This window comes from Coenobita brevimanus, chromosome 81 (assembly GCF_032717465.1).
Source record: "Coenobita brevimanus isolate Jiangsu-jjx chromosome 81, ASM3271746v2, whole genome shotgun sequence".
NCBI classification, from domain to species: Eukaryota; Metazoa; Arthropoda; class Malacostraca; order Decapoda; family Coenobitidae; genus Coenobita; species Coenobita brevimanus.
The window spans coordinates 7,339,155-7,411,243 of NC_137034.1; the positions used below are offsets into that span (position 1 = coordinate 7,339,155).

Here is a 72,089-nt window from a genome sequence, read left to right on the forward strand (position 1 = left end):
CTTCCACATGTCCGTAACAAAGGAAGGGAGAGAGAAGGAGACGGGAGGAAGAGAAGATGAAGAGAGGAGAGGAAGGGAGGAGAAAGGAAAGAGAAAGGGACATGGAAAGCGAGGGGAAAAAAAAAAGGAAGACAGAGAGGAAAAAGGCGAAGGGAAATAAAAAGGGCAGAGGACAGGGGAGGAAGAAAGGACAGAGTAGCGGAGAGAGGAGAGGGACAGGAGGAGAGAGGGAAAGAGGAGAAAAAAGTGGAGAGAACAGAGAGGAGAAGAGAAGAGAGAACTATAACCATTTCGACCCGAGCCTTCCCCTCCCTTCCGGAGGTCTCTGACAAAGAAAGAGAAACGAAGAGAAGAGAGGAGAGGGGAGGGAGGGAGGGAGAAGGAAATGGAAGGGATGGAAGAGGAAGAAATAATGCCGAGAAGACAGAAGAAAGGAGAGAGGATTGGTGAGGAGAGAGGAGGATGGGAAAGGAGAGTAGAGGAGAGTGTGAAGGGACAACGTAGGGAAAACGAAGAGGAAGGACCGGGGAGGGGGGGGGGTGCGAAAAGGAACAGAAAAAGAGAGAGGGAAAAAGGAGAGAAAACGAATAGAGGAAAGGAGAACAGAGAGAGAATGTGGAGAGAAGAGAGCGAGTATTATTTTCCCGATCTGGACCTTCCCCTGCCTTTTAGCTTTTCATGGCAAAATGGAGAAATTTGACGGACTGTTTGTTAAATGAAACTGGACAGCCAAAGGGTTAATGAGAAATAGTGTTATAATCTTCATACCTCTGATCTCTAACTGCTGAACTCCAACCTTTGATCTACGACCCTGATCCAGTTACACGATATCTCTAGGAAAATTAGCGTTGCGTCATTGATTGTAGGTTGTTTAACTTCTATGAACTGTATTCTAGATTACGTATTTAAGCATTACGGGACTACAGTCTTGAAATTGCTCATCGCTTCCTCCTGATGGGTTCTTTAACTCCATAAATTCATCTACCTCTACCCGGATAAGATACAAAGCATATCCTGAGGAATGGAGTTATTTCTGAGCGCCTCAGTGTTCCTCATGATCTGAATCTGTGCTTTATCTCGATAATTATGACATAATTATATTTCATGACGAATCATTAACATCCATGGCAGCTGTGGCTCCCTCTTTCTTTCTCTCTCTCTCTCTCTCTCTCTCTCTCTCTCTCTCTCTCTCTCTCTCACACACACACACACACACACACACACACACACACACACACACACATACAGGTAGCTCAAAAATGCTCAGACATAACAGTAACACCAAGCCCGAACTCTGACCTTAACCCGTGATGGCCTTGCTCTGTCTGCACATAAATCAAATCACTTCTTTCCAGACCCAAACAGTTTATGTTCGAAGTTTTATTCAAATCCGAGCAAGCATTCAGCAGATACTTCGTTAACATTTCGTCGCTCATGAGAAGCCTACGGTGATGGCACTGTGCACCCTGAGTGGAGCAAAGCAGCTGCGGCCTCCACCCGGGAGCCAAACCTCCCCATATATCCCTGCACCTTGCCGTGGGGAAGGACCTTAGTCGATCCTGGTGAGGCGTTGTCTACCACAAGGGGGCGCCGGATCCCTACACGGTGTATTGTGCCGTAACTGTATCTGTAGCATGGCTCCACAGAAGCAGTTGCTTACCTGTGGTCGACGGGTCTGCTAGGTCACGCAGACTTAAAGAACAGCAACATCAGTTGCCGGTATATGTATAGAAGCAGGCAGGTAAAAGTAACTAAGACCTTTGAACCTGTGGAGGGTTATTCATCCATAACCCTGGGATGCAAGGCCACTGCATCATCCACGTTCCCTGTATATTAACGTGGAAAACATACCACCACAACCACCATAAGCATAACTATCACCGCCACAGCTACCACAACCATAACTATCACCTCCGCCACAACTACCACAACCACAGTTACCACAAAGACAACCCAGCTACCACAACCACCACACTAAGCACAACCACCAAAACAACCACAACCACCACAGCTCCCACAACGAACTGACTTTTAGGCTTAAAGCAAGGAGATTGACGGGCTTTCTTACAGCCTCTTTCCCACACCTGCTCTCTCTCTCTCTCTCTCTCTCTCTCTCTCTCTCTCTCTCTAACCTCCTATAATCAATCCCTATCACACCCAACCCTCTTATGAGCGAAAACAAAAGAGCATCGTCTCCCTAACGTCAAAAAAAAATAATAATAAATGAAATAAAAAAAAATATAAGAATTCGCCACAGCCACCGCCACCACCACTACCACCATCATCATCATCATCATCATCACAATATTAATGGCTAATATACATGGGGAAGGACCCAAAAATATTTGGAGGATTTATTCATGGCCCATAGCAGAACCACATCGAATTTCATACAACCACGACGTAGTATGTTAGTCGTAAGGTTGGCCTGATGATGTACATGAAAACGAACCAACTATAACAGGACTCATCATGGACACACACAGTCGGGTTCGCTTTAAATCGGGGTTACGTAAGCGAACTCCGAACTTTCTCTCACCGATGTCTAAAGTTTTGAAGCACAGATGGATATCGATTATTGGTGTGCAGTCTTCGGGGGGGAAAAAAATCGCCTAATACTTCACCTCTTCTACTTATCACCTTCTCCTGGTGGCTAATATTACCAAGCTTAATGAGGCTTAAAGATAATATATAAAATGAGTTTTTTTTTCTTCATAGCATTCAGGTTATCAGTAATATCAGACACGTGTAGTGAATGATGGAGAAGGGTTTGATTGATACCTATGTAGTGTATAAATATATACGTTTTTAATGATCCATCTTCCATAAATTTCGATCACCCTAATTGAGCCTAGAGTTTCGTCTTTTTGCTGTTCATTTCACGTACCTCTGGCAGATTAGACGATGTTACGGCTCTTCATCCTTTCCATAGCACTTCGTGCCTAGTGCCATATCCGAGGGTTAATCTAATGAGCTCAGCAGTCAGGATGGAAAGATGGCAGTTTTAGGCCAAGTTCGAGTAAGAAGTGCATGGTAGCCTACAGAGGAGTAAAATTGTTTTGGGCGAGACAGGACACAATAAATAATTTGGTCCCTCTGTAGAAGAATTAACTGTATTACTAGACTTAATAATAATAATAAAAAAAAAAAAATTAAAGGATAGCCAGATAGATAGAACTGTTTTTGTAGATAATGTAATTATTGAAAAAGACTGAACACCAAAGGGTGTTCTGTTAAGACTGCTCTTTCTCTCTCTCTCTCTCTCTCTCTCTCTCTCTGTATGTTTTAGGTCAAGTTGGAGTAAGAAGTGCATGGTAGCGTATAGAGGAGTAAAACTGTTTTCCAGGACAGAGTAATAAAACTGATCCCACCGTGAGAGGATTAATTATAACAGTACTGACACTCTTAGCCTCCTGCGACTCACGCTTAGCTGAATAAAATAATCTGGCGTTACTAGAACTTTTCTGATCATGGAAGTATTGATTTTAATTTCCAAAAAAGTCGAATGGCCACCAAAATGAAATGTATATGCAAGAGGCGTACCGGGAAATAATATTAATGCAATAACAGATCTTTTAATTCCGAAAATAGTACAGTGTAGCATGGTAGTAGTTGTTTAAGAGAGAGAGAGAGAGAGAGAGAGACAGACAGACAGACAGACAGAGGGGGGGACATTAGTGAGTGGTATACATATTACTAAGGAGTGGCCTCAAACAAGTCACCATCGTGCCACCCAGTCCTCTGCCACATGGCTGTCCGCCCTCCAACTCATACCATACCTCACTCATGTACCTACCCCATCCCTCCATCTTATCCTCAATCTCCCTTTCCCTCCCTCCCCCCCACCACCACCTCACTCACATGCACTCTCCTAGTCAGTCTCTCACTCTACAGTTTCACCACATAGCCAAACCATCTCAGCATACATCTAAAAGTATGGGGAAAAAACACACAAGAAAAGGAAAGAAAGCAAAAATTGATGAGGATTTGATATAAGAAACTATCAGCTTACCCTCCAATTAAATTAATAATAATAATAATAATAATAATAATAATAATGAATATATCGAAAACGGATGAAATTTTTATTTTATTTACACGATTGGCGAGTGAATGGCATATTGGATTATTAAAAGATGCCAGATTTTTTTATATATTTCTAAAAATTATCAACACAACTACTTCGTTACTTGGTACAAGGTTTTTAAATATTTCCGTAAAAAAAAAAAAAAAAAAAAAAAAAAAAAGCTGGTCGGAGGTAACCTTAAAGTTATTTCTTATTAATGAGTGTGAGGAGTAAAACAATTATCTCACCGCACGTATCATTATGAACCACGGGGTATAGTGATACGGGGTGCCTGTAATAAAGACTAACAACATTAATTTCAGAATAATAAGTTTTAAACAAATTTTGATTTATGCCTAAAAAAAGTAGCCCTGGTCTTGTAGATAATCTATTTATTCAAAAAGACTGAACACCAAACAGTGTATTGTTAAGCCTGCTTTTCATTCTCACTCTTTCTCTCTTACCTATGGACACTAGAATGAGAAAGAGCGCGTGTTAGAAGTTAAAAGGTTTCAAAATAAATGACTGTGAGTGAAAGTATGTTCAGCAAGCTTTCTTACTTACTTTCTCACTTTCTTTCTTTTTCTTACCTGGGATTTCTGGAGTGTGACAAGGAGAATGTGTGTGAGAGAGTACCTTACCAGAATAATACAGAAAAAAGTACTAAAGTTCAATCAGCTAAAGCTTTCTCTCTATCTCACTGTCTTTTTCACTGCTTCCCTCTTACCTGTGGATGCGTAAGTGTGAGAAAGAGTATGTGTGCGTGTGAATTGTCTTCCAAAATGTAAAAAATGAATCTAGAAGTGGGAAAGTAATTGCAAATAAAGCTTTCTCACTATCTCACTTTCTTTATCACTTTGTTTCTCTCTTACCTGGTGATGCTGGAGTGAGAGAGTGCGTGTGAGAGTGCGTGTGTGAGAGAGCGGAGAGGGGCTTGGTCTGGCGAGGTCTGTTCCACACACACCTAGCTTCCTCTCTCACTCTCTCTCTCACTCTCTCTCTTGGGGCTAGCATACGCACGCGCTCATTCTCTCTCTCTCTCTCTCTCTCTCTCTCTCTCTCTCTCTCTCTCTCTCTCTCTCTCTCCTTCCGTACATTCTTTACGTTCTTCCTCCTCATTTTTCTCTCCTTTTCCTCTCTCTTCCGCTTCTCCCACTCTCTCCCTCAGTTACCCCCCCTCCTCTGTTTTCCCTCTCTTTACATTCCTTCTTTCCCCTCTTCCTCTTTGTCCTCCCCCTACCTCACTCTTCTTATCTCTTTCTCTCTCTGTTTCCTCTTCCTTCTCTTTCTCCTCCTGCCTCTCCCCCTCCCTATCTCATTCCGTTTCCTCTCTCTCTCTCTCTCTCTCTCTCTCTCTCTCTCTCTCTCTCTCTCTCTCCTCACATTCACTACTTCACTAACTCGCCGCTCTCACCCTCCTCTCTTTACGCGTGCTCTCGCTCTCTCTCTCTCTCTCTCTCTCTCACCCTTCTTCCTTTTATCCGCATATATTCAGCTCTTCTTAAATTCTCTTTACTTCTTCTCCATTTTCTTCTCCTTCCTTTCTTTTTTTATATTCTTTTCCTCCTCTTTCCTCTCTCTCTCTCTCTCTCTCTCTCTCTCTCTCTCTCTCTCTCTCTCTCTGTCCAAGTCACACCTCACAATCAACTTCCTTCCGTCCCCTAAAGCCTCGTCATTCATTTTAGGTAATTCAAAAGCAGCAATATTTCCAACACTCGAAAGTTACGGTTGAGGGAGGAGGAAGAGGAAGAAGAGGAAGAGGAGGAGGAGGGAGGAGGAGGGAGGAGGAGGAGGAAGAAGAAGAAGAAGAAGAAGAAAAGGAGGAGGAGGAGGAAAAAGAAGAAGAAGAAGAAAAGGAGGAGGAGGAGGAAGAAGAAAAGAAGGAGAAGGAGGAAGAGGAGGAGGAGGAGGAATGAACAACGCTCATATATACGTCCGACAAACTTCACCTCAAAATCTAGTCTTCCTTCCAACACTCAAAATTTATAATGATTCAGAAACAGCAACAGTTTCCACGATCGTGACTAAACGCTGTACGAGGTGGTAAAGGGAGAGGAGAAACGAAAACAAAAAAAGTGAAGAAAAGGCAGGAAAAGAAGAAGAGACTTACGTTTCTACCCCATACCACAACCTAAACACCATCATTCAACATTTCAAAGCATTCAACAGTATGTAGGGCTGCAAGGGCTGGAAGTGAGTGGTGAACGAGAAGAACGAAGGGGATGAAAAATAAAACATAACATTGATATTGACGTCGCACAGACTGCATCTCCAAATCCACTGTCCTCACACATTCAACATTTCCAAGCATTTCAAAGCATGGAGGGCTGCAAGAGTGGTGCGTAAGGGTTGTGGGGTCGGGTGTGGGCATCGATCCCATCCTAAAGTGACCCGCGGCTCTTTGGCTGAGTTTACGAGCACACCAGGTGAAGTCTGCTGCCTGCCTACGACCACAACACCATATACACACTACACAACACCATACATACGCTACACAACACCATATATACTCGTACACTACACAACACAACACCATACATACACAACACAATACCATGTATATACTGCACCATACGAGTATATATAAAACACAACACCACATAAATACCACACTGACAACACAAACAGTCATACAAATACAAGGCTTGAAAACAAGAAAATTATTTTGGGAATTACCCTATTAAAAATGGAAATATTGAAGTGAAAACAAATGTAGCTACATATCTGCACGGTTTATAATGTAGGTAAAAAATAAATATGGGTGTACCGGAAATAAAAAAAAAAAAAATGATCGAAAAGAAAGAAAAATTCGTAGACCATGGGAAACATAGAGGCAAAGGGTGAGGAAAAAAATATTCCTTTCCCTTCGCTTGGGTCACTTTTATTTTTATTTAAAGCAATGCCAGATTTTTTTTTTTTTTATAGTCAGAAATCCTCATTTCAAAAGTGCTTTTAATAATTATATTTGTAGATCTGGTATTATGGTATTCATGGTAAGGCCTTTGTGGTAGGTGGTGGCGGCCACCATCCACTCACTTGATGTAGTGCTGGATGCATCTTCCTTCACCTATATCATTCTTTTTCTGTGTCTGCCCTCCGCTCTTCCTATTTCTCCTGTCTTTCCTGTCACTTTTCATTGTCCTTCTTTCCTTTTCAGATGACTACATTGAGTGACAAACCTAATGGTTTCGTGTAAGTCGGGAAACCATTTACAGTGCTGGATGGTAACCATATACGGCAATCAGCCCATACGCGTTCCCTACGTGTCAAGAAGTGGGTTGGCGGAGGGTTAGTGCCCCTCCCCGTAAAACAGCTAACTCAAAGACAAACGGCCACCCCTTCGTGGTATGTAGCTTCTACGATGTATGTAAATAAGGTATATACTAAAATTAATGTTTGAAGAAAAAATGAAGTCCAATATTAAAAAAATAAAAAAATAAAAAACACTGAACACTTTGATGTATTATTAAGATAATTCAACTCTCTCTCTCTCTCTCTCTCTCTCTCTCTCTCTCTCTCTCGCTCTCTCTCTCTCTCTCTCTCTCTCCTAGTTGTCTACACGTCACTCACTACCACCAAAAAACGAGAAAAGATAATTACTTTCGGAGAGAGAGAGAGAGAGAGAGAGAGAGAGAGAATTACCTCCACTACCACAGCTCACACAAGATTCCTTCCTGCTCTAAGCCCTCGGAATTTTCTTATTTCTATTTTACGCTTGAGAAAATTATAGTAATATATATATTTTTCTATGCTAGGAAGAAGGAACCAAAGGCCATGAGCCCGCAAAAACTGTTCCCTCTAAGAACAAAATACAAGAGAGAACCAAATTCAAGACCCGATCATTTCGAGATGCCTGGACACACTGCGTTTGAAAGACTGGAGATCATAGGAAGCAGGAAATACAGACAGAGGGAGACAGTTCCAGAGTTGACCTGTTGCATAAATGAAGGACTGGGAGGACCGGCTAACTCTTGCATTAGGGAGGTGGACAGAAAAGGGATGAGAGTTTGCTGCTTGGCGGGTGCTACGCGCCCGTCGTAGAGGTGGAGGAATGCATGCAGACAGTTCAGAGGAGCAGCGACCATTGAAGCAGTGATAGAAAAGAGATAAAGATGCAACAGTGCGACGAAGAGACAGAGGTTGAAGGGAGCCAGTAAGAGGAGGAGAGTTAATGAGACGAAAAGCCTTTGACTCCACCCTATTGAGAAGAGCTGTATGTGGAGAACCTCCCCACACATGCGAGTTGTACTCCACACAGGGGCGGATAAAACCCGTGTATAGAGTCAACACGAAATAATATCCATTTTTACTCATTACAGTTCCTAGTATGAACATCCCTAGGCTCATGACTCACTCCTACACAACCCATCAACTCAATTGATGTAGTGCAATGGTTCTTTCACCTTAAGCTGGCCCAGATTTTCGTCCTTTTGCAGTTTTTTTCACGTTGTTGACAGAGAAAGACAATGCTACGGGTCTGTATCCTCTCCAAGCACTTCTTCGTAACTATAGTTCATTTACTTTAATCTGGCATGATCCATGTTACAAAAACTACAGTCACGAAGAAGTGCAGAGAAGAAAGACAAAGCTGAAATACTGTACCTTGTAATATGTAAAATAAGCTATAAAACGGCGAAAATCTGAACCAGTTTAAAGTGCAAGGTCTCCAGTCACGAAAAAGTGCTATGTGAAGGATATAGGGCCGTGTTATTGTTTTAGTCCCCTTCTTTTATGCAAGGGAAAAGCAACCAAAGGCCAGAAGTCCGCAATATTGTTCCTTCCGAGAAAAAGTAAAAACAAGATAGAGTGGTGTGGGAAGGATGTAGGGCCGTGTTATTGTTTTAGTCCTTGTTTTATCCAAGGGAAAAGGAAGCAAAGGCCAGAAGTCCTCAATACTGTTCCTTCCCCCCCAAAAAAAAGTAAAAACAAGATAGCAGTGAGCCAGACTGGGGTAACCGACGTGATAAATACAAGAGGACGAACACGAACAATAGTCAAGAAGTTCTGTGTCTAACTGATATTTTGCCACAGTGGTAATACGCTTAAAAAGGAGGGAAGTTTAATACAAAGAGGGTTAAAAAAAATAAATAAAATGAAAAGGTGGAGCAAATCGCGCCTCCTGCTTTATCTCACATCAACACAGCCTTAGAGAGAGACAAGGTTTTCCAGAGGTTAACAAGGTCTCTCTCTCTCTCTCTCTCTCTCTCTCTCTCTCTCTCTAACACTTTTCTATGTAATCCAAAAAATCCTACGTGGTGCTAGTAGCAGCGACTGGTGACACACTATTTGCAGAAAAAATACGTATCTTTAATTACTGGACACCAAAGGGGATTTCGTTAACCGCCCTCTCTCTCTCTCTCTCTCTCTCTCTCTCTCTCTCTCTCTCAGCTCTGTATCTTTCCGTCCCTCCATCCCTCTTCCCCTCCTTGTATCCCTCTCCCCTGCCTCCTTCCCTCTTTCGCTCCAACCCTCTCTCTTTCTCTCTCTCTCTCTCTCTCTCTCTCTCTCTCTCTCTCTCTCTCTCTCTCTCTGACAAAACTAACCAAACGCACAGAAAGATAGATAGAGGAGAGATAGACAGATATGAGTGGCACTTAGATAAAGATACCTAAATAAACAGAACGAGAGAGAGAGAGACCTTCCTCCTCCCTGTCCTCCTCTTCTTCTTCCTCTTCCTCCTCTTCTTCCTCTTCCTCCTCTTCTTCCTCTTCCTCCTCTTCTTCCTCATCTATTACTTCCTCCTCACCCTACATCATCATCATCATCATTATAATCATTACCATCTTCGTCTTCCTTCTTCTTCTTCTCCTCCTCCTCCTCCTCCTCCTCCTCTTCCTCCAGATAACGGAAGAAAAAGACAAAAAAGAGAAGAGGCTGTATATGCTGCTTTAAGACCTGTAGCTTAAAGATACCAGGTCTCTCTCTCTCTCTCTCTCTCTCTCTCTCTCTCTCTCTCTCTCTCTCTCTCTCTCTCTCTCTCTCTCTCTCTCTCTCTCTCTCTCTCTCTTCCTTGTTTGGGGGGAGAGTACAACCTTGTTTCCAGTCGTGTTTTTCTTTTCTTTTTTTCTCGACATGTTCATTTTTTTTTCTATCGGTTACCACTTATTTTTCGTTTTCAATATTTTTGTCTATTTGTCTGTCTATCTATCTATCTATCTGTTCTTATGAATCTTTATCAATTAGTCTTTATCAATATCCATAGATATAACTTCTGTTTTTCTGATTCATCGCTCTCTCTCTCTCTCTCTCTATCTATCTATATCTATCTATCTATCTATCTACACCATAATTCAACATTTTTAAACTAGTTTCCCAATGGATATATTTTTTATTTCGAGTGTTTATTTATATGTTTTTTTTTTTTAGTAGTTGTTCCTGGTGTTCGGTGTGTGCCAGATGGAAACTTAGATTGATAGACGGCTGGTAGACAGAGAAATAGATGAAGACAAATAGGTAGGTAGGTAGGTAGGTAGGTAGGTAGGTAGGTAGAGAGAGAGAGAGAGAGAGAGAGGGATGGCTAAGTAGAGTGTGTGAGTGTTTGTGTGCGTGTGTATTTGTGTGTGTGGGGGTTGTGCGTGTGTGTACGAGTGTATGTGGGGTGGATGTAGGTGAGAGAGAGGGGGGGGTTGAATTTGCTGTGTGTGTGTGTGTGTGTGTGTGTGTGTGTGTGTGTGTGTGTGTGTGTGTGTGTGTGTGTGTGTTTTTGTGTGCGTATTTTTGCAGACACGTTTCATTCTTTTATTGGAATGACCCCAAGTCTCTCTCTCTCTCTCTCTCTCTCTCTCTCTCTCTCCATGCATATTCATATCCACGCTTTCATTTTGATATGCATATACGCACATCATACAGGAAGCAGAGCGCGCGTGCGTGTGTATATATGTATGTGTATATTTGTGTTTATGTATAAGCGTCTGTGTGTGTTTTTATGCATGTGTAGATGAGTGTATGGATAAGGGTTGGCAGATGTGTGTGTGTGTGTGTGTGTGTGTGTGTGTGTGTGTGTGTGTGTGTGTGTGTGTGTGTGTGTGTGTGTGTGTGTGTGTGTGTGTGTGTGTGTGTGTGTGTGTGTGTGTGTGTGTGTGTGTGTGTGTGTGTGTGTGTGTGTGTGGGTGTGTGTGCTTGTATGTCTATGTATTGATTATGAATGTCTGTGTATATGCATGTATTCATGTATGTACGTTTATGAATGCATGTGTGTATATGTTTCTGTGTATGCATGTGTATATATGTATACCTGTGTGTGCGAGCATGTGTATGTGGCAAGTGTGCTCGCGTGCGCATGCAAGCAGGTTTAATCATTTTAAGCTTATTAATTTTTAAGACATGTCCACTGGCCGTCAGAAATTCATTTACCTTCATCATTTAAACCAGCCTGAGGTCGGGAGAAGTTTGTTTTGGTTCTGATAACGCCAGACGATTTCATTCAGCTGAGGGTGGGTCGTGGGTGGGTCAGGAGAGTGTTTATATATTCACCATTAACACTCTCATGTTCGGAATTACTCTACAGTAGTATTATTTTCTTGTTGGGTTTTATTTCTATGCTAGGAGAGGCTTGGCATGTTGCTCTGCCTTCAAGGGATTCTCTTATACGTGTGTGTGTGTGTGTGTGTGTGTGTGTGTGTGTGTGTGTGTGTGTGTGTGTGTGTGTGTGTGTGTGTGTGTGTGTGTGAAAGTTTTTATGTGAGGCTGTGTATGTACGTGTGTGAATATATGTTGAAAAGCGTGTATCTGTGTATGGATGAATGGATGGATGCTAGCATGTGTTAGTATGTATGTATGTATGTACTTATTGTATGTACGTATGATGTGTACGGGTGTGTGAACGTGTGTGGGCGTGGGTCAACACAGGCTAAGAGAAGATAAACAAGAGTCTCTCCTTCAAAGGTTTGCGTAGGTCACCTGCCTGGCAACTTACTGGGACTAAGGTATAGGACTCTCTCTCTCTCTCTCTCTCTCTCTCTCTCTCTCTCTCTCTCTCTCTCTCACCACCACAAACAACCCTCCTCCATACCATCGTTCAATACCATATAAAAATTCGAAATAAAGATACATCCCGAAATAACCTCCATTTGTACAATATTCTTCACCATTTTTTATATAAACACTTTTTCAGTCTGGTTGTAGCGCCTTAACCCACTAGACCACCAGGCTTCTAAAACATATATATCCTGTATTGATAATATTCCCAACATAATAACCTACGTCCAATTAGACCCAGGTTCAGTCCAAAATGCGTGTATAGGAAAAAAATCGAGAAAAAATGTCGACTCCGCTACAGGCTGAAATAAACCTGCTCGGGAGGTTTGGGATTAATATTCTCTGTTTATATTTTACGCCATACTTTTTTTTATTCATTTATTTTTATTCGTGAATCCTGAATTGAACGGGGTAGAAATTTTGCACTAAAGAATTTACCATTAATATTTGTGGTGCTTATGTTGTGGCGGTGGTTGTTGCTTGGGACACTCGTTGCACCCGTTCCTTAGTGATTTATTGTGCATAGTATTCCTGAACATTCTGCTGTAGGCTCTTTATATGGCTTTAATATCGAAAACTATTTTTATGCTGGGTATGAGTTGCTTGAGGAGGTAGATTGTTTTAAATATCTAGGGTCACATGTTGCTGTGGATGGAAGAATAGATGCAGAAGTGAAGTTTAGAATAAATGAAGTAGGAAAGGTGCTGGGAGGAATGAAAAAAGTGTTTAAATGTCGTTCGCTTAGAATGGATGTAAAGAGAAGGCTGTATGAGGGTGTTGTGGTACCGACTGCATTATATGGGTCTGAAACATGGAATATGGGTGTAGCAGAGAGGAAAAGTTTGAATGTAATGGAGATGAGATGTTTGAGGAGTATGTGTGGAGTGACGTGTATGGATCGGGTGCGAAATGATGAAGTGCGAAGGAGAACTGGAGTTGTTCGGGAGATGGCTGGTAGAGTTGAGCAGAGGGTGTTGCAATGGTTTGGGCATATGGAGAGAATGGATAATGAGCGATTGGTGAAAAAGATAACTAGATCTGATGTGAGAGGTGTAAGGCTGAGAGGAAGACCACGAATAGGATGGATGGACAGTGTGAAGAGAGCGCTGGATGCGAGAGGGATGTCTGTTGAGCAAGGAAGAGTGGCTGTGCGTGACAGAAATAAATGGAGAGAAATTGTGAATGAATAAGTGATGACGCAGCCCTGAGGGGATATTCTCCCGCATTTGGTCTGATCAGCTAGTCAGGTCAGGTGCGGGTAAGGGGATGGGTCTGTTATGATGTGGCAGGGGTAAACCAGTTCTGCTGTCGGGCCCTGCTGCGGATGTCACTGATTGCATTGCCCAGTTGACCCTTGTGCGGTGTGGTGCGGTGAGGATCTGTCCGTTCTCCCCTTTGGGGCTAAGATGCGAATGAATGTGTTTGAATGGATGAGTAAGTGGAGAGTGAGTCGTCCTGTCTCGGCTACCTCCCTTTCCTTGGGGGAAGCAGCCTAGGTATATAGATAGATAGATATACGAGAGGATATTAAGTGTAAAATGTTTTCTACAATTTTTCCTGCAAGAGTACAGTTTTTATTCGGAAATTTCGAAAACCTCTCTCTCTCTCTCTCTCTCTCTCTCTCTCTCTCTCTCTCTCTCTCTCTCTCTCTCTCTCTCAGCTCCATGATATACTTGCTATACTTCATACAGTACAACATTGTTGTTTACACGCATATCATTCTGAAAGTTACAGAAACAAAACAACAAAAGGTGAAAACGACGCTATGGCTGGGTCAACAATTTAATGACATTCCGCAAACAGGCAATAAATTACAGATAAATTAATTAACGCGTGATTCTGACCGCGGCAAAGCCAGGCAGCCAAGTGACGTGGTGAAAAAGGGAGGGAATTTTGAAGCCTAAACCTGCAGTCTTTATCTGACGGAACTGGGTCACTCGTCTAACCACCTACCTATCTATCTGTCTATCTATATATCTATCTATCTAATTATCTATCCATCTAAATCTATTTCTGTATGTCAGTCTATCTATGGCCAGACGCCTGAATTCCGGAGGGGGTGGCCACAAACAACTGTCTACATGTCATTCGGTCCTCCTCCATCAAGCTTGCCTCCCTCCAAGTAAAGGCACCGTCATCCAAGTACCTCTCAAGCCCATCCTACCATCTCCTACTCGGTTCCCCCCCCCCACTCCTCCAAGTCATTCACACACTCTTCTTGTCAATCTCTCATTCTCCATCTTCTCCACATGGCCAAATCATCTCAAGGTATTTCTGCTAATACATTTCAGAACATCCACATCAGCACCACAACACTCCCGAACTTCCTTATCTGTATGTCTGGCTTTCCACAGGCACTTAGTGTTAGTTATGGGGTAGAAATAAGTCTCCTTGGTTACTAGTCAACTCAAGCATCCAGTCCATCCACACCTGGCCATCACGTGAGCTGAAGGGGGTCAGGGATCCTTGTCAGATTCGATTTCCGTCAATAAACTACAGTACCGTTACCCTCAGGCGCTGACGAGAAGCCTACACGTGGTGGCGCTGTGCACCCTGGGTGGAGCAACTGCGGCGTCCACCTAGAAGCCAAACTTCCTTATATTTCTCTGCAACTCACCGTGGGAAGGACCCTGGACCGACCCTGGTGAGGTGCTGTCAACCACAAGGGGGTGCCGGATCCTTACGCGGTGTATGTACTGCACTGTGACAGTAGGATGATCCAGCAGCAGCAGTTGCTTACCTGTGGCCGACGGGTCTAATCGGCTAGACAGACCGAGTTTAGGCAGCAACAACAACAACCATCAGCCTCAAAGAAGCTCGCTATCCATGGTGAACATACCGGCACTGTTGTAAGAAGAGGAATTCCTTCGTGTTAAGAAACCAAAGTGGAAGCTGTGAGGCAAGGGAAGAAAGGAGGAGAAACTCTAGGGTGAGGGAGGTGAGGGATAGAACTTCTACAATGAATAAAGGGCGGAAAAATACCAAACTTATGTCGCTCCCTTCAAAACTGGGGGATACGACAATAGGAATTACGTTATGTCATAGAGCCACAAAAGGGGAGTACTACTGTAGAGTGAAACAAGGGAGGGAAAAGTATGCGGATCAACGCCCTATGTGTGCAGTTAAGAGAGAGAGAGAGAGAGAGAGAGACAGACAGACAGACAGACAGACAGACAGACAGAGACAGAGACAGAGAGGAGGGGAAGATCCTTGGGTGAGGAAAGGGCGGGAAAAGCGAGTGGATCGACGCCCTATGTGTACATTCGAGAGAGAGAGAGAGGGGGGGGCGGGGGAGCTACCACACTGTTCACATATGCTCCAGGTGGAGTTTCCTGTGGCCAATTTCGCTCCTATTTTAAACCCTATTTCCCTATTTAAATTCAAATTCTCCCCCGCATCCAAATTAATCCACAAAATAAGGAAAATAAAATAGGGAGTGAAATAAGGGCATAGGAAACTAGAAGATAAAAACGGGTTATGTGATGGAGGAAAGCCTGGCTCCTCGCACCGCTTTGCAACCCTATATTAAAGAGGAACAGCCACGGGAACACTCCGATTTGCAACCCCGCACGAGAGAGGGAGAGAGAGCGCGGGAAAATAACTAATATATCTTGTTTATCAATTTTTGTTTGTTAGTATTTTTTACCGTCATCATTATCATCATTATTATCATCATCATTAACAGAAAATTTATATGAAGATCTGAAAAAGTTCATTAACAGTACATCATCCACATCATAATCATCATTAGTCATTAATATCACCGTCATTATCATCAATACCATCATAATCGGTTTCTAAAAATGCTAATTGCCGACTTCTTTTCCTGCTGCAACTTGTGTTTCAGTTAGCTACATCTCCCTCCTGTATCATCATCATCATCATCATCATCATCATCAAAACCATAGCTACGACACGCAGCCTCGCTAGAAAGAGAGGTCATAAGAATATCACACATACATCATCATTATCATCATCATCATCATCATTATCATCACCACCACTACCATCATCAAAATCATCATCTTTTCTACACTATTAATTAATGGAGCAAGTGGGACCCACAGAAAAAATAATCGTTAGTGTTCTCGGTGAAAATTCGCCACAACTCCATTCACTACTAATCATTCAAGCTTCCACACTCTCTCTCTCTCTCTCTCTCTCTCTCTCTCTCTCTCGTCAGCATACATATACCCTATCCCACAAAACCTCTCATTTACTAAGACGATCCATTGGCCTTTTCCCCGCCCCTTACTCCCCTCATTTCTCTCTCCCTCTTTCCTCCCTCTCTCTTTCTCCTTTCTCTCACGTACTTCTTTCTCCTTCCATCTCCCTCCCTTTCCTCCAATCCCTTTTCCCTCCCTTTCTCCTCCCCCTCCCCCTATCCTCCTCCTTGTCCCTCGCCCATCTCCTTTCTCCTCCTTCTCCACGACACTCACTCTCTTTTCCCTCCCACTTCCCCTTCCCTCTCTCCGTAGTTAGATAAACAGATAGATAGATAAATACAGATGGATGGACAGATAGATAGACAGATAGATATGGTAACAGAGATAGATACAGATGTAATGAGATCAATCTACCTACTTATCTCTGTCTATCTGTCTATCCATCTATTTATCTACCTATCTATCGACCATCTATTTATCCTCTCTGTTGTTGATTTCTCGTAGGCTGTTGTCGTTATACTCTTGGCAACACTGTGGAATACAGCAACAGGTGATGTGGTAACACTGAGACGCCTACAGAATTCTAATACCCGCGTTTTTCTTTTTCTTTCGATTTTTCGTAATTCTCTCTCTCTCTCTCTCTCTCTCTCTCTCTCTCCCGGCTTTTAAGATGTGTCACCGTCAAACAAAAGATTTCAACGTCAGGGAAAAATATATAGAGGCTGAGAGGTGTCTTTTGTTTGTGGTTAGAGGGAGTGACGAGTGTTTATACTGGAGGAATTTGTAATGAGAGAGAGAGAGAGAGAGAGAGAGAGAGAGAGAGAGAGAGAGAGAGAGAGGGAGAGAGGTTGGTAGGGAAGGTGGGAGGAAGAGGACAAGTGAGTGAGTGAGTGAGTGAGGGAGGGAAGATGGAGAGAAAGGAACAGATTGAGGGAAAGGACATGAGTGACAGTGAGTGAGAGAGAGGGAAGGAATATGGGGTCCATGGAGAGGAAGGAACTGATAGAGGAAGGGAAAATAAATGAATGAGTGAGGGAGGGAGGGATGATGAGAAGGAAAGAAGAATTGATTTACATGTGTCTCCTCATCTCTGTTCATATCCCGTCTCTCTCTCTCTCTCTCTCTCTCTCTAGCGCCATTACCATACTCAATAGTCAGGAGGGATTGTACAGGATTGTGTGGTATTAACAAAGCATTCCATCACGGTCCACGCGGTAAATCTCTACTGATAACTTGATTTATGGATGTAGGGGTCGGTGATGACACGCGCTTGAGTGAGAAAATGGAAAACAGACAAGAAAAAAGCATAAAAACATCACAGTATTTACACACACACACACACACACACACACACACACAAACGTAGGGAAATTCGAGCTAAACTAACAACCAGATACCGTACACAATATTCGTTCTGTGCAGGAGGGAGGTAAAAAATAAATATGGGTATGCAAATATACATAACCTCCCTCGCTACACACAGCTATACTCATTTTACTCTAACTTGGCCTAGAATTGCCATCTCTCCATCTTGAATGCTAAGCTAAAACGGTATAACACTAGAATACGATGCTAGCTGAGTTGAAGTGCTATGGAAAGGATGTAAAGTATATAGCATTGTCTTCTTTGCCAATTAGCTAAGTGAAAGGAGAAGCTAATGGACGAAAATCAGGGCCAAGTTTAGATGAAAGGACTGTAGTTCGAAGTGGAGACTGTCTAAACTAATAACCAGGTACACAGTATTTGTTCCATGCGAGAAGAGGGGTAAGAAATACATTTGGGTATGCAAATGTGCGTAATATCCCGACCTACACACACACACACACACACACACACATTGACGTACTTCCACCTTCCGTAGCTCAGAGTATTCCATTTGTTTTCATCTGACGTAAGTGGGCCAATTTTACAACTTTAATACTGAAACGCCGATCCACCTCACACAGATTAAATTTCTGTATTAAACTGATGTCTTTTATATATTTACTTTTCCTGTCGCTAAATGATCCTATACAGCTTAGGAGAGACCTGTAGTGGAACGTTACATTTGCAAAACTGAGTGAAGAAAGTGAGAGGGACGAAAGAAGCGAGGGAGAGTGGGAGGAAGGAAGGAAGGGAGAAGGGAGGAGGAAGAGGAAGTGAGGAGGTCCTGGTGTTATGAGTTCATATTATATTTACAAATCATAATAGATAGATAGATAAATAGACAGATAGACAGCTCTATGCGAGCCTGGGAAAGGGAAATGATCTTGCAAGTTAACTGAGGAAATGCTGACGACAGATTAGGAAGTAGCAATGTCAGATGATGATGCAGGTAGTGTGTCAGCGAGATAGCAGGGGAACAAAGCCTAGTGACATACACACATACTCACACACAGGTTTCTGGAACTTTCCAACCACAGTGTAACACACGTAACACGACCCCTGTTTCACCAGAATTTAGGAAAGAGAGCTCAGAAGGAGGCGAGCGATTGAACCGACAGGTAGTGGAGAGAGTGAACAAGAGAAGAGGGGCTCAACTAGACTTACTTATTATATTGTCTCTGTAAGACATACCCTGCTCAACTTAGATTTCTCTGAAGATAATAAATGAAGATCAACTCCTTGTACTCATCTTTAATTCCTACTACAAGAAATCGAGAGTGAGAACTAAAACACAAAACTTCTCTACAAGTAACTACAAAGTCCTTTGTGACACTGGTAGAGATTGGAGAAAAGGAAGGAAGGAAAAAGGAAGGTAGGAGGGTAGGTAGGTTGGTAGGTAGGTAGGTAAGGAAGAGAGGAAAGAAGAAAGGTAGGTAAGAAGGGAGGAAGGAAGGAAGAAAAGAAGGAAGGAAAGAAGGACAGTTGTGTAAGGTAGGATGGATGAACGGGAACACAGCATAATCAATATCCGATATGTAACGAGCCTCCCCCTTTACCTTACCTTACCTTACCCTTCCCTACCTCGTAAACAGGAAGGAGAAGACGAAGAAGGAGAAGGAAAAGGAGTGACAAACAAGGAGAGCAAAGCAGATGCGAAGAAAGGAGGGAAGGAAATAAGAAGAAAATGTAAGGAGGGATTAAGAGTACGACTTCTTAGGAAATCTGTAATGCAAAAAGAAAGGGGAAAGGAGAGAGGAACGAAAGAAGGAAGGAAAAAAGGAAGGAAAATAACGTAAGGAAGGAGAGAGAGGTTGTGTGAAGAAGAAAATGAAAGAGGAAGGAAGGAAAGAAGGAAGGAAGGAAAGAGGGAGAGAAAGAAGAAAATGGGGAAGGAAAGAAGGAAGAAGATAGACACAACGCAATCAATATCCGATAGCCTATGTAACAGTCTCCCCTTTACCCCTCCCTACCCTACACCGTAAGCAAGACGGAGAAGAGGAATAGGAAGAGGAAGAAGAAAAAGAGGAGAAGGAAGAGAAGAAGAGGGGGAGAAGGAAGAAAAGAATGAGAAAGGGAGAAGAAGGAAGAAGAGAAGGAGGAGGAGGAAACGGAGGGAAACAGCAGAAGGTATTATAGATGAAGAAAGAGGAGGAGAAAATACATGGGTGGAGGAAGAGAAAATACATGGGTGAAGGAAGGAAGGACAGGAGGAGAAGGAGGAGGAGGAGGAGGAGGAAAGAAGGAAAAGGAATGGTGAACAGGAAGAGGAAAGATTAAGTGTGCTTGTCTAAATACAAGTGTGTGTATATGAGGATTTATCATACGTGCAAAATAAGTACACCATCATCATCATCATCATCATCATCACCCCGTTTTTGTACACACTGATATCTCTAGCAGTGGATGTGTTAATGAAGGCAGTATCTAACCTCTCCAGTTCGAAGTCTCTCCCAAACTGAATAAAATCGTCTGGAGGTGGCAAGAGTAAGATATAAACTGTCATAGGTTGGCTGCAGTTAACCCTTTCCCTGAGGCAGGCTATTTTGACAGGTTGGTCCGTCAGCAGCGCTCCACTGGAAACTCAGCTGACGGTACCTTGAGTGTTGCGGGAACGGCTCACTCTGCTGGTGTGGGCGTGGATGTGGCAGTGAGAGTGGGGAGTAAATTATGCAGAACAGACTGATAATGCTGACTGAGCCGTCCCCACAACACACAAGATATACAATAAGGGGTAAAAACAATCTAAACTCATCTCACCTTACCTTTTTCAGAAGAATCGAGAGGAGGGACACCATCCATCAAAGAGAGTAGGTGATCTTAGAGGCTGGATGGCCCGTCTCCTCAGGCCCAGCACTCCAGCAGTCCTCACACGTTGCTTTGTAGAATCTATAACACTTATAACGACTACCACGACATTTTCCATCACAATACACAGTCAGTCAATTTCTCGTGCCATTACACAAGGATAATTTCAGACTTTCGCGACGACGTGATATTACTCAAGTGGACCTGTTTCCCTCCTTTGTGATACACGTTTTCCGTTGCACTTCACATTTTCTCGAAGCCATGATTCAAGTATCGCATATTTGCTCATGTTTTCAAACTAATTTAAGTCTTGCATTACTTTTCCGAAAACCTTTGCGACTCTTTTCTTTCTTTCACTTTTGATTTTTTTTTTTCACATTTCAAACTTTCTTTACACCATAACGCCTTCAAACTCACTCTAGAACTGACATTACACTGCCTTCCGATTCTAAGCCATTTTTATCTTGTGCACTAGTAATTCTCGATCATACTTTAGCACTTTCTAGGGGTCAAAACCAAATTATATTTTCAGACTCTTACGTTTCACATTAATTCTACGAATCTAACATTTTCCTGTCTATCATTCGTGTCAGATATTGTAGTTTTCTTCACTTCCTAACACCTTCTTTGTCATCTCGTAAATGGCGTCAAATACACACGATTAATCACACTTTTCAGCAGTTTTGAAAATGTAATGCGTTTGTATTGATGTGTGTGTGTGTGTGTGTGTGTGTGTGTGTGTGTGTGTGTGTGTGTGTGTGTGTGTGTGTGTGTGTGTGTTTTATGAGAGCTTGTATGAAAGCTAGTGTGAGACAGTGTGCCAGTTTGAGAGCAAATGAGGGTTAGTTTGAAGGTTAGAGTAAGCCATTATGAGGGTTAATATGGGTGCCAGTATGAGAGCTAGTATGGGGGCTAATGTAAGAGATGAGGGCTAGTGTGAGTGTTAGGTCCAGTGTGAGGACTAGTGTGAGGGTTAGTGTGAGGGCAGTATGATCTTTGTGGAGGGATCGGTAGGGCAGGGGAGGTTCATCCACTGGCCACTGTACCCAACCCACTTCGTCACAACTGCAAGTAAAAATAAAATGTTCACTCACACTCAGGCTCTTATGACTCTCCCAGCTAAATAAAATCGTCTGAGGTTAAGATACTAGAGTTATCCCCACGTGAAAGGGTTAATAGTACCAATATTGACACTCTCAGGTACAGAAAATTAGATTAGAAAGAGTTACCAGTCCCAGTATTAAAAACATTTGCACTCGTGGTCACTTACTTGTCTTTATGCCTCTCAAGAGTGGACAGGCAGCATGAACGGTGAGGAAATCATGTTCGTGAGATGCCAGCACATTCCACCACACTAATGCCGAGCCTCTTATGCCCCTTATCCCAACACCCACCCACGGGAATACTGTATGCCCGCCTGTAAGAGGGAGGAAAAGGTTTTAGAGCAGTGGTTTCGTCTGTTAAGGAGACTCACTAACACCTCCGTCTATCTATATCTTAATTTAACTCTATTTAAACGTTTTGAAAATAAAATTACATACCACAGCATAACAGAATAAAATAACACAACATAGCTGAGTATACAGTAGCATGACATAGCAACATAAGCTCACCTTGCGTGGGTGTTGTAAGATAGGTAAGCACAGTAGCCATCCTTTCACCTGCTGTAGCATGTATGGGAGTCCTCATGGGCCAGTGAGTATCTCTATGTGCATCGTAACTCCCTCCAAGCCCGTAGTCACCAACCTGAGAGGAAATTATAGCAATATGAAGCACCTAACAAATGTGTGTGAGAAGGTTGGATACTCTCTGACGTTTGGAAAGATACTAACAAGGAGCTGTCAACGCTTTAGTTCGTGATGGTAAAAGTATATTTCTACCCACCATGAAAGGTTCTGAGTCTTGTGGTGTGAGAGAGACTGACAGAAGGTGAGAAAGTCGACGTTCCAGCTTCTTCAGTGGTCCTTCCTGCCCATCCAACCATACACTGAGGGATACAGACACAAACGGTAATATACAGCTTAAAGCAAAAACAGTAACAAACACATACACAAACAGTAACACAAACAAACAGCATGAAGCACAAAAACAAACATAAGCAGTAACAAACGTAAGCCGAAACAGAAATGCCAAAGAACACCACACTTACTGTTTCAGGGAAGGATTTAAACGTTTTGAAGTGGGTGCCCCTTTGCTCTGAGGTGGGGGGTGGTGGTTGGGGGTATGTAAGTGGGGGGCAGCGTTCCTCCTGATCTCCCCCGCCTCCCCCCACCCCAGAACCCCGTATACCAAGCTTATATATGGGTCCAGCGACACTTGTTCCACCTTCAGAGGGCCTATAGTTAACCATGGGCTGCCTCCATTCATGTATCGACACGAAAGTTGAGAGGTAACTGAAGAAGGCTGGAAAGGGAGGAATGGACATTGATAAATATGTGTGTGTGTGTGTGTGTGTGTGTGTGTGTGTGTGTGTGTGTGTGTGTGTGTGTGTGTGTGTGTGTGTGTGTGTGTGTGTGTGTGTGTGTGTGTGTGTTTATCTATTAACTTATCACCACCACCACCACCATCATAATTATCATCGCCATTATCACCCTACGCAGTTTTTGCATTTCCTTCCCCGTCACTACCACAACTACAACCACCACCACAACCACCACCATCACCACCAACACCACCACCACCATCATACGTACCCTCAAACCTTCGCCTCTGCACAGCCTCTCCACTTGCATCCTCTCCACCAAAACTCGTTCTTCCATCATCCACGTCTTGTTCCCGTGAAGTCGAAGGTAATCCACCCCTACTACTGCATCCACTCTATTTTCTATACTTTCTCTCCTTCTGCGTTTATTTTCTCTTTTTTCTCTCTTTCTGGATTTATTTTCCTCCTTTGTGTCGTTACCTTCTTTCTCTCTTTCTTTACTGTTCCGCATTGTTTCCATTCTCATCATTAGATCTGCTTTCTCTTTGTCTCTGCTTTCTTTATTTTTCTTGTCTTTATTTTCTTTCTTTTCTTCATCCATTCTTTCACCATCATTCTTCTTTCTTTCTATCCTTTCTCTTCTCCCTTCATTCATTCGTTCTCCCTCATCATCACTTTTCTTGTCTCTCTCTTCCTTCCTTCCCTCGTGGTCAAAGCACTCTTTTCTTCCTCCATTTCTCTCTCCATCCTCCGTCTCTCCATCTCTCCGCATCACCCCGTCCCGATCCCCATAGGGTGTTTGAGCAGTAGTGTGTGTGAGCGAACGGGGACCCCGAATTTTTAACACATGATCATGCTGGGGAAAGATTAGGTTAGGTTAGGTTAGGTGAGGTTAGGTTAAGTTAGGAGAGGGTAGGATAGGGTAGGGTAGGGTAGGGTAGGGTAGGGTAGGGTAAGGTATGGCAGGGTAGGGTAAGGTATGGCAGGGTAGGGTAAGATAAGGTATGGTAGGGTAGGGAAGGGTAGGGTAAGACAGGTTAGGGTTGGGTAGAGAGAGACATGATAGGGTAGGGTAGGGAAGGATAAGACAGAGAAGGGTAGAGTATGGCAGGACAGGGTAGAGTAAGGTAGGGTAGAGTAGAGTAGGGTAGGGTAGGGTAAAAGGTAGGGTGTGGCTGGGTAGGGAAAGATATGAAAGTAGTCCACTTCTATCAGATAAAAAACAAAAAAAACAGTACAGTAGCTATACAGAAGACTGGCTTGCCTCACCACTCTCACGGCGGTATCCAGTAAATTGTCCAGTTTCTCAATGGTGTAATCGTCTCCTAGAAGACAGTAGATGTGGGTCTGGATGTGGGCGTTGCTATGGGCGTTTAAGTGGGCGTGGACGTGGGGCATGGTGGGCGTAGCTCTTGCCCTGGCCGCCCACAGAAACTGTACGCCCACTTCAAAGTACCCACTGTTGATAGCAGCCACTCCGATGGTTGCAAGGTCGGCCACTAGGTGGATGAAGAGAGGGTTTGGTTGGGTGTGAGACGAGTGAGATGAGATTATGGAAAATATAAGTATGTTTAATAGGGAAGAAAACTTGAATTAGAAAATAATTTCAAGAGAACTCACAAAATGCATGAAAACCTTTTCTTTAGAAGGCTTTTTTTGGGGGGTGAGGGGGGAAACCTGCTGTATCTTCCGAATACACAGCTTTTCCAAAAACACATGATAAACTACAGAAAAGCACATGATAGTAACGTAACAGAAGAAAAAATAAAAAGAAAGAAAGGAAAAGAAAATAAAGCACAAGAAAAATAAAACAGAGAAAGCAGCCAAAAGAAAATACGGCAGAATAAACCTTACCCGAAAGCGAATGATAATACTGATGCTCACTGAAATTTTCCCTCCCTCCCTCCTCCGTCAGCGCCGCCTGGAAGATGCCCGAGGTAGCCAGGAGGGTGATGTTTGCACGGTAGATGTGGGAAACTCGAGCCATTGCTTCCGATGCTTCCCTAACGTCGTCTGCGTTGGGTAGAAATTCTTCGTCTGCCCTCCTTGCAATCTTCTCTGTGGGTTAGAAAGAAATATACATCAATATATCCATCTACGTTTCTTTCTATCTATCTGTCTATGTATCTATCTATCTATCTCTTGCCAGACGCCTTAATCCCGTAAGAGGTGGCCACAAACAAATCGCCTCCATGTCAACCTGTCCCCCGCCATTTCACTGCCCTGCTCGCAGCTCACACCCCTCTCTTTCATATACCTCTCCACTCCATCTCTCCATCTCATCCTTGGCCTCCCTCTCCCTCTCCCCACCTCCACCTCACTCACATACACTCTCTTCGTTAGTCTCTCACTCTCCATTCTCTCCACCTATCTGTCTATCTAACTATCTATTTATCTGTCTTTCTGTCCATTTCTCTGTCTGTCTGCTCTCCTTGGAAGCTTCTCCGTCAGCTTGAAAACTAAATTTATTTATCTGTTTATCTTTTTCTGCCTACCTCTAAAGCTCCCCACCTATCTCTCTATCTTCGTACCTGTCTGCTCAGATCTAAACCCTCACTCATGTCTTCTAAGCTGGATATACATGAATGAGTTAAACCTGGTAGTACTCCCCAGTCTCTTTAAGGATTGGCATTGTCTGATGTAACACATGGTCCACAACGATCAATCCCAAATCAGTGTGACGAATAGGGAACCCCAGCCTTCCCCCGGACGTAATCCCTCATGGGTCATATCGTACTGAAAGGCCTAAGCCCACTGGACCACTAAGTACTCACCAATATTCCTAAGCTGTGGTAGTGTCTTATGCAACACCTGGTCCACAGAGGTCCATCCCAAGCCAGTGTGACGAAGGAGGGAGAATGCCAGGGCCAGGTCTCCCTCTCCCACTCTCCACTTCCCTTCTCCACCTCCCTCCATTATCACTTCCCAGGACTCCACATACCTTTAGAGGAGAGGAAAGGATGGGTTAAATTAATGTTTACCGACCACAAGTGTATTATGAATCAGTCCACCTGTGAGGATGGGAAATGGTTGGCTTGCATCCACCTGTGCATAGCGTAAAATTCAGGTGACTCTCCACCTCCCTCCATCTCCCTCAACTTCCTTTTCCACCTTCTTTCTTCATTGCTTCTTAGGACTAGTACTGTACCTTGAGAGAGAGAGAGAGAGAGAGAGAGAGAGAGAGAGAGAGAGAGAGAGAGAGACATAACAAAATCTTCAAAGCTACTTACCCATTCAGAACATGACGTAGATCTTCAAGAGATTTCAAAATGGACTTAATCTGATCCAAAACGTTTATCTCGTCATTCCAAAGTTGATCCAACTCCGCCCATGAATTTTGTGGGGCGTGTCCTCCATTAACAAGTCCAAAAATGCACAAAAATATTACCAGAGGCGCCATTGGTCAAATCCAAGAATCTGTTTTTATTTTCTGATTTTCACTGGATAGGAGAAACCATTGTTCAAAATACTCAGTAGTCTCTCTCTCTCTCTCTCTCTCTCTCTCTCTCTCTCTCTCTCACACACACACACACACACACACACACACACACACACACAGAGTTACACAAGGCACTATACAGAAACGTGACTTTCATTTGCGGGAACGGGTGGTGTACTGGTTAGCAAACTGAGCTCGCAATTGGAAGGACTCGAGTTCAAGTTTCGGGCCGGTCAGATTCGAACGAAAGACACAAGTACTACAGGAACTTAGTGAGAAGCGAACATCCACCTCCTTAGAAGTGCATGGTGTGACTGAATTATCGTGACTACTCTCCATGACTTTCCGCTGAGAGAGAGAGAGAGAGAGAGAGAGAGAGAGAGGGAGAGAGAAAGAGACTGTATATTACTAGTCTCGTATGTAATCCTAAGTGATACCAGACCCCTAACCCCCTTTACCTCAGTCGTTGGCCAAGTGTAGTCAGACTGGAGGGTTAATTTGACTAGTAACCAAGGAGACTCGTTTCTACCTCATCAATAAGGCTTGTCGAGTAACAAACACATTATAATCCACACACAGCCATATTTCCCCTCTCTCAGCTGAATAAAATCGCCGAAGCAACAATTAAAAAAAAAAAAAGCATAGGAATGGCTGGGGTTTTGGAAGTCACCGCTATCCCTCTCTCTCTAGTTCCACGCCCAGGAGCAGCCAACCGCGCAGTAACGGAACTACAACCAGGAACTCAGGATATGGGAACAGAAAATGACATCTTCCCCGGCCAGATGTCTCCTTAACACCTGCAGTATACGGTTTATTTATCTATCTGTATCTACACGGTATTGTAGCAGTCAGCCTATCTGCCTACCTGTCCATCTGTCTATTTAATGTATACCTGTCCATATATATATATATATATATATATATATATATATATTGCAGGAGGAGGCCGTAGCACGGGCCGAACAGGGTGGTACTCCCGAGGGGAATGGGAATGCTGGTGATAGGGAGAGCTGGAGCTCCTGTTTCACTAGCTATGTAACCATCCCCCTTTGCTGACCTTTTCAGTGTGACAGTAACATGGAGAGTAGACCAGCATACTCTCCCAAACATTTCCTCTGACTATCAATGCACTACACCACATGCACTTTACATTTCACACAACGCATCCCACTACGTTACAGGGGTTGGCGCCAGCAAGGGCATGCGGCCAGAAAACTTTGCCCCCGCTACCTAGTGGCGGACTTCTGGGGGGAGGCGTGGCGTGGGTTCCGCCAGCATAGATCGTCGGTCCAGGGCGAGATGGGGCTCAGGCCTGTGCTAGAGGGTACAGGGCATTGCGGTTCTCAGGCTGCCGCTTCCGCCCAATAGAGAGGGGCCCGAACCTGGGAGTAGCGCCCCAGGAGGCTGCCCTATCAGTGGGTGTATAATGGCGGGATAGTTGCAGTGCCAAGACGCGCTTGGAGGGTGTCCCTGCAGCTGTCCTGGCGGGGTGCCCCGAGGCCACTACCACAGCCACTGGTAAGCTGGTGGGCTAGGGGTCCCAGATCCATTGCCTGGACCTGGGACTGTGCAGTGAGTGGGACCTGTACTGTGTCTGTCCCCCCTTTATTAATACTGAAGATGACAAAACAAAATAAGTTTCAAAGCAAGCCTGAGGACAGTAAATCACCCATGGGGATGAGGGTGGGTTCATGGAATGTGGGAAGTTTGAGGGGAAGAGCCGGGGAAGTCGTTGAGGCATTCAGTAGGAGGTGGGTGGATGTGGCGTGTTTGCAGGAAGTCCGGTACAGGGGTGGATCAGCCAGAAAGATTGTTGGGAAGGACTGTTGCTATAAGTTGTTTTGGCAGGGGGGGACAGACGGATATGGAGGTGTTGGTGTGATGGTTGCGGAGAAATGGGTGGAATATGTTATGAATGTTTTGAGAGTAAGCGATAGGATATTGGTAGTGAAAATTCTGTTGGGAAGAAAGGTAGCTGCGATTATATCGGCATATGCACCACAGGCAGGATTGGATGAATCAGAGAAAGATAGATTTTGGGATGATTTAATACGTGTAGTGGGTGGTATGCGGGATGATGAGATAGTGATTTTGGGAGGGGACTTAAATGGTCATGTAGGTGAAGCAGCACAAGGTTATGAAGGAGTGCATGGGGGATGTGCGTATGGTCTAAGGAATGCAGAAGGGGAAAGGATACTCGAGTTTGGGGAGGCAACGGATATGATTGTGTGCAACACATATTTTAGGAAAAGAGACAGTAGGTTAATTACGTATGAGTCTGGGGGAAATAGCAGTCAGATAGATTATTTTCTGGTTAGGAGGGCCGATAGGAGGTTAGTGAGGGATGTTAAAGTTATAGGAAGTGAGGAGTGTGTGCAGCAGCACAAACTGTTGATTTGTGATATGGTGCTTAAAGAACAAGTGATGAAAAAGAGGACTTATGTACCTAGGAGGAAAATATGGAAGCTGAAAAACCAAGTAGTAAGGGATGCCTTCTATAGCGAGTTGAGGAGAGTGGTGGCTGAACAGGGAGCTGTAGACAGAGGCGTTAATGAACAGTACAGAGCCCTCAAGAACAATTTCTTGAGAGTTACTGATGTAACATGCGTCTGGACAAAAGGACCACCAAGACATAAAGTAACTTGGTGGTGGGATGAGGGTGTAGAAGCTGCAATTAAGGAGAAAAGAAGGCTTTTCCGGGAATGGAAGAAGGGTGGTAGCAAAGAGGAATATTTGGCTGCCAAGCGTAGGGCTAGAAGAGAGGTATACAGGGCAAAGTCTGAGTCACAGAGACAATTACTTGCTAACCTAAATCATGGGGAAAGGAAAAATATATTTAGAGTGGCAGGTCAGGTGAAGAGGGATAATCGGGATATCATAGGTGAGCAGTGTGTGAAGAATGATGAAGGAAGGGTAGTGGTGAACAGTGAGGATATTAAAGATGCATGGAGAGAGCATTATAACCGGTTGTTGAATGAGGAGTTTGACTGGGACAGGGAAGGTTTGGAGCCAGCAGATCCAGTGTCTGGCCCTTGGCCTTTGATTGATACTGCTACTGTGAGTGAGGCAATAGGCAGGATGAGGGTGGGGAAGGCAGCAGGTGTGTCTGGGTTGACTGCCGAAATGTTGAAGGCCTCAGGCGATATAGGGGTGAGTTTAGTCACTGACCTGATAAATAGGATTATTTATGAGTGTGGTGTCCCAGATGATTGGCTGAAGAGTGTAATTGTAAATGTGTATAAAGGGAAGGGTGATGCCCTGGAAAGAGGAAATTATAGAGGTATAAAGCTTTTAGATCAGATAATGAAGGTAATGGAGAGAGTTTTAGAAGGTATGATTAGAGAAAGAGTGAATATTGATGAGATGCAGTTCGGGTTCATGCCAGGTAGGGGGACCACTGATGCCATATTCATTGTTCGACAGCTTCAGGAAAAATATGTTGGTAGGAGAAGGGATCTTTATTTTGTTTTTGTTGATTTGGAAAAGGCCTTTGACAGAGTCCCTAGAGAGGTGGTGAAGTGGGCAATGAGAAAGCTTGGCTTGGAGGAGTGGCTGGTTAGGGTGGTTATGGCCATGTATGTGGGTGCTCACACCCAGGTGAGAGTGAATGGAGATTTGAGTGATGAGTTTTCCGTGAATGTTGGTGTGCATCAGGGGTCAGTCTTGAGTCCCATGTTGTTTATCATGGTACTTGAAGCCCTTTCACGTGACTTTAGAAACGGACTCCCGTGGGAGTTGTTGTATGCTGATGATTTGGTGTTGATTGCAGAGAATGAAAGGGAGGCGGAGGAAAGGTTTAGGAAGTGGAGAGATGGTATGGGGCAAAAGGGTTTAAGGGTAAATGCAGATAAAACAAAAGTGATGATATCTAGGGTTGGTGGCGGTACTGTCAAAGACGAGGGAGAGTGGCCATGTGCAGTTTGCCACAAGGGTGTGGGAAGTAATTCCATCTTGTGTGGTGTGTGTGATAAATGGGTGCATAAGAGATGTAGTGGTATCAGAGGTAGACTGCGAGATAATGCTGATTTTATGTGTACGGCGTGCCGGGGTGAGCAGGTGGAGATTGTCAGATGTGAAAGGATTGAACTTGCTGGTGAATCTCTTGAGTGTGTGGAAGAGTTTTGTTATTTGGGAGACATGTTGTGTGCTGGAGGTGGGGCTGGAGCTAGCTCTGTGGCTAGGGTGAGAAGTGGTTGGAAGAAGTTCAGGGAGCTCTTGCCTCTCCTGACATTGAGAGGGCTCTCCCTACGTGCTAAGGGGTCTTTGTATGCAGCATGTGTTAGGAGTGTAATGCTGTATGGCAGTGAGACCTGGGCAGTGAAGGAGGAAGATATTCGCCGGCTCAGGCGTACAGAAATGACAATGATTAGGTGGATGTGCAGTGCGTCCCTGTGTCCAAGGCCTGGAGGGGCTGGGTTTACAATGGAAGAGTTGAGAGGTAGGATGGGACTGGAGTGTATTGGTGTTGTGATGAGGAGAGGTAGATTGAGGTGGTTTGGACATGTGGAGAGGATGGGGGATGATAATTGGGTGAGGGTGGTGAGAAGTGTTAATATTGGGGGTGGGGTTATGAGGGGTAGACAGAGAAAGACATGGGACGAGGTCATTAAGTGTGACCTTAGGGTTAAGGGACTGAACAGGGAGGCTGCAATGGATCCTGCAGCGTGGAGAGCCACCATTAGGTGACCAAGGCCGACACATACAAGCATGTTGGAGCCTTTAAAAAACGAAAACGAAAACGATATATATATATATATATATATATATATATATATATATATATAGCCCCTGTTGCCCAATAGTCCTCCTACGTGCCACACCCTTTCTCGCGTCACCCTTTGGCCACAAATACCCACTGTCCATATTGAATACATGCTAGGGATTTCTCATTCAGGGCTGTTGCAGTGGTATTAGCGGAGGGGTGTTTTTATCACGTCAATAGTCTAGTGAAATTTTAGTAGCTTGATTTAACAAAATTCATCAATCACTTCCCTTGCCCCCAGCCTGTCATCGAACTCACATCACTATAGACAACAGACGACCTCTCTATGTACATTTATTTATATATGTCCCATTCATGCCTCTAAAGACATGTTTCTCTACATTTAAAAAAGGCTGAAAGATAAAACATGAGGTAAAGGTGGGGACAGACGCCATGTGGCACTTACCTCCAGTGTTCATCTCCATAAGTCAGGCCTTTAAGCCTGTGGTGAGTTATTTAGATAGTTTCCTGGGATACAAAGCTACCGCATCTTCCTGGTTACTACAGTTGCCTCCCCCAGGTGTTACCCTAGATACTAATGATAACTTATTCCTTTGAGTCTGTGGTGGGTAATTCATCCACTACCCTGTGATACAAGGCCAGGTAACCACAGTTACCAACCCAAGGTGTTACCCTCGACACTCATTTTACTTACCAACTCACAAAGGTTGGATGCACAACTGAGTCCAGTGGCGCCACCTGCCAACACCAGGATTTAAACTCTAGTCCTGTCAGACTGGCAGTTTTGCGGATAGCATCACTAACCACAAGGTCAAAAACCATAAAATTGCCAGCTGATACTCCACAGTGACTCCAACTCACTGCCTGACCTAGTACTCAGGTAAAAACTGAAAGGGCAAAGACACATCCCCAACTCCACAATTTAATGGAGAGAAATCTGAAGTTCCCCCTCCACACTTAACAGCACCCTCATTGTTTGAATATAGGTCAGCTACATGCCAGATAATCCCTGAGGAAGCCCTACAAAGAGCTTCCTCAGGGATTACTGAATCAAATGTAACTCCTCAAAATTCACACTGGCACTCCAATGAAATGCTAAGATACAGTCAACAGTAGACTTCTTGAGTGTGAATGCAAGTTGTTCAGGCCTAGAAACTTTAGCAACTGGTCTGATTTGCATTTTAAAAAAAAGTGTGTATGCTAAAAACCTTACCTGCCACAATGAGCACTATTAACATCACAGTAAACAATAGTCATGTTGGTCTAATTTCCCTTGCCAGTAAGGGATGACCAGATACCTCATCCAGTCAGGGGGAATGATACCAGTCAGTGAAATGGCTTCCATTACTGCAAATAAACCTCATATCATGAGGTTGCCCCCAACTTTGATCAGTTCAACAGGAATACCACAAATAGCAGCTGCCCTACCGATTTCCAATCTTAGCCACTGCCTTTCTGATCTCATTTAATGAAGCACAGTACAGTATAGCTGATTGAAATGGTAGTAGGTAGCAGCTGCACAACAGTGAAACTCGTTTTTGCCATTTACAGCTGTTATAAGTATTCTGCTTAACCAGCCCTTTACTCACCAACCCCTGACATGACCAAGCTCTTCCTCAAACACACAACTGAGGAGATGGGTCTGGAGTGGAGGTTCTTCAGACTTGATAAGCCCTTGAATATGGGTGACATCCTTGTTGGTATGTTCTTGCTGCTATCAGATAATTTTATTAATCTTAGGACAACAGGCATCTCATAGTGAAGGACCCTGGTCCAACTTGGCAAGGCACTGTCATCACAAAGGGTCACCAGATCAACACGCAGCATTCATATGGTACTTTATGATGGCCCCACAGAAGCAGATGCTTACTTGTAGTCAGCAGGTCTGCTCAGCCAGACAGCTCAAGGTTATGCAACGACAACTCATGCAGTCTAGTCAAGGTTTGCATTTCCAACAAGAGGCCTTATGAAACCCTAAAACACCCTTTCAGCTAAGGAGAGAAGTAGAAGGCAATAACACTTAGCATTCAAAGTCAGCCCAAGAATTTCCTTAGGTTTTTCACACATGGGCTCAATTTTCTGCCATTATAGAGCTAAAGTTATTGATCACCTTATGGGTGAATTATGGGGAAGACCATTTTCACCCATTAGGGAAATCACTAATTATAGCTCCAAAATGGTGAGAACTGAACCCAGGTTGATGTGGCACCTGTAACTGAATATTGACCTAAAATCACCTCAAGTTAGTATGGCAAGTCCTGGGCCATCTAGTATAATATTTATTAATCAAAATTATCCCTGACGTTTTTCACACATTTCCCAAGACATCCTGTACAGGAAACATATACCAAGGACTTAATGATCTACTGCAGCATGGGTGTAAACATTTCAAACACAAATGCTATATGTATTTATTAAAGGATTACATATTGCAAACTATATCAATTTACAGTTGCAGACATAAAATATTCAAATTGATAAATACCTAGACAGTGAACAATGACATCTGAAAACCAGTGATGTTATCTTCAGAGCCCAACAAATTTTTTATAATATTTTGTAGGGTTTTCATGAACATGATGACTAAAATATGCGGCAACATTTCTGTCTGCAACTCTGCTGTAAAACCTTGATAAGTTGGCATTCAGTAAGTCACAATTTTAGAATGAGTCTGAATTACTAAGATTTCAGATTAAAAAAAAAAAAAAAAAAATCAATCAATCAATCAAACAAATGACATCATGCTTCCCCTTAAGCAATCCCCGTACTGAAGTTGGCCATGGGACAGTTGATGTTTTCTATCAACTGGTAGCTAAACCAAGTGCGAAAACCAGATGATTACTTTCCAAGTTTATTTTTATTTATTTACTTATCTATTTAATACAAGGAAGGACACAAAGACTGCAAGCCTGCAAAGTTGTTCCCTCAGAGAAAAAAAACAAAAGAGAGAGAGAGAGAAATTCAAGACCCATTCATTCTGAGATGCCTGGACGCACTGCATTTACAAGAGGTGTCACAGGAAGAGGGAAGTACTCATAGACAGAGGAAGACAGTTCCATAGCTGACGTGTTGCATACATGAGGAACTGGGAGTATCAGTTAACTCCTGCATCAGAGAGGACGGAAAAGGGGCGAGAGTTTGCTGCTGGAAACTGTTAGGATTTAAAATATGACTAGATGTTTTGAATTATTTATTAATGCCAAGACAAGTCAGTATGTACCGTAACAATACTGATATGAACAAGAACCACTGAAGTACAGTTCATGACATGGCTGCAAATTATTCATACATGAAATGCAAAAAAATAAATGGGGAGTATATTCCAAATTGCTGTTTAGCTCACGGGATACTGTTGATAACTGATACTGGCCCACATGGAAATTTAGCTGTGCACCTCTGCCTTGCGGAATCATGGCGTCTGGCTATATGTATATATACAGATAGATAGGCAACAGCACCCAGTCCCTGTTGGAAAGTAATTAGCAGCTAGGGCATTTGATTTAGCTTCCACTTCATAGAATACATCAGCTGTACAATGGCCAACCTCAGAATGTATGGGTATTTCATAAGAGGCAACACAGCCTCATCCATTCTAACTTATGACAGTTTTACTGAATAATATACTGTATGCATAATTATACAGTCTTCATTCTGTACTTTTAAAACCAAGCAACTATGAAATGTAAATGTCTACATTACCAGTACTGTACTTGGATATTATTTAGAGAATAAAATAAAATTCTTAATATGTAGCATATGCTAAAAAAAAAAAAAAGCAGCTCTTTAAACTTAGTCATAAATGTTTGAAAAACTGACATTCAGCAAATGGTAGAAGACTTGAAAACAGCTAATTCTGAAAAAATAACAAATGAAACCATTGCCAAAAAAACTGCTGAGAAAAAATATCCATCCATCTATCATCCAATCCTACTTTGCTCCATGAGAAGCGTAGGAGCCCGGGGCTAGGCAAGTTGGTCCTGACATTTAAGATGAGAGTGACCAGCCTCACTCACCCCTGAGTGGCATTACATAAGCAATAAACCCCAACCACCCCTTGAATATAAACCTTCACCGGCTCAATCCGACTGAAAAGCCGTAATTACCCACTAAACCACCAGGCGCCATAAATTTGTTTATATGGTTACCACTCAGCGTAGTAAATGTTTCCTGGTGTACAGGAAACTAAATATAAATAAAAAGGCAACAAAAAAATGATGATTATATGCTGAAAGGAATAACTGCTAAAAAAATAACTGAATTTTTTGGCTGAAAGAGCAAACTGGAAAAACTGCAGAATTTTTTGAGGAAAAGAAAGAATAAAGAAAATGGCTCTCATAAGTACAACTACTCCTATTCAGCTTCTTCAGCAACCAACTTCTTTTTCTTCTTCTTCTTCTTTTTCTCACCTGTTTCTGTTTCCATGGCCTCTGCTGCTTCTTCTTTTACTTCCATTTTGACCTCCTGTGCTTCTGCTGCTTTTCCTTTTTGTTGCTGTTTCTTCTTCTTCTTTTTCTCTCCTGTTACTGTTTCCATGGCCTCTGCTGCTTCTTGTTTTACTTCTACTTTGACCTCTTGTGCTTCTGCTGCTTCACCTTCTTGCTGCTGCTGCTGCTGCTTCTTCTTCTTTTTCTTCTTCTTTTCCCCACTAGTTTCTGGTGTACCTGTGGGGACATATATAACTGTATGCCATACCTACAAAACATCCATTTGTCTATCTATCTACCTACCTAACTATTGTATACAGTATATCTATCATCCAGTTCTTAAATTTCCCTCCAGAGGAACATAGGGGTCTAGGGGTCAGTCACCTTTCCCTGGGTAGCATGACGTGAGTAATAAATCCCAAGTATCCCTCGGAACTTGACACTTCTAACCCCATCCGGTTGGAGCGCCTTAACCCACCACGCCACCATGTACTGTACTGTATTTACTTGCATATATGATTAATACTGCCAATGAATTACAGGAAATAGGGTGACAAAACTCTCCATTAGGTTACAGAGAATCATATAATTTCAGCCATGGTCATAATATCATAATCATCATCGTCATCATTACAATCATCGTCATCATTACAATCACCGCCATAATTATCATCCCAACCTCTTTTCCCCACCTGCAGATGAAGTGTGGCAAGGTTCAAAGCATAAAGAATGGGGAAATATGACTGAGAGAGAATACTAAATTATAAAGCCATGAAACCTACCTTCAGTTTCCAACATCTCCACCTTTATTTTCTTTGTTGGTGGGGCTTCAAAAGATTCATCAAACTGGTGTTTACTGGTACTGGGAAGGGTGGAGTCTGCACTGGCAGAATATTCCTTCACCTCACTGAAAAAGTAAATAAGCATAACTATACTCGTTTTCCTTTACCTTGGCCTAAAGTTGCCACACCTCCAGCCTGAATGCAGAGCTGTAGCAAAAAGATTAACACTAGGAAGATGTTCCTAGCCACAAAGGAGTGTAATGGAAAGGATGCAGAACCATACTATCATCTTTTTCTGCTAGAAAGCTATGTAAAATAAGATGCAAATGGACAAAAATCTAGTTCAAGTTGATGTAAAAGAACAACCGGTATAACACACGATCATACTTTTCTGCCTGTATTTTAAGTGGCATACGAACTTCTGAACACCTCTTTCTTAGTGATCCATTTTGCAAATTGCACCTTAAAATCCTCTTGTACATCACTGATGCAAACTATGTCAATATTATACGATATAAATAACATGCAATAACGTGAACAAAAATCAACAAGGAAGAGATGATATGAAGTCTCAAAGGTGCTATCAAATATGTTTACTAGAGCTGTCTTGGGTGAAATACATGCTAGCAGGGCACTCCTTCATTTCAATGAGAGATGAAATAAAGCTAACTACACTGCAATTACTCTAACATATGGGAATATGAGAACAGTAACTGTAACATGTAATAAGTAATGTAACTATGGAAGAGCAGCTACAAAGCCTCCTGTCACCTAAAATATGGCTCTGAGGTACATAATACTTGCTGCTGGTGTTGATGTGACCCATGGATCATCTGCACTACGTGGCCTACAGTCTAAATGGTCTCTCTCTCTCTTTTTTTTTTTTTTTTTTTTTTTTTTTTTGCAGTCCGCCATCCTCCTTTCGGCCACCATATGAAGATATCCACTCCAACACAGTGTAAAACTATGCAGTCTATAATGACAAATCTTACCTCACACCAATATGCTTTTCAAACTTGGCCTCTGTCTTCCCTCTTCCGGATATCCTGCGTGAATATCCTTGTTCGAGCATTGATATCCGTGAAGCCAGCTTGGACCTGTTCTCAATGCCCATCTCTGTGGTGGTTTCTTCTCCCAGTGCATCATATCGACAAGCCAATGCTGTTTTTGCTGCTAACATACGCGACATCTTGCCCTGAAAAACGGAAGAAGTACAGTAGTGTGCAATAGGGTACTTGCAACATATTATTCGTTTGGAGATAAAATACTGTAAATATTTTTTGAAGAATTTACACCACTACATCAACCAATAAGTACTTGGAACCATGAAAGAATTTTTAATTTTCACTGCCTATAATCAAATTGGTATACCCGTTTAAGTGTGTCACGGAGAGGAACCTGGGATCCCGTCATCATCATCACTAAACTTATTTTCAGTTCTAGTTTGTGCGACCAGCTGAGCATATCTTGGGGTAGCATGCACTATCTTGTGATCTCTAAAGAGTGCTTTCCTGTTCCAATCACTATCCCATCTAAGCACTCACTCTCTTCAGCTATAATGTCAACAAACCATCAATCCATATAAATCATAAACTTTACTACATCAATATATAGTATATGAGTGAGGAGGAATGGGATAGGGGGAGGGAAGACCAAGGATTAGGTAGAAGGATAGGGTGAAGTACATGAATAGGGTGGTGTCAACTGGAGGAAGGGCTGCCTGACAGTAGAGGATCAAGTGTATGCTTAGGTATATCTATCTATCTATCTATCTATTGCCAGACGCCTCAATCCCGTTTGGGGTGGCCACAAACAAATCGCCTCCAAGTCGCCCTGTCCCCCGCCATTTCACTGCCCTGCTCCCAACTCACACCCCCCTCTCTCATATACCTCTCCACCCCATCCCTCCATCTCATCCTCGGCCTCCCCCTCCCTCTTCCCCCCTCCACCTCACTCACATACACTCTCTTCGTCAGTCTTTCACCCTCCATCCTCTCCACATGGCCAAACCACCTCAGTGTGTTCCTCATAACGCTTCCTATCACATCCACATCCACACCACAACGCTCCTTTATATCCTCATTCGTCAGCCTGTCTCTCCACGTGACTCCACAGGCTCCTCTTAAATAACTCATTTCCACTGCTCTCACTCTTGACTTGTGTCCTTCCAACAATGTCCAAGCTTCACTTCCGTACGTTAGAGTTGGTATCACAATACTGTCATGTAGTAACTTTTTCACTTCCATGCTCACTTCCCTGTTTCTTACCACTGCTTTCAAGGAACCAGCAACCTTTCTTCCCTGCTGTACCCTTTCAAGCATTTCACCCTCCAAACCTCCATCCTTACTCATCACACTACCCAAATACTTAAACGTACTCACATTTTCCAATTCCTCACCATCTAACCTCGCTGTACATTCACTAACTTCACCTCTCTCAAAGACCATCACTTTACTCTTCCCTACATTCACCTTTAGGTTCCGTTTCTTACACACTCTCTCAAACTCATCCACCAAGCCTTGCAGCTCCCCTTCGTCTTCACTCAACAACACAGTATCATCTGCAAACAACAGTACAGGGAGTTTCCAAACACTATCCTCTCTCACCAGGGCCACTCCAACATCCACTACCCTACCTTGTACCTCTTTTATTACCCCATCCATGTACAGATTGAACAACCATGGAGACATGACACATCCCTGTTTCAAACCAACTTTCAAAGAGAAAAATTCACTTAGTTCACCATCCACACGCACTGCAGCCTTCACACCATCGTACATACTCTTCACAGCATTCAACAACTTCCCATCTACTCCATATATTCTTAACACTTTCCACAATCCTTGTCTATCCACCCTGTCATATGCTTTCTCCAAATCCATGAAAGCCGCATACAACTTCTTTCCCTTCTCTAGAAACTTTTCCACTAAAGATCTAAGAATGAATATCTGATCTACACAACCTCTTCCCTTCCTAAAGCCTCCCTGTTCTTCTCCAACTAATTTCTCTGTTCTTTCTCTAACTCTGTCTATAAGTATCCTACCATGCACTTTTCCTATTATACTAACCTTATTCTTTGTGCTAGTTTGTGAGACAAGTTGAGCATGGTACAGCAGACCATATTTTGGGGTGGCATGCCTTGTCTTGAGAGCTCTGAACAGTGCCTTCTCTGCCCCTAGGATCTGAATGGTTGATGCTGGATGCTTAGCTAAGTTTATGAGAGATCCAGCATGGGCAATGAGACGTGCACCAACTAATTCTCCCACCATGATAGTCAGATTGGGAGCAATTGCACCCATGCGGTTTTTCAGATACTCATATAGCTGTGCTCTATACTCTGTTAACTCCAGCACCTGCAGAAGAGAACGAGTAACAAGAATTAAAGGATACATTATTTATATATATTTACGAAGGCACTAACAATGTACACATGTGTAATCCTTTTTCATGTGTACACTGCAATTCAAAACAATACTGGGTGACATGCAGCTCAGGCATCACCAGTGTGCCACCAGTAAGTAGCCCAGGATAAGTTATTTAATGGCTGTCCCCCCACATTGTCACCAATCCTCACCTAGGGCCTTAGGTCTGAATCTGGAGTTTTCCTCTTCTATGCCAGCTGCCATTCAAGGCTAACAAATCCAGTCTATCCCAGTGAATAACTATAATTGTGCAAAAGATATGTAAATATTGTAAACAGTCACTGTAGAGGAGAAAATATATGGGTAGTAATCTCAGCCTTGTTTCTGACAATGTAAATGTGGCTGAGTACCTTGGCAGGGGATTTCTTTTGGTTAAAAAATCCTATACTGTACTAAGGTGAACACTGCATGGAGAAAAGATTAAAGCAGCCATAAAGCATGTCCTCAAAGTGCTGGGGTAAAAACACTAATGTAATTAATCATTCCTACCTGTTCACACAAACAAGTAATGTTTAGGATATCTTCATCAGCAATTTCTGTGCCCATGGAAACTTCAGCTGCCTCCTTCACTTTCTCTTCAATCTCTTCTGGCAGTATTTCGGAAAAGTCACAGGTGGCAGCTTTATCACGAGTCCCCATATGCATTACAGTTCGAACATATGACTGGTTATCTGTCATGAGAGTATTGTTTATTAGTAGGATGATCATAAAGAAAACCTGAACTTAAATATGTGTTAATTTTTCATCATCATATCATCCCATTCTAGGGGCTTTGTCCCTAGCCCACATATACATGACAACACAAACATGTGCTGGTTACAGAGTATCTTGTTTATGAGCCGTATTTTAAATACTGATTCTTCATACAGTGAAAACTCCTCATCATCATCATCCTCAACTCTGTTTTATTTCTTCCAATTCAAAGTAGGAGTGTGAAGGTCCAGACAGCAAGAAGAGTAATACTGTATGTTTATTCTACCTCTAGGCAGTGTGAAATGAACTATAAAAGGATTAATGGACCAAGTTAAAATGGAATGAGTAAAGGAGAGTAACGTGCCTGTAATTATCTTGCCAAGCTCTGGAAAATGCCATCCATACCACTCTCGGGTCCTCATGGTGTAGTTATTGAGTTCCTTGTCAATGTCATCTAAGAGGGAGATGGCTTGAACGATCATGGTGTCTACCTTATCCGGGGAGAACTTGAGTTTGTAACGTGCTAGGCTGTAAAAAAGAAAAAACAATAAGCTTCTGCTCAATGAAAAAAATTATCATAAAACCATGGTCAAAATGGATACACAAAAATACCTTGTCTCCAATGATATTTTAGTCTGCTTAGTTAATGTTTGATACTTCTAGGCAATTTTGCTAACACTGGAAAAACCATTTGTAGTGCCAGGGCTAATAATATTCCATTGACCCCTACACTACTTGACTTTCCCTCCTAAATTGAATAAATTCTTCTAAAGACGCAGATAAAAAATCCATCACTGATTTGAAGAGGTGATAGCAAAAAAAGAACTCATTAGACAGCAGTAATTAGCAGAGACTCACTTATGACCCAAACCAAGAGACATAGCAGCCAGCTCCTTCTCTTGTAAGCCTGGGATGAGACCCTCAACTTGGGATTTGATGCATCTCATAAGCTCACCCACTGCAGTGTTCGTAACACACTGTACTCCAACCTTGTCCTGGAAAAATATCATGATTATTACTATTATCATTACTGTTATTCAGCAAATGAGGACAGCCATACCTCAGACCAGGGCATTCTAACAGCCCTTCCACCCACCACTGTACCGTTAACAAGACTTCCCAGCTAGGCATCCCACACTACTATGTAACACAACTGCAACCACCCCTCAAAATTAGACCCTTACAAGCCACACTGGGCTGGAGCAACTTAACCCTCTAGCCAACCAGGTGTTACCATCATTATCATCAATATACCTTAATAGCGTTCCCCAGCTTGGCATCCCACACCATCAGCTGCTTGTGGGCCTCCTCTGCAAACACCTTCTTCAGCAGTTTCTTCAGTGGCTTGCACACCTTGCCTTCATTCAGTGCAACACCCGCCTGCAATGCATCAGCTGAATCGGCAAACTTCTTGAACTCCTGAAGCTGCACTCTGAAATATTATGTACATCATCATCAGTCACCATCTTCCTCCTAACTTATCATCACCCTTACCTTAACCATGATACAAATTGAAAAAACCTAAAACAGAAAAAAAAAAAAAAAAAAAAAAAAAAAACTTACATTTTACTGGCTTTTTCAGGAGTCTCAAAGTGCTCAAAAAGATTGTCCACTTGCTGTAATTTCTTCTCATCCAGTAACTGTGAAAAAGAAAGAAAATTTAGGTGAGCTATTCCAAAAAGAAAAGAGTAAGACAGGGTGGAAGTGAAGTTAGCAGGGGAGTGAAAGATAAAAATGGTAGATTACTAATGGAGAAGGGAGAAAAAGTGAGCAGATGGGGAGAACACTTTAAGGAATTGTTGAACGTAGAGGATGGAAGTAATGCGAGTATAAGTGGCTGGGGAATGGCTGGGAGAAGGAGGGAGGTGAGAAGACAGGAAGAAATCAGTAGGATAGAAGTTGTGGAAGCAATGAAGAAAGTTAAATCGGGGAAAGCCCCAGGAATTGATGGAGTGTGTGGTGAAATGCTGAAGCATGGGGGAGAGATAGTAGTAGAATGGATGTGGAAGATGTGCAGATTGGCCTGGGAGGAAGGTAAAGTCCCGGAGGATTGGAAGTCAGGTATAATTATTCCCTTGTACAAAGGAAAAGGGGAAAAAGAAGTGTGTGGTAATCATAGGGGCATTTGTCTTCTTAGTATAATAGGAAAAGTGTATGGTAGGATACTTATAGACAGAGTTAGAGAAAGAACAGAGAAATTAGTTGGAGAAGAACAGGGAGGCTTTAGGAAGGGAAGAGGTTGTGTAGATCAGATATTCATTCTTAGATCTTTAGTGGAAAAGTTTCTACAGAAGGGAAAGAAGTTGTATGCGGCTTTCATGGATTTGGAGAAAGCATATGACAGGGTGGATAGACAAGGATTGTGGAAAGTGTTAAGAATATATGGAGTAGATGGGAAGTTGCTGAATGCTGTGAAGAGTATGTACGATGGTGCAAAGGCTGCAGTGCGTGGATGGTGAACTAAGTGAATTTTTCTCATTGAAAGTTGGTTTGAAACAGAGATGTGTCATGTCTCCATGGTTGTTCAATCTGTACATGGATGGGGTAATAAAAGAGGTACAAGGTAGGGTAGTGGATGTTGGAGTGGCCCTGGTGAGAGAGGATAGTGTTTGGAAACTCCCTGTACTGTTGTTTGCAGATGATACTGTGTTGTTGAGTGAAGACGAAGGGGAGCTGCAAGGCTTGGTGGATGAGTTTGAGAGATTGTGTAAGAAACGGAATCTAAAGGTGAATGTCTATCTATCTATATACCTAGGCTGCTTCCCCCAAGGAAAGGGAGGTAGCCGAGACAGGACGACACACTCCCCATTTACTCATCCATTCAAACACATTCATTCGCATCTTAGCCCCAAAGGGGAGAATGGACAGATCCTCACCGCACCACACCGCACAAAGGTCAACTGCGCAATGCAATCAGTGACATCCACAGCAGGGCCCGACAGCAGAACTGGTTTACCCCTGCCACATCATAACAGACCCATCCCCTTACCCGCAACTGACCTGACTAGTTGATCAGACCAAATGCGGGAGAATATCCCCTCAGGGCTGCGTCATCACTTATTCATTCACAATTTCTCTCCATTTATTTCTGTCACGCACAGCCACTCTTCCTTGCTCAACAGACATCCCTCTCGCATCTAACGCTCTCTTCACACTGTCCATCCATCCTATTCGTGGTCTTCCTCTCAGCCTTACACCTCTCACATCAGATCTAGTTATATTTTTCACCAATCGCTCATTATCCATTCTCTCCATATGCCCAAACCATCGCAACACCCTCTGTTAAACTCTACCAGCCATTTCCCGAACAACTCCAGTTCTCCTTCGCACTTCATCATTTCGCACCCGATCCATACGCGTCACTCCACACATACTCCTCAGACACCTCATCTCCATTACATTCAAACTTTTCCTCTCTGCTACACCCATATTCCATGTTTCAGCCCCATATAACGCAGTCGGTACCACAACACCCTCATACCGCCTTCTCTTTACATCCATTCTAAGCGAACGACATTTAAACACTTTTTTCATTCCTCCCAGCACCTTTCCTACTTCATTTATTCTAAACTTCACTTCTGCATCTATTCTTCCATCCACAGCAACATGTGACCCAAGATATTTAAAACAATCTACCTCCTCAAGCAACTCACCATTCAAAACTATATTCATCCCCCTACCATCTATCAACCTCGTACACTTCATCACTTTACTCTTATTCTCATTTACTTTCAATTTCCTCCTTTCACACACCCTTCCAAACTCCTCTACCAACTGTCTCAATCTCTCCTCTGAATCAGTCACCAGAGCAGTATCATCTGCAAACAGCAGCTGCTTCAGATTCCACTCTCCACCATCAACATTCACCAGACTCAGACCTCCGCCTAAAGCTCTTGCATTCACCTCCCTTACAATACCATCCATGTAAATATTTAACAACCAAGGCGACATCACACATCCCTGTCGCAGCCCCACTCTCACGGGAAACCAATCACTCACAGCATTTCCCACTCTTACAGACGCTCTACTATTTACATAAAAACTTTTCACCCCTTTTAGTAACCTACCATCAAGTCCATACAATCTTAAAACAGTCCACAAAGCCTCCCTATCAATTCTATCATACGCTTTCTCTAAATCCATAAATGCCCAAAACACATCCTTGCCTTTCACTAAATACTTTTCACACACTTGTCTCACAGCAAACACCTGATCAACGTATCCCCTCCCTCTCCTAAAGCCACACTGCTCATCACCAATCACTCCCTCTGTACCCTCTCTAACTCTCATAATTAACACTCTACCATACACCTTACCTACAACACTCAACAGACTTATACCCCTAAAGCTAGTACATTCATACTTATCGCCCCTGCCTTTATACAACGGGACCACACAAGCACTTGCCCAGTCAATTGGCACCATACCTTTCTCAAAGCACACATTCAACAATCTTACTAACCAGTCAACAATAGTCACTCCACCACCCTTCAGGCATTCCACAGCACACCCATCCATACCTGCAGCTTTCCCTGTTTTCATCTCCTTTACTGCCTTCTCCACTTCCTCCTTCGTGATCAAAGAATCATTTAACTCTCCCAACACATTTATTCCTTGCACCCTTCCATCCGCCACAATCTCAGCCACCCTTTCCTCCTCTACATTTAACAATCTTTCAAAATACTCAGCCCATCTCTTCCTTACTGCATCCATTTCAATTAACATCCTTCCATCCTCTGATTTTACTCGTTCTTCCTTCCCAGACTCTCCCTTTCACACCCTTTTCACCTCCTTCCAAAACATTTTCTTATTCTGTTGAAAATTCTCTGTCAGCCGCCTACCCCACCTCTCATCTGCTGCCACTTTAGCATCACGCACAGCCCTTCTCGCTCTATTCCTCTTTTCCTTACCTTTCATATGACATCTCATCCTTCCTCTGCAGCCACACTTCATATGCACGTCTCTTCTCAGCCACAGCCATACTTACTTCCTCGCACCACCATTCACTTCCTTTTCTTACACCACCACCCACACGTCTCACACCACACACCTCTTCTGCATGCCCCACCACAGCACTCTTAAACAACTGCCATTCCTCCTCCACGCTGCCATTTTCCCGATCTTTCACTGCGTTCCACTCATCTTTCAATTTCTCTTGATACTCTATCTTTTTCTCTCTTTTATCCAACTCACTCACTTTCAAAACCTCCCTGCCACACCTAACCCTCCTAGCTCTCACCCATCTCTTACCTACTCTCAACTTTCCCTCCACCAGGTAATGGTCAGACATACCTCCACCCTCCCCTCTCAGAACTCTCACATCCAACAATCTTCCTATTACATTCCTAGACAACCACATAGTCCATCAAAGCTCTATCAACAACCCTTCCACCCTCCTGTCTCACCCATGTATACTTATAAATATCTTTCTTCTCAAACAGCGTATTCCCAATCACCATCTCTTGCTCAACACACATCGCTATCATTTGTTCCCCATTTTCATTTCTTCCAGGCACACCATGCATACCAACTACGCCTTCAACTGCTACATTTCCCACTCTAGCATTCAGATCTCCCATCATTACCACATTCACATTCGCTCCAAAACTCTGCAGACACTCATCAACATCATTCCAGAAAGACTCCCTCTCTTCTTCATCCCTTTCACTACCAGGCCCATATGCACTCACAAACACCCACAACTCACATTCAAACTTCGCTTTCACCCACATCAGTCTCGATGACACCTCCTTCCATTCAATCACACATTGCTGTACTTCCGGACTCACTAACAAGGCCACACCTTCTCTTGCCCTTCCTCTATCAACACCTGACAATCTTCCATTCACATTTCCAAACATAGATTCCCCCTTCCCTTTCATCTTCATTTCACTCAAAGCTAACACATCCAACTTTCTTCTCACAAACATTCTCCCAATCTCCTCCCTTTTAGCCTCAATCGTACTACATCCACGCACATTCATAGACCCAATCTTCAGGGTACGGGGATAACTCCATCCCCCATCCCTTTCTCTGGCCTGTCTCTTTTTAGGAACTAAAAAACAGAGAAGGGGGTCCCTAGTCCCCTCACCCCGCCCCTTTTAGTCGCCTTTTACGACACGCAGGGAATACGGTGGCAGTATTCTTCCTAACACAACCTGGCTGCAGAGTAGTAGTACCGGTACCACCCCATAGTGCGGCCAGGTTGTGTCCCCCCCGCCACAGGGGGAAGGTGAATGTAGGGAAGAGTAAAGTGATGGTCTTTGAGAGAGGTGAAGTTAGTGAATGTACAGTGAGGTTGGATGGTGAGGAATTGGAAAATGTGAGTACGTTTAAGTACTTGGGTAGTGTGATGAGTAAGGATGGAGGTTTGGAGGGTGAAGTGCTTGAAAGGGTACAGCAGGGAAGAAAGGTTGCTGGTTCTTTGAAAGCAGTGATAAGAAACAAGGAAGTGAGCATGGAAGTGAAAAAGTTACTACATGACAGTATTGTGATACCAACTCTAGCGTATGGAAGTGAAGCTTGGACATTGTTGGAAGTACACAAGTCAAGAGTGAGAGCAGTGGAAATGAGTTATTTAAGAGGAGCCTGTGGAGTCACGTGGAGAGACAGGCTCACGAATGAGGATATAAAGAAGCATTGTGGTGTTGATGTGGATGTGATAGGAAGCGTTATGAGGAACACACTGAGGTGGTTTGGCCATGTGGAGAGGATGGAGGGTGAAAGACTGACGAAGAGAGTGTATGTGAGTGAGGTGGAGGGGGGAAGAGGGAGGGGGAGGCCGTGGATGAGATGGAGGGATGGGGTGGAGAGGTATATGAGAGAGGGGGGTGTGAGTTGGGAGCAGGGCAGTGAAATGGCGGGGGACAGGGCGACTTGGAGGCAATTTGTTTGTGGCCACCCCAAATGGGATTGAGGCGTCTGGCAATAGATAGATAGATAGATATTCCAATGAGCAATGTTAACAACCAATCCCATTTGACTCCCCACACGTAGGGGCCTGAGGCTAGGCTCATGCAGTCAGTACACCCTCTTTATACAATCACTTGGTGTTTGCTTAAATTATACAATAAAAACTTTGGACTTTTTACATTTTATTTCATTTACAGAATTGTTGTGATGGTCAATTTCTTGTTATAAAATAATTTTCTTGCTTATGAAACATTTACAACACTAATTTCATTATACAATCAGTTTTCAAAATGCATCTGTCATAAAACAAAGGCGTGATATAAATTTGAGGGTAAATAACTAGAATACTTCCCTCGGTGGCATTACGTGACTGAAAATGTCTGGTGCATCTGTACTAGCCTGACAATAATCCCTAACCCCTTTCAGCTCAGTTAATAGCCAAGTGCAGTCAGATTGGAGGGCTGATCTGACTGGCAACCAAGGAGATTCAAACTGCCTCATAACCAAAGTTCACTATATTTCTGCCAACCACAACTTAGCCACCCCATAATTACACTTCATCATCCTCTGTCACCCTCATTTCTAACCCATGTAAAACTTTTCACATATTAACACTGAAGAAAAGGCCTCTCAATACGATAATGGGCTATTTATCTATCTACAGCCAGGCTCCTTTATCCCATAAGGGCACAAGGTTCAAATTTCCCCAGCTAGGTAAGGTAAAATTATCCAAGAACCATTATACTGAATTTAAACATCCCACACCTGAATGGGCCAATGTAAACAAATAACCCCTTTAATTACTGTCCTTTTAATCGTCCCATTTAAATAATTCCTTTAAATCTCATTCTATGTGAGGTTGAGTAAACAAACATTAGCCTCATGCAAGCACACGTCTATAAATATGCCACTAACTACTTGGACACAAAATAATTACAACATATTTACTTGTCAGATTAAGTACTTATCATTCCTCTTACCCTAAATACGGCGAAACCTGCCGCTGTCTCAAATAAAACCAACATCTTGGCTAAAAATCGAAGATACTCCTCCCGCACAACCACATCAATACAAGCTCCTTGGAGTTCGACCCACGCGGAGCCGCCGAGTAAAATTTATTTCCTAAGGGTCTATTTCTAAATTTGAGAAATAATTTACTTATAAGAAATTATTGTTGGCGTTTACTCATAGACGTTAGGATAATATATCTACAAAAAAGTGTTTGTTTACATTTATTTCGAAGGCTTTTAGCAATTTTCAGTCGCATCCATCCCCCGTCCAGCCCATAGATGGTAATAATAAACTAGAGCGGAACCGTCTAGTCAAGCTCGTACACTCCCGTGTATTAAACCATTTTTATGATACATATCCTTAAGTTTGTGAATAGTTTTGGCACACACTATTTCATTCGGTAGCCTTACGTCTTTATCGCCTCGCTTTTTGTGTAGTTTTTGGCAGTGTCCTCTTGTTGATGCTTCCCCGTAGGTTATATATAGTTAGTTATGTCTATTTTCTCTTAACTGAGATAAATTTATATAGCATAATCATGTCTCCTCTTTTCCTTCTCTCCCGTAGTACTGGTAGATTCAGTTTTTCTAGTCTTTCTCTGTAGCTTACGAGTAGATCTCTTAAGCCTGGTACCCATCTTGTAGCTGCCCTTTGCACTTTTTCTATCTTATCCATGTGTTTTTTGAGATGAGGATTCCAGACCACTGTTGCATACTCCAGGGTTGGTCTGATGAATGGTGTTATTATCTTTCTCAGCATGTCTTCATTATATGTGAATGCTATTCTCATATTAGCAAGCAATGTGTGTGTGTGTGTGTGTGTGTGTGTGTGTGTGTGTGTGTGTGTGTGTGTGTGAGAGAGAGAGAGAGAGAGAGAGCTAGCCTCTGATTCTCCATTCTCTCCACATTTACAGCACTGAAGAAATACGATCGTGCTTGAAGTGTGTGGTCTATGAATCGACCCACCCATCCATCCATCTATCTGTCTAGCTCTCTATCTGTCTATCTCATTTCCTGTTCCAAGACATTTAATCTACTGTATCTACTAATCACAAGATAGATAGTTGTGCTGGTAATAGGTAGTATTGGTTTATCATCATCATCCAATTCTTTTCAGATATATAGGGGTCCAGGATTATGCTACTCCATCCCAACATCTATGGTGAGGGTGACCAGCCTCACATGCCCCTAAGTAGCATTATATGGTCAACAAATCCGAACTTCCGAACTATCCCTTAGATGTAAACCCAGACAAGCCCTGTCCAATTGGAACACTCTAATCCACTTGACCACCAGGCATCAGACATTGGTACATGTTATAATTTTGAAGGGAAAATAAAACATCGATTAAAAATACTGATATAGTATATTTACAATATATATAACATTGTTCCATTACACATTATATTGACACATCTATATATAAAAAATACGTACAGTATATCTTAAGGTTTTAATACATCAAGCCAATCCTTCACAAAGTACACTGAATACTAAGGGAAAATTTAGCATAATAACTGTTACCACTGATGATGGCAGAGGCTTATAGTCCAGTCCAAATTAGAAGTAAACTTGGCCATGACGCACAACCTTCCACACCTGTCCATATTCCCTCACTAACTCACTTATCTGCAACTACAGTCCATTCCATATTAGAATAATAGTTACAGATGAAGTTACGAGGACAAGTAGCATCTCAAAGTCTTACGACTCGTACGGAGGAAGAACCATGAATTGAGCACGTTCTTTCTCTACAAGTGAGACAAAAATATAGTGAAGACGAAGGCTCTCCCTATCCACTACTTCCACAGTGAGGAAACATGGGCAGGTGTGGAACGGTGCAGGTCGTGGCTGAGGTTAATCCTAATTAGGAATGGACTACACACATACATTGGTATAATTCATTAATATTACATGCATATCAGTTTTCTGCTAGTTACTCGCACACCAATACTTGCCAATAACAAGCAGTTTGCAACCCGATCAAAAATGACAAAAGGATGAAACAGCTAAATGACTGAAGAAGCTAATGATATGTGTTCCTTGGTTGGACCTATGGCTAATATGCAACAAAAGCATAGTCTTGACAAGTATTGTACTCAAGCATTACTTTAACAAAGTACACATAATGTGAATCCAGTTCACTTTAACAAGCCAAATGCCTCACATTACTATTAACTCTGTGCCATGAAGACCTAATAATATGTTGCTACTGAATCTACTTAAAGAACAACAAGAACTCAACCACATTTACCAAGTAGTCAAAATCCGTAATGAGCCTACTACTCCTACGTTATCTCATATACGCAATTCATCCTCTTGGGGATTGTGCCTCCATTTTCTTTACACCTTGCTATATGGAGGGGCCCCTGTTCCGACACTGAGGCGCTGTCTGTCTACCAAGGGAAGGCAGCTGCTTGCTTGTGGTTGCTGCGTCTGCTGGACCAGACATACCAGGGTAGATCAAAACAACAACTGGAAGTACTGTAATAGATCATTAGTATTACTAAAGCTTTTTCACTGGTAAAAAAGCAATTTGGAATAGAATCCTATGGAATTTCTTCATTCCCAAAGGGTAATAATGCTCAGTTCTGTGTATAATGCCTAAATAAGAATCCTGTGCTCGAAAGAGATGCCTTCATGTGGTGGCACCTATACAACCAAGCAGCTCCTCTGCCTAGGTATACAGATGTCCCTCAACTCCATCCCTATTCCCCCAAAAGGAGGATGGTAGACCGCAGAGGAGCAGCTTCAGCCTGCAGTCCACCGGGTTCACATTCGGATTAGCCTGGGACCACAAAAACAGCAAATATAAATCAAGGCACATCAAGCATAATTATTCTAATATACAATGTAGTTATTCCATGTATAAACAGCATAATAGTATCGATTGAAACATCCCTCATCAGTGTAGACAACATAACTATATAACCATTAAATTTTGAAATAATGAATATACCTAAAACAGTAACAGTCAGTCTTGTGTTATCCCTTTCGAGGTGTATGGGCCCAAGACTAGGGAACAGTCTATCTATCTATTTATAGCCAGGCGCCTAAATCTCGTAAGGGGTGGTCACAAACAAACCACCTCCATGTCAGCTTGTCTCCTGGAATTTGGCCGCCCTCCCTGCAACCCATACCCTCCTCTTTCATATACAGTATCTCTCCACTCCATCCTTCTGTCTCCTCCTCGGCCTTCTCCTCTCCCTCTATACCATAAATAACAGTAGACGACCAGCCTACTTCCCCTGGTGGTAATACATAACTAAAAAACCCCTAGACTACTTGCCATGTATAATGATTGTACAGCATAATCACAAAAGTTCCCTTACTATTCTACCTCTCTATAGCCAGACACCTTAATCCTGTAAGGGATGGCCACTAACAAGCCCTGCCCTTTGTTATTTGGCTGCCCTTCCTCCAACTCACACTTCCCTTTCTCAAATATCCCTTCACCCCATCTCTCCATCTCATCTTCAGTCTCTTCCTCTCCTTTCCCTTTCTTTAACAGCTATCCTGCATGATTTGCTTTGTTATATCAGTACTTCTTTTAATTAACAAATTTGCAATATCTCCGTCTACAGGGACGCCTTCATATGTCTGCACCGATATAACTGGGTGATGGAGCTGCCCAGTTATACAGTCTTCCACTCCCTCCCTGTCCACCAAAAGGAGGGTGGTCGGCTGCCAGGGAAGGGCAACGTCTTCCTGCAGACCATTGTTAAATACGAAAGCTAGAAACGAAAAGTCATATCAAGAAGAACTTGGCACATAATATATTCTGAGATCAACTTTTTTTTTAGTGGGACTTTTGAGAATAAGAGTTCTACTCTACCTTTCTATGGAACAGATCAGTCCTTACTGCATTTCACGAGCCAAATTCTATGTGTCTTTGAAAGACTTTGTAGCATTACTTCCCTGGCGACTGATTCTGCACGTTACACCTCAATTTCCTCGTCTTTATCACTGGTGGGAAATATGTCGATATTAAAATTATATAATTAGCATGCAAGAGAAGATGCAATGTGCAAAATAAATTGCTTAGGAAGATATGTAAAGAAACCTCTGATGCCTCCTAGAAGACAATTCCATAAAGTTTGTGATCCATCCATCCATCATCCAACCCAGTGTTGGCCCATCAGAAGAGTAGGAATCCTGGTCTAGGCAACTTAGTTTATACATTTAACGTGAAAATGACCAGTTGCTCATCCATTAGCGGTATTATATGAGCAGGGAACGCTAACCAACCCTTGGAATTCACCGTTAGTTACTAGACTACCAGGCATCTGAAATTTGTGTTAGAGCAATGGCCAGTGGCATAGACGGGTCCGCACAAATGGGGGTGCCAAGGTGAGGCTTAGCCCTAGTCTGTGGGCGCCATACTTATGTATTGTGCAGACGTTATAAAAAAAAAAAAAAAAAAAAAAAAAAAAAAAAAATTTGAAATGGGGGTTCAATGGGGGGCCAAGGGTTGTGCCACTGTCAACGGGGCTAATGCACTATATCAGTAAACAGCACGAAGACCCACCTTTGATCTGCTTGCATGCATAAGGGAATTGCTTCATAATGGAAAAAAGGACTCGGGTGCGACAGAGGGAGTTTTGTGATACGGCCACCAAGCTTCATTTACTGACCATTCCAAAGCTATAACAAATGCTTAATGACTAAATGCTACAGTGAAAGACATATGACTGGGCACTGAAGGAACACTGAACTGAATAAAACAGTAACAACACAATACTGTATCACATAATGCACTGTAGCCTAGGCTAAATGTTAGTAAGTCTCTCCTGTTTAATAAATACTCTTACACGTACAATCTTATTATCTAGCACTGGCTGTGAAGAAATTATTGCAACTTAAATTTACGGCATTACAAAATACAAAAAACTATAAAAGGTAATGCTATATTAGGCAAACTCACAACCCACAGTTTCTTCTCAACCTCTGCTGCTGCCCCTGGTTGAAATGAAGCTGTAGGCATGGTTTCACATTAAATGAGAGGGACATCGTGAAGCAGTGGCAAACAAGTATCCTTCTGTCCCCCAAAAGGAGGATAGTCGATTGCAATAGAAGGGCAACATCAACCTGCAGTCCACCGGGCTCACAAATGGAATAGCTTGGGGGAACAACTACTACAGGACAAAAAATCTTTGATGTGACACCCAGTCTATGAATTCCTTTTAACACCACCTGGACACGAACCCTGTGGGCTGCAGGCTGAAACTGCCCTTTTTGCACAGTCCACCATCATCCCCTCAAGAATATAGAGACGGTACTGAAGGGCATTTATATAACCAGGCAGCTCCACTGTCCAGTCATATCTGTGCCACCACATGAAGGCATCCCTCTCCAACAACCAGGGGTAAAGGATGGGCAGAAACAATGGCTTATGAGTGTACATTCAAAATCAAAATGCTCCTTATCTAAGCGGACACTTATCAGTCTAAATCATTGGCAGTAACAGAAAAAATGCCACCATAAAATGAAATGAATCAAACTATTTACATAGTTTTGGCCCTATGCATACAACTTGGATAGCATATGCCTACTGGAGACAAGTTTAAGATTGTATCTGTTATTACTGCTAAATAACAAAAAGAAATACACAACCTACAACATACACATATCACTATACAAAACTTCACCTATTAACACCATTAAATCTTCCAACCACCCATCTGTCCACTCATCCCTCATCCAGTCTTTTATTACCCCGCTAGAACATCGGGATCAGAGGCTAAACAACTCAGTTCACAAATTTAAGGGAAAAGAGACCAGTCCCTCTTCCTTGAGTGGTATTCTGTGTGAAATAAACCTCAACCATTCCTCAGATTTAAACCCTCATGTGGCACATCCAGCTGGAGAACTAAAAAAAAAAAAATCTAAAGTGTGAAAAATCAAGTAAACAATGGCACAACTTCAACAGAGAAGCTTTCTTTGACTACAGTAGTATTAGTGTAAAATTGGAATGTGATTTTCCATGTTCCTTCTCCACATGGCATTATAAACTATTCCCACATCTACATCATCATCATCATCATCATCAGCATCATCGTAAAACATAAAAAACACACAAAAAAAGGAAAGCTATCTGCAGCATGTGTCCATACTTAAAAGTTAACCATACGTTTTTCTTGTACCTGAAGCAGCAGACGCACCTTACCAAAACAGTTCTTTGTGATAGTCTTTTATATTTTGCTGGTTATTTTTGGGGTGGTAAATGAATGTTTCAAGCTATATTCCTTTCCCTATTGCATTTAGTCATGTTCCTTCCGCTGTATCAGCTGCTTCTTGAGTGTAATGGCGGTCAGGTCACCTTTTTAGTACCTACTCCTAACCTTACATTTTAACCTGACCTAACCTACCCTAGCAACTTCACCTAACCTAACCTATCAAAGATTCGAGTCATTACAAACGTCGGTGAGGCATAAGGAACATGACGAAAACAACGAGGGAAAAAAAAGTCAACAGAAAACAACTGCAGTAATAAGAACTGAATTGGTAAGGTCCTTCTGCTGCTTACAGTAAATCGTACATTTACCATATAACATAATATGCAAGACTAACCTAGGGCAGGAATATTGTAAAGAAATCCTACATTACAGTAAGCAGCCATTAACCCTCTCACGGTCAGGAAAACTTTAGTACTCTACTGCAGTTAACACCAGATGGCTTTACGCAGCTGACAGTGAGCCTGGGAGTGTTAAACAAAGCCTTTCAACATCTGAGAGGAGTAAAGCATTGACTGTTGGGTAACGTATTTCCGAATACTTAAAAAAATGCCACAGTTATGCAAAAAGAAAAAAAAAAAAAGATCCATATAGATACTCATTCTTACATGTCATACAACTATGACTACGAACAAATTCAGAATAGCAAAAGATACCAGAAGCACACCTAGGATGCTGTAAACAGGGCAACTAAGTCTAAGCATGAGGTGACCAAGGAAAATACTATAGCCCCCCCAGAAATTGGGGTGGCCACTGAATAGTAGTTATAGTAGTAGTAGTAGTAGTAGTGGTAGTAGTAGTAGTAGTAGTAGTAGTAGTAGCAGCAGTAGTAGCAGTAGCCTCAAGTTCATCCGCAATGTGAGTCCAGTGGACTGCAGGCTGAAGCTGTCCTCCTCCTCCTGCAGTCCACCATCCTCCTTCTGGGGGATAAGGAGGGACCTGAGGGACGTTTGTACAGCCAGATCGTGAAACTACTCAGTAAAATCAGTGTCACCACAAGAAGGCGTCTCTCTCCAGCACTTAGCCAGGCATATTTAAAGTCTGGACAGTACAACCCTATCCAACTTTCTGGCTACGTCACTAAATAACAAAAAGCTTACATATTTTAAAATAGGGAGTACCAGGGAATGTCTGCCGAGTGGTTTTCAACCATTCTTGAGCTGCAACACTGATGAATGAGCGAATTATGAGGAAGACTATTTTCACTCATAAAGACATCAGTAATTGCAGCTCTGTAACCGATAACAGTTTGATCCATGTTCATAGAGCAATTTACTCTAGAAAATAATAACCTGAAATTTGACAGACAGTCCTGGAACGTCCTATATACCTGTACACATTATCAAAGAACAGCTTAGACACTTGAGCACAAACGGGTGGAATGACATGACGTGGAGTTGGTCCACTGACTAACAAGCTTAAAGTACTGTATTTCTGAATGCCCATACCAGAAGAGTTCCCATATACATTTGAAATAACGATGTACAGTGGATGGTCAGCGGATGACTTTGGGTAAATACTGATACAATAGTACATTACAGTATCATTAGTAATTTTGTGCCTCATATCACAAAAGAAAAGAGTTACTGCCCAGGGTTCATTTTTTTAATGCCCATTCAGTGTGATGTATTTTAAATTCATTCTTGCTCTTTCCAGCCATTTTTATTCTCTGTAGGAGGGATTTTTCAACTGGATATCAGAATATTGGAACGAGGCCATAGAGTGTGGCCTCAGGGATAAAGGACTGAATAGAGAGGCTGCTAAAAATCAAGCAGCATGGGGAGCTGCCATTCAAGGCCTATACAAATGAAATGAAACGAAACGAGGGGACAGACACAGCCTTCACTGGAGCTGGAAATGGACGCCTTCATAAAGTGACGATGACGTAACCAGGTAACTCTGCTGCCTGGCTATATGCCATCCCTCAGTTTCCTCCCTATCTCACCAAAGGAGGATGGTGGAGTGCAGGAGAAGGGCAGTTTCAGCCAGCAGTCCACCAGGTTCCCACGCAGATGATGCAGGGGCCACAGTAACCACCCTTTACTAATGGAGGTCCCCAAAACTAAATAGATGCAGCCAAACCTAGCAAGAGTAAACCAGACTGACAGGATGAAGAAAGTAAGTTGTAGCTCCAAGTTCATAATGAAATGTGAACCAAGAGAACTGCAGGCTGAAGTTGTCCTCATCCCACAGTCTACTCTATTATCCTTCTTTTGGGAAATGGCGAGGGAAATGAGGTACGTTTGTATAACCAGACGTCAGAGCCATCCTGTCATATGTGCCACCACGTGAAGGCTTCCCTCTCCAGTACCAGGTATTCAGCAATGAAGGTGTTAATGATGGCTATTTTTAACTCCCCCAGTTCAGTCTCTCCAAAACTGAATAAAATCGTATGGAGGTAGAAAGAATAAACTAGAAATAATAAACTAAACTAATAAATGATTGTAGTGATGAAGTTAACAGACTCTCTAATGACACATAAATACTGTCCGTATTAGTAATTAGAAGTAGTGAAAACAGGAGACTTTAAAACTTATTACAGTATTGTCCTTATTAAGATTAAATTCCATACATGTAGTTAGAAGTAATTTAAAAAAAGGCACTTTCAATTTTCCTTTAAAACTTATTATCAGTAGAGTCCATAGAAGTAATTAATACAGTATAAACAGGCACTTTCAAACCTGTCATTGTCCCTATCAAACTTAAACAATATCCATAAAAGCAGTCGATCGATCTATTTTATTTATCTGTCTATCTACCTATCATCCAGTCCATTTTTGCCTCATCATGAGAATAGGGGCCCAGGGCTAGGCTGCTCATCCCCAATATTCAAATTGAGGTCACCTCCGAGTGGCATTAAGTGAGCAACAAACTCCAACCATCCCTTGGCTGTACCCATACACGTCCCATCCAGCTTGAAAACCTTAACCCACTAGACCACTGGGCATCAAAGTCATTAAAATACTAAAACAGGCACTTACAATGTTTGTTACCTATGAAACTTAAATAACATTTGAAGCAGTATATTTAGACGTACTAAATTTTCATAAGTCAGATTCTAAGGGAGGAGGTAAAGGACTCTGGTTGTTTTTCCCAGTGGAACCTTGTGGACTGGAAGTTGCTAAGGGAGGAGAGGACCTAGGCTGATGTTCATCCTGGGAACCAGAAGATGGAGGTAAAGAAGTAGGGTTTGCTGGCCTGGGGTACTGTAGTTCGTCCTGGGAATCTGAAGACGAGGGCGAGGAGGTGTGGGGAGCTGAGTCCAAGTCCGAGGTCTCTTCTACACGCGCGAGAGGAGCCAAAACGGGTTCTCCAGGCAAGGGAGGAGGCGTTGAAGGAGTGACTCGCTCTGGCTCCTGCGTTTCCTCTGAAGGATGATTAAGGTCCTGCACTGGATGATCTGGTGCCTGAGTTTGTCTTCCAGGATCTTGCGTCTCTTGTGGAGGGTAGTGCGAGACTGGGTGGTAATCTTGCTGTTCCAGGGACATTGTTTTAACAGGCACGGAGTCAATGGGAAGATTTGCTATATCGTCATCGGAGGCAGTTGTGTGAATTTCTACGGAGACAGTGGAAGGTGAGCGCTGTTCAGGACTGGGACTGTATGGAGGGGGCACCTGGTCGTGACTGTCTTCTCCTTCATGCGATGAGGGGATGGTGTCTATGTCATTGTTGCTCCTTCGTCGATATGGTGGAAGGAGCGTGTGGTCGTCGATAATCGGAATGTCCAGGCCTGGGGTCGGAAGAACAGAGTCTGGGGAATCTTTGCCACTTGACGCAAAGGAGTCGCCCCGTCTGGGTGGCTTTGGGAGCTCTTCGTACCGCCATGGTTGAGGTGCAGGGCGGTAGTGAGTGTTGTGGGGTAAGTCCTCAGGAGTTAGCGGCCTCCTGGCATGACGAGAAGTCCCCCATCCACACCAAGTAGCCACAGTCTGAGCCAGAAGTAGGAGCAGGAAGATGAGCGTCAGAGCCGTACAGAGTGTCACAGAAGTTGTTTTGACCACAGGGGGTAGATTCTGGGCCAGTTTCAAAAGACCCACAACTTCTCCAGGCAGCGAGTCGATCCCAACTTCGAACCAGAACACGGGGAGGACCAGATCGAAGTGCCTGGCGCGTTCCAGCGTCTGTGTTCCGTCCAGCATCACGTTCATCTGCATCCGAAGCTTGACACGAAGAGGGACGCCAAGGTCAGGATAGATGTCGAACTCGGTCCTGTGTTTTGCTGGATCCGGCCTGCAAAACGAGATTGATACTGTATTAGTCTGTGTCTCTAGGCAATTATGTATCTATCTGTCTACCTCTGCGAAATAAGATACAAAAACACTGATATCAGGTTGTCAGGCCCACGTGAGTGAGCTATAGGAGCCTAAGAGAGATAAGCCAGACAACACTGAGGCAGCCTAAACAGAACCTGATGGGAATATAATACAGGATCAATTGGGAAGAAATGCTGGGGCACATGGTGTTTTGTTGCTTAACCAGGGTCTATCTCGCCAAGCACCTGCTTCTATGACGCTGTCCAACAGATACACTGCAGTACAGTACATACACCGTGATGGGATCCGGCCTCCCTTTGCGGTAAACAGCGTCTCACCATGGTCGGACCAGGGTCCTTTCCATGGCGAGGCACAGGGAAATGTGAGGAGGTTTGGCTCCTGGGTGAACGCTGCAGTTGCTTTGCTCCATCCAGGGCACCTTGCGCCGCCACTTGTAGGCTCCTCGTCAGTGACTGGGGTACGTGCCTTACAATCCAGCTGATGCCAAACGATTTGATTCAGCTGAGAGTATGTCAAAGGAGCTTGAGAGAGATAATGAAAAAATACCAAGGGTGCCTGTGCAGGGCCTCACAGGTACACCATAACACTGTCACTTTTGCCTTAACTTGGCCGAGAGTTTCGTCTTTGCAGCTCACACTATTCACGCACCTCAGTGGCTGAAGAAAATAACTCAGTGGCTATCTTGAACCGACACTTCCCTATGATTAGCATTCAATAGAGAGAGAGAGAGAGAGAGAGAGAGAGAGAGAGAGAGAGAGAGAGAGAGAGAGAGAGAGAGAGAGAGAGAGAGCACATTCAAGCCAGATTAAAGTGAACAGACCATAAACAAGAAAAATGGGAAAAATAAAAGAATATTAGAATGGGGTAACACGTTTAAGTGCGCATAGTTAGAATGTATATAGCCTGATTTGTGGGTGATTGGTGGCTTCCTGACAGAGAGAGAGAGAGAGAGAGAGAGAGAGAGAGAGAGAGAGAGAGTTTTCTTACCTACGCGCTTTGTAATTTTAATATGTTTAATATGTTTGTTATTCCAAATATTTATTAAACTCGAGATTGGTGAGACCAAAATTTTTCATGTGCAAGCAAATTCTCCTCTCCCTCTCACTCTCTCTCTCTCTCTCTCTCTCTAAGTGTACCGTATGTAGGTTGCCTTTCAATTATAGCAATATTCTTATTTCTTCAATCTCTCTCTCTCTCTCTCTCTCATGTGGTTGAAAAGGAAGACAATTCAACAAGGTTACGAAAGAGTTACGTGAATTTTCTCCTTAGTAGATAGTGGTGGGATAGGGGACGAGAAGATGGAGAGAGAGAGAGAGAGAGAGAGAGAGAGAGAGAGAGAGAGAGAGAGAGAGAGAGAGAGAGAGAGATAATGTACTGTATGTACGTGCATGTATATGTGTAAGTGTGTATGTGTGTATACGTTTGTCTAAAAGTGTGTGTATATTCATGTGTACGAATATGTGTGTGCGTGCCTGCGCGCGGGCGGACGTGTGTGTGTGTGTGTGTGTGTGTGTGTGTGTGTGTGTGTGTGTGTGTGTGTGTGTGTGTGTGTGTGTGTGTGTGTGTGTGTGTGTGTGTGCTAAAAAAGGGTCACAAGGGTTATTTTTCTATTGTGCAGTTGATGCGGGGAAGGATTATGTCAACGCTGTCCACGTACACACAGACGCACACGGGCTTGACGCACACATACACGCGCAGGCACACACAAACACACACACACACACACACACACACACACACACACACACACACACACACACACACACATATACGCATGCATACACACTTACACATACGCGCGTGCGCACTATAGCAAGTCGACGTCCACACGCACACACATGCATATCTACATACATTAGGTTGTCTACCTGTACACACACACACACACACACACACACACACACACACACACACACACACACACACAGTCGCTCAGCCAGCCAGCCCACATCACAATCCTCCCCTTCCCTCCCCCTCCCGCTCTCTCTCTCTCTCTCTCTCTCTCTCTCTCTCTCTCTCTCTCTCTCTCCAAGTCCTGGCGAGTATGGCGTTAAACAGTTTCAAGGTCGAATATTAAGTGAGATCAGGTACCGGTACTACTTTTTATATCATTGAACTTGGCCTGTTTACCTGGCTTACTATAGTCTGTTCACATTAACTTGGCACAGATTTTCGTCCTTATGCAGCCTGTTTCACGTTTCCCATGTCTGTTTTAGAAGTATTGGCGCTTTTGAGACAAAGAAACAGTAATTATAATAATAATAATAATAATAATAATAATAATAATAATTCGTTCACCTGAGAGATTTTCGTCCTGTTAAGGCTTTCACATCGCTCAGCAGCAGAGGACATTACCTACTACGGCTCTACATGCTTCCCATACCACTTCTTCGTGACTAGCATATTCTAGTGTTAATCTATCGTTACAGCTCAGCATGCAAGATAGAGAGATGGCAGTTTTAGGCCAAGTTAAAGTGAAAAGAGAATCCCTTGCCCATCACCTCTTTCACAACCTTTTCACCGTACTACACTACCTTGTCCTTCACCTAGTTCTTCAGCCTGCCTCTTCTCCTTCTACACCTGCTTCTACTGTCCACTTCTACTTTCTATTTCTACCAGGCACTATAACATCCCCCTCTTAGGCCTCCTCCTCTACCTAATTTGTGACCTAATTCTCAGCCCATGTCTTCTACTTATACCTCTACCCTTCTACTTTTACTACTGTATTTTACCTCCCATTCTTCTACAGTCCTCCTCTACTTTCTACTTTTCCCTTCTTCTACCAGCCATCCAACTATCATAATTTCTCATATATAAAAGCCATACCCAAAGAGTAAACAAGAGATGCTTATATTTTATTTTTTTGTTTTTCTTTTCTTTTTTTTTTTTTTTTTATTTGGCAGACTATGCTAATGCGAGATCGGGACTGCATGAACTTCGATCGACCTGAGTTATGAGGTAGAGGTGAATCTCCTTGGTTACTAGTCAAATTAGCCCTCCAGTATGACTACACCTGCATTTAAACTGAGCTGGAGGGGGTTAGGGATCATGGTCAAGGTAAAATACAAAGAAAATCGTTATATTTCCAATGTGTCAACAATGATCGGTCGCTTATACAACTAAACACCTACACTTGTAATTCTATTCATTCCCAGCGATATCCAGTGTTGACATAGCCGGGTATCTAACTTATTTCCGGCCAGCAACGAGAACTGAGAGAGAGAGAGAGAGAGAGAGAGAGAGAGAGAGAGAGAGGGGGGGGGGAGTTTAGAATTTCACTCGTTTCGCTCTCCCCTCAGTTACCTAACATCCTTTCCCCTAAGCTACGCCTTTGGTTATATAAAAGGGACATAGATAAGGCGGAATAAAATGACATATGGCACAAGTCACATATTTATACTGAGTTGTAATAGGCAGGATAAATCGCTAGAGAGAAGGTGTGTATATGAGTGAACACACAATTAAGCGAAGGAGTATAAATGAGTGCAAAGGAAAACAAAGACAAGGACAGGAGGTAACAGTGAGGGCTTGCATCCTACGATCGTGGCTAAAAAAAAAAAAAAAAGTGCCACAGGTTCAAAGGACTAAGTAACGGAGATGAGCACCATGGGCAAGCGTCTCGTAGTCTGCCCCCACTTTTTCCACAGAGAGGAGTGGGGCACAAAAGGTCCATTGGCGAAACAGGAGTGATGGAGCGCATTCCTGGCAGACTTGAGAGGATGACGGTGGAGGGGGACGGGGAGGGGGAGGCAGAGGAAAGGGGTGGAAGGGGGAGAAAATAGGAAGAGGGAGGAGGAAGGAAAGGAAAGGGATGGAAGATGGGAGAGAATAGGGACACGGAAGGGGAAGGAGGCTAGGAGACACGAAGGGAGGGATGGACGAGGCAGAGAGGCTGGGAGACGTGAAGGGAGGGATGGAAGAGGCAGAGAGGCTGGGAGACGTGAAGGGAGGGATGGAAGAGGCAGAGAGGCTGGGAGACGTGAAGGGATGGATTGGTAATGGAGAGATGGGATGAAGGAGGAAAAAGGAGTGCATGGGTGGGAAAAGGAAGGGAAGGGAGGGAGGGGGAGGGGGGGAGGAGAAGACAGGAGAGACAGAGGGAGGAGATAGGAACGAAGGTGGAGGAGAAAAAAAATAAGGAGAGGAGAGAGAAGGGAAAAATGAGAAGATGGAAAGGAGGAGAAGGAGGAGGAGAGTAGGGGGAAGCAAGGAGGAGAGAAGGGAGGGGAAGAGGGGTGGGGGTAAAGGTCTGAAGGGTGTGACCATGGTCTGACCTCCATGGGTCTGACCATGCTCCAAATCCTCCTCCAGTCTCTCCCTTCTCTCCAAACCCTCCAGTAAGCTACCTCCCTCACTACCTTCACTTTCTCGTATGCAAATATCACCTCTAAGCAACTTTATCCCTACGTTAGGAGATAGTAGGATCTCCCCCCTCCATCTCTCTCTCTCTCCCTGAAAACACAAATAAGCATGTATACTATATACAGTACATATATAGATAGATAGATAGATAGATAGATATAGATATATATATATATATATATATATATATATATATATATATATATATATTAAATATTTTATATATGTATATATATATATATATATATATATATATATATATATATATATATATATATATATATATATATAGATATATATATATATATATATATATATATATATATATATAAGAGAGAGAGAGAGAGAGAGAGAGAGAGAGAGAGGGTGGGCGGGGAGGGGGGGATAGGGATAAAAGGTACAGGAAGGTCAGAGAAGGGGGGAAGGTGGGAGGGAGGGAAAGGTAAATTGGAGGGAAAGAAGAGAGAGAGAGAGAGAGAGAGAGAGAGAGAGAGAGAGAGAGAGAGAGCACATAATCACTCTTTGTTCACCCTATCTTATCTACACTATTTTTACGTCAACTTAGCCTATGACAGTTGCAAAGAACAGACCCTCACAAGGATGGTCACAGAATTAACACTCTCAGGCTCCTATAACCCACTTTCAACTGAAGAAAATCGTCTGGTGTTTGTTAGTTGGTACTGGCTTTAGACTGGTTCTCATCATGAGGGGGGTTACCTTGGCCTAACACTGCCATCCCTCCATCTTGAATGCTGAGCTGTAACAAAATATTAACACTAAAATACGATGCCAGTCACGATGAAGTGCTGTGGCAAAGATGTAGAGCCGTACTATTGTCTTATTCTGTCACTGAGCTGTAAAAACATCACTTAATTATTTTACTAGTCACGAAGAAGTGCTATGGAAAGGATATACAGTAAAGCCGTAGTATTGTCTTATTCTGCCACTGGGCTATGGGAATTAAGCTGCAAAAGGACGAAAATCTGGACCAAGTTAAGGTGAAAGACTTAAAGTATATGGATCTAGTCACGAAGAAGTGCCAGTGTGGCGTGGGAAATACAGCTACAAGAGGACGAAGATTCCATTGCCAAGTTAGAATGAACGAACTACAGTGTCTGAATTACTGTTACGATTAGATTAGATTAAACTGATAAGGTGATAAGGCTTGGGTATGAAGTCACCGAGAGTACACAGGTTATATCATCATCATCATTCCCTTCGCTTATTTCAGCCTAATTCTCCCCTCCCCCTTTCCTCCCCTACCTTCCCCTCCCTCCTTCCTCCCTTCTCCACCTCCTCCTTCCTTCCCTATCTCCTCATCTCTACTCCTTCCTTGCCTCCTCCTTCCTCCTCTCTCCTCTTCTTTCTTACCTCCTCATACTCTCTCTCTCTCTCTCTCTCTCTCTCTCTCTCACGTCTGCAGGGAGGCATAAGCTGACATAGGTCCCACTTAACACGTACACGTCAGCTCCTGTTTAGTGTTTTATCAGCACACACACACACACACACACACACACACACACACACACACACACACACACACACACACACACACACACACAGCGTCATGTTTATCGTGTTATCAGCAGTACCGTCTGACACATAGCCTCACTCAGCTATGTGTCAGCTTCCCTTTCCCACAACTACCACTGCCACTACCACCACTACCATAATCTGCCTACAGCCACCATCACTACTACAAAATACTGTACCTCTACTGCCACAACAAGGACAACTACCACCACTACCACACTGTCATCACCACTACCACAAGTACCACTATCACCATATTCGTTCACCACCATCGTTCACCACTATCTGGCCTGGACTCTTTACCAGCATAATTGGCGATTTCCCTCTCACACCTGCCCACTCTCTCACACCTATAGTTCTTTCACCTTCACCTGGCCACTCTCTTGCTTGCTTGGATTATAGGTTGTACTTTAGACAGTATAGGAAGATTTGCAGCACCTCTTCTTTAGCGATTTATTTTGTAACTTATACTGGTACCTTAACATTATCTTTACCGCGAGACGCAACCCTTAAGTCGAAAACTTTGACTTAGTGCATTAATAATAATTTTTATTTGTTCTATATTATATCAAAAAAGAAATGGTAGTGTACATCTAAGGACGAAAATTGGTCTAGTATTCCTCTGTCTATTTCACATTTGGGGCATGTCCGTCACTTTCCTCCCAGATGCATCATATACATGAATTGTCTATGGGTACAGAAACAAATCAAGCCTCTCTCAGTTTCGGAATATTAACCAGGAAAGTGATAAGTAGAACAGAAGAGAGACAAGTAGAATAGGAGATATATTAAAGAGGATCATCTATGGCCACAGCACCCTACTATGCCTCTCTCAGCTTAGTAATATATTTTGTTTTAATCCATAAGCAGTGGTGAGGGGACACGATTTCAACACAGTTTGGTGACTAAGTTTTCTGATGTCAGCATGATCACACTCATGTCAGCATGATCACACTCATCCCCTCCCTCCCTCCCTTCCGTACCTCCCGTCCTTTCTCACTCCTTTTACCCCTCCTTCCTTCCCTACCCTCTTTCTGCCTCCCTCCCTCCTGCCCTCCGTCCCTACCTCCTCTTTCCCTACCACTCAATGTTTCTCCCCTCCTACCTTCCTCCTTACCGTGGGCCTACCCAGCCTAATACTTCACCTGCCTCCCTTCAGTTATTTAACTGGATTAGTTGCATAAGTAAAAAGAAAAAAAAAGCATCTCAGTATCTTAAGTTGTTTATACTCAATGATTGTTTGAAAACACAGGAGGACTTTGGACACACACACACACACACACACACACACACACACACACACACACACACACACACACACACACACACACACACGCATGCACGCAAAACAAAGACCCAACATCCATCTTCACAAACAATCACTACACAACTGGTAACCCAAGCTGTTTTCAACATACAAAGTTACACATACAAAGACCCAACACCCATCGTCACAAAGAATCACTGGTAACTCAAGCTGTTTTCAACATACAAAGTTACACACACACACACACACACACACACACACACACACACACACACACACACACACACACACACACACACACAATCACTACAACTGGTAACCCAAGCTGTTTTCAACTTATACAATTACATTGCTGCATCCGCTTAAGTTTAACACAACGACGTAATAAATCTTGAACGCCTGCTACCATTATACAATTATATTTAATTCTAGGCAGACCTCCACAGTCAAGGAATTAATGAAAGCCACATCCAGACGATTATATTCAGCTTAGGAAAAACTTTTCGAGCTGGAGGGGTTAGAGACAGCCTTCATTAACCCCTTCACTTCTGTCCGTACCATAGTCTGTTTGTTTTCTCCTGCCAAAGACGCCTAACCCCTTTCAGCTCAGTTGAAGGCCAGGTGTTGTCAAAATTGGGGAATAAGTTTGACTAGGAACCAAGGAGACACATTCCTATCACATAATTAAGGTTCACAGAATTTCATGTGACCAGGGCTTAGTATTCTAACTGTGAGAGCAAACCGGCTAGAGATGTAAAGCTGAATGACTTAAGAAGAAAATGCAACGAATCAACCATAGATAAGTCACCAAATGGAAGTGGTTAAGGACAGCAATGACGTGATACCCTTAAGGATTTACCAACAATGGTCAAGAAATCTCATCAGACCGGACATTATTACTCAGGCTACAGGACACACCCCATCCTGCCATGCCCTAAGACACTGGCGAAGACAAGGGTGGACGGGGAAAGGAGACGAGGAGGAGGAGGAGTAGGAGGAGAAGATGGGGGAGTGATAAGGGGAGGGGTTAGAGACAGCATGTGCCCTATGCGATCTTTCATCATCATCATCATCATGTAAACCGTACTGAAATCAACATACACGAAGCAGGTCGTACCAATAAGTAATTATAATAATCTGAGAGTTCTGCTGCACATTATCATAGAGAGAAGTTCTGTTCATCTGTTCATTTTTATGGATTACTCTTCTTATGCTTTGTTCTAATGTTCTTCTCATAGTTTGTTTTTCTACTTACGTTCTCGCAAGCAAGACGGGACTACCACTCACCTGAGAAGAGGAAAACAAAATTAACAATGAAAACTTGCTATGAGACTAATTAATGTTTATATCAAATAAGTTTGTAATCATAGTACACGAAAAACAGTGACTCAGATGTGCGCCTTTTGCCTGAGGAATATGGAATATGTGCACACACACACACACACACACACACACACACACACACACACACACACACACACACACACACACACACACACACGCACACACACACACACACACACACACACACACACACACACACACACACACACACACACACGTATTCTTATTTACAACGTGTGTGTGTGTGTGTGTGTGTGTGTGTGTGTGTGTGTGTGTGTGTGTGTGTGTGTGTGTGTGTGGCCATAGACATGACGATCCGTAACCGTAAGAGGGATCAGAGTTATGATGGTGATGATGATAAAAGAAAATACTCTGCCACTCCATACTTTTGACTTCTCTCAAAATGTTGACCCTATAATGACAACAGAAAAAAAGAAAGAAAGAAATTATACTGTTGCTGCCTCCGATGGGTTTCAATAGTCCAATAATGACCTTTCGTCGTCCAAGTGTTAGCCTGCAAAAATTCTCAATGGACCACATCACTTTCATTAAGGTGGAGGTCGCGGTCACCTTATGTATATTAGTCTACCGCAACGTGGCCTGAATGGATATACAGGTAGGTAGACAGGTGGGTGGATAATGAGAGAGAGAGAGAGAGAGAGAGAGAGAGAGAGAGAGAGATGGATAGTTGTACAAAGGAACACTGTGGTGATGGTGGTGGTGGTGCCAAATAGATTGACAGACACGTAGACAGATAGATAGATAGACAGGCAGACAAACAGATAGGTAAACAGACAGATAGATAGATAGATCGACAGATAGATAGATGGATATACAAACAAGAGAACACGGTTATGATGATGATGATGAACCAAAGGCCAAGGCAATAACGTCTAAGCCTTTTAAAAGACCACACCGCTTTCTCTTGAGGTGGAGGCCGCGGTCTACTCGGCTTGTATTCCCGGCGATTAAGGAAGCTCCCTAACACCTCTTCCTTACCGATTTATCTTTGGATACGACCGGCTAATATCGTTTTGCACGCCATTTATGCAGTACATGGTGATATTAGAAGGATTTAAGCCACACAGAAGAGGACGGCAAGGAGTAATAGCAAAATAAATCGCTTAGGAGCAGGTGTTAGTAAGCTTCCTAACCGCACGAGGATCCGGATTCTCTATAGTCTGGTTATTTTCACTTGACAGATCTGGGACATTAGAACATGAAATTTGATAAGCCTTAGTCATGTGGTTGGACTGAATCTCCTTGGTTACTAGAATGATTTGTTTCCACGTGACAAAGATCCCTAGTCCCCCTCAGCTCAGTTGATAGATAGATAGACAGAAGGATGGATAGATGGACGGGAAGGTGGGATGGTCAGGTAGCAGTAGAAGTAAGGGACAGGTTGAAAGTTGTATACTGTACATATGAGATGCCCCATGATGTACTGACACACACACACACACACACACACACACACACACACACACACACACACACACACACACACACACACACACAGAAAAGGTGAAGAAAGACTCGGGGTATGGCTGGGACAAAAAAAAAAAAAAAAAAAAAAAAAAGAGATAAAGAGAGACGGAGAGAGAGAGAAAGGGAGAGAGAGGGCGGTGGGGTGGGGGTTGGAAAAAGGAGAGAGAAGGAGGTGAGATGAGGGATGGAGGGAGGAGAGAGAGGGAGGTGAGATGAGGGATGGAGGGAGGAGAGAGAGGGAGGTGAGATGAGGGATGGAGGGAGGAGAGAGAGGGAGGTGAGATGAGGGATGGAGGGAGGAGAGAGAGGGAGGTGAGATGAGGGATGGAGGGAGGAGAGAGAGGGAGGTGAGGTGAGGGATGGAGGGAGGAGAGAGAGGGAGGTGAGATGAGGGATGGAGGGAGGAGAGAGAGGGAGGTGAGGTGAGGGATGGAGGGAGGAGAGAGAGGGAGGTGAGATGAGGGATGGAGGGAGGAGAAAGAGGGAGGTGAGATGAGGGATGGAGGGAGAAGAAAGAGGGAGGTGAGATGAGGGATGGAGGGAGAAGAAAGAGGGAGGTGAGATGAGGGATGGAAGGAGGAGAGAGAGGGAGGTGAGATAAAGGATGGAGGGAGGAGAGGGAGGTTAGATGAGGGATGGAGGGAGGAGAGAGAGGGAGGTGAGGTGAGGGATGGAGGGAGGAGAGAGAGGGAGGTGAGATGAGGGATGGAGGGAGGAGAGAGAGGGAGGTGAGATGAGGGATGGAGGGAGGAGAGGGAGGTGAGATGAGGGATGGAGAGAGGAGAGGGAGGGAGGTGAGGTGAGGGATGGAGGGAGGAGAGAGAGGCAAGTGAGGTGAGGGATGGAGGGAGGAGAGGCAAGTGAGGTGAGGGATGGAGGGAGGAGAGAAGGTGTGGTGTAACTGCCCTTGCCCCAGACTCAACCCACATGTGTCTGATGGATTTATTTAGTTTTTTCTTGACGCCTGTACACGATTTATTTAGTTTAGTCTTGACGCCTGTACATGATTTATTTAGTTTAGTCTTGATGCTTTTACATGTTCTATTTAGTTTGGGAGATTCACCAACATGTGGAAGGGTTAATGATGCCTTCGTCCAACCCCACATTAAAAAAAAAAAAACTGTTCCTTAGACGTATTAAGCAGTCCGGATTTTACAGACCCACGCAGCTGCCGGCACATATGCTTGGACAACTAACGATCCTGTATTCTCTCTTTCTCTCTCTCTCTCTCTCTCTCTCTCTCTCTCTCTCTCTCTCTCTCTCTAACCGATAGATAGATAAACAGATACAGGCAGACAAACAGATAGATAGACGGATACAGGCAGATAGACAGATAGGTAGATAGATAGACATACAAACAGACACAGACAGATGGAAAGATAGATATATAGATTGACTGAGACAGATAGGTTGACTGCCTGATTAATTTATAGATAGACAGATAGACAGGTATATAGATGTACATTATATATATGCGACGAGATGAAGGGTTAAGGCATTGTGAGTTGAGTTTAACAGGAAGCAAATTAAAGGAGGCAGCGAAAGATGAGAGAGAAACAGGAACCAGGGGTCAAAGGTCACCAACATGCCCGGGTCACACTTCCTGGCCAAAGAGCACATCAACACACACACACACACACACACACACACACACACACACACACACACACACACACACACACACACACACTTAAGGGGGAGAAGGAGGAAGGGAAGTTGGTTGGGGGTAAGGGAGTGGGGGTGGGGAGAGAAGAACTTGAGAGGAGACAGGCTAAGTAAATTTAGAATTCAGTTTCTTCTTTCATTCTTTTCTCTGAAAGTTTCCTGGCATTTTCTAAAGTGCACGGCGATCATTTTCACTTTTTTCCTTCGGCTTCGGTTGGAGCGTTTGGTGGGTGAGGTTGGAGCCTTCTGGCCTTTCTATCATTATTTTCAACACAAAGAATCTTATAGTCACAGTCTTCTCTGGAACAAACATTCTCAAGAGAACCATTTGGCCTCTTGCTGTATGTTTTCCTTTACTGGTAGGATATGGTCTAGTTTGCGAGAGAGGGTGAGATGGGAAGTAACAGTGGACTTGGGAGGGGATCTGGGTATGGACATAGGGGGAAATGAAAGGATACACAGTAGTTGGGTACCTCTATGTAGAAGAGGGTTATGAGAAGGGGAGTTATGTGAGTGAAAGCATCGATGAAGATATTATGCAGGGACCTGAAACAGTGACAGGGGCCTGAGAGGGGTAGTTGGTAGAGGTGTAAGCGGGATATAGAGGGGCGTGAGAGGGGTAGTTGGTAGAGATATAAGTAGAAATAGAGGGGCGTGAGAGGGGTAGTTGGTAGAGATATAAGTAGAAATAGAGGGGCGTGAGAGGGGTAGTTGGTAGAGATGTAAGCGGGATATAGAGGGGCGTGAGAGGGGTAGTTGGTAGAGATGTAAGCGCGGCAAGGAGGGGCGTGAGAGGGCATACAGAACAACAGATGCATCGATGAGCGATATGGGGGAACTTGGGAGGGGAGAAGAGGGGTAGGATGCTGATGAGGGGGGATCAGAGATGAGGATCTGGATGGAGACAAAGGGGGGCAATGAAAGGATATAGGTGGAGACGTATATGTGAAAGAGGAGCATAAGAAAGAGATGCTGTGTGAATGAGAGCATGGGTAAGGATATAGGGGGACCTGGGATGACGGAGTGGGGAAGGATGCTGGGGAGGGGGTAGATGGTGAGGATCTAGTTGGGGAAATAGAGGTAATGAGAGGATATAGGTGGATACGTGTATGTGAAAGTGGGACATGAGAAGGGATGGTTTATGGGTGGCATAGAAATAATATGGCGGGACATGGGATGGGGGAGGGGACTTAAGAAGAGGTTGGTGAGTATGCTAAAACCGGATGCAGTCTGATTACACAATTACGTGGGGCTTTCATGACTTTTTATTTACCCACTTTCTTTATCATTCTGTTGCTGGAGAGGGACGCCTTCACGTGATGGCACCGACGTAACCAGATTCCTCCACTGCCCGGTTACACAAATGTCGAAGGGGGGATGGTGGAATGCGGGAGAAAGGCAACTTCAGCCTACAGTCCACCGGGATCATATCTAGATGAGCCTGGGACCACCACCACCACGACAACAACAACAACAACAGGCACAGCAACAACAAACACAACCACAACAACAGTAACAACAAACACTACGTTAGCTGTCACGACCATGAAAGGGTTAGGAGGCGAGGAAGTGAGGAGCAAGGAAGGGAGGAAAGAAGGAGAGAGAGGGATGAAGGGAGGGGAGGAAGGTAGGGACACTGACGAAAACTGGTTAGGGTGTGGAGTTGGGAGGAGGAAGGGAAGGGAGAGAGGAAGGAGGAGGAGATAGCAGAAGGGGGAGA

The 72,089-nt window shown here is 43.3% G+C and overlaps 3 protein-coding genes across 3 annotated transcripts in view; all 3 read right to left on the bottom strand.

Moving 5' to 3' along the window:
* Positions 1-21,352: 21,352 nt before the first annotated feature.
* Positions 21,353-26,201, bottom strand: LOC145409549 (prolyl 4-hydroxylase subunit alpha-3-like). Its single transcript, XM_080279937.1, has 11 exons — positions 26,032-26,201; positions 25,576-25,742; positions 24,656-24,859; positions 24,071-24,300; positions 23,572-23,657; positions 23,073-23,214; positions 22,529-22,782; positions 22,264-22,366; positions 21,993-22,125; positions 21,650-21,796; positions 21,353-21,444 (listed from the first exon to the last, which is right to left on the bottom strand). The coding sequence occupies exons 1-11, from the start codon at positions 26,199-26,201 to the stop codon at positions 21,353-21,355; spliced, it is 1,728 nt and encodes a 575-aa protein (XP_080136063.1).
* A 7,168-nt stretch (positions 26,202-33,369) lies between these two features.
* Positions 33,370-48,246, bottom strand: nop5 (nop5 ribonucleoprotein). Its single transcript, XM_080279943.1, has 10 exons — positions 48,177-48,246; positions 41,848-41,924; positions 41,539-41,716; positions 41,143-41,279; positions 40,649-40,812; positions 40,081-40,262; positions 39,238-39,522; positions 37,162-37,364; positions 36,170-36,294; positions 33,370-35,624 (listed from the first exon to the last, which is right to left on the bottom strand). Exons 1-10 carry the CDS (start codon positions 48,219-48,221, stop codon positions 35,314-35,316), a joined length of 1,707 nt encoding a protein of 568 aa, XP_080136069.1. The 5' UTR covers positions 48,222-48,246; the 3' UTR covers positions 33,370-35,313.
* Positions 48,247-57,480: 9,234 nt separating this feature from the next.
* LOC145409512 (lysosome membrane protein 2-like) overlaps positions 57,481-72,089 on the bottom strand; it is a 45,370-nt gene continuing 30,761 nt past the window's right edge. Inside the window, exons 2-3 of the mRNA XM_080279904.1 lie at positions 57,895-58,666; positions 57,481-57,843 (exon numbers count right to left, since the gene is read on the bottom strand). Of these exons, the coding sequence (XP_080136030.1) occupies positions 57,481-57,843; positions 57,895-58,666 (1,135 nt within the window). The remainder of the gene's footprint in view (positions 57,844-57,894; positions 58,667-72,089) is intronic.

What these genes read in the sequence shown, in the direction of transcription:
- LOC145409549 (XM_080279937.1), bottom strand. Translation starts at nt 26,201, where the DNA reads ATGGCGCCTCTGGTAATATTTTTGTGCATTTTTGGACTTGTTAATGGA. An exon ending in GTATTATCATTCGCTTTCGG is followed by an intron (nt 24,301 to 24,655) that starts GTAAGGTTTATT and finishes TCATCCACCTAG; the next exon opens with TGGCCGACCTTGCAACCATC. An exon ending in TCTTACAACACCCACGCAAG is followed by an intron (nt 21,797 to 21,992) that starts GTGAGCTTATGT and finishes TCCCTCTTACAG; the next exon opens with GCGGGCATACAGTATTCCCG.
- nop5 (XM_080279943.1), bottom strand. Translation starts at nt 48,221, where the DNA reads ATGTTGGTTTTATTTGAGACAGCGGCAGGTTTCGCCGTATTTAGG. An exon ending in CCTGAAAAAGCCAGTAAAAT is followed by an intron (nt 41,717 to 41,847) that starts GTAAGTTTTTTT and finishes ATAATATTTCAG; the next exon opens with AGTGCAGCTTCAGGAGTTCA. An exon ending in GGAGATGTTGGAAACTGAAG is followed by an intron (nt 35,625 to 36,169) that starts GTAGGTTTCATG and finishes ATGTCCCCACAG; the next exon opens with GTACACCAGAAACTAGTGGG.